Source organism: Papio anubis, chromosome 4, assembly GCF_008728515.1.
Source record: "Papio anubis isolate 15944 chromosome 4, Panubis1.0, whole genome shotgun sequence".
NCBI lineage: Eukaryota > Metazoa > Chordata > Mammalia > Primates > Cercopithecidae > Papio > Papio anubis.
In genome coordinates, this window is record NC_044979.1 from 134,627,212 (window position 1) to 134,699,300 (window position 72,089).

Genomic DNA, 72,089 nt, shown 5'->3' on the forward strand with positions numbered 1-72,089 from the left:
TCTCACTCAGTTGTCCAGGTCGGAGTGCAGTGGCTCACTACAAACTCTGCCTCCTGGGTTGAAGTGATTCTCATGCCTCAGCCTCCTGAGTAGTGGAGATCACAGGTGCATGCCGCTACACCTGGCTAATTTTTGTATTTTTAGTAAAGATGGGGTTTCACCATGTTGTCCAGGCTGGTCTTGAACTCTTGACTTCAAGTGATTCACCCACCTTGGCCTCCCAAAGTGCTGGGATTAGAGGCGTGAGCCACCGTGCCCGGTCCATGTATACTTTATAATAAGCGTGTCTTTATCTGTAAGAAACCCTGCTGGGTCTTGATAAGAATTGCATTAAATGTCTAAATAAATTTGGGGAGGACTAATATCTTTACTGTGTTGAGTCTTCCAATCCATAAACACATCTTTCCATTTATTTATATTTTCTTTTGTTTCTTTCATGAACATTTTGCAGTTTTTTGCATACAAGTTCTGTACATCTTTCAGATTTATATTTAAGTATATCACTTTTAGGAGCAAATTGTAAATGGTATTGTATGCTTAATTTCAGTTTCCATGTGTTCATGGTTAGTATACAGAAATATAACTCATGTCGGTATGTTGATTATATATTCTGTGTTCTTGCTGAAGTCACTTATTAGTTCTGGATAGTGGGTTTATTTTTTTTTAATTTTGATATATTCCTTAGGATTTTCTTCACAGATAGTTTTCTGCAAACAAGGACAGTTTTGTTTCTTTCTTTTTGATTTGTATGCCTTTTCTTTCTCTCTCTCTCTCTCTCTCTTCTTTGTAGTTGTTGAGATGGAGTCTTGCTCTGTAGCCCAGGCTGGAGTGCAGTGGCATGATCTCGGCTCACTGCAACCTCTGCCTCCTGGGTTCAAGCAATTCTCCTGTCTCAGCCTCCCGATTACCTGGGATTACAGGCATGTGCCACCATGCCCAGCTAATTTTTTTGGTATTTTTAGTAGAGACGGGATTTCATCATATTGGCCAGGCTGATCTTGAACCCCTGACCTCGTGATCCAACCGCCTCAGCCTCCCAAAGTGCTGGGATTACAGGCATGAGTCACTGCGCCTGGCCTTATTTTCCTTTTTTATTGTGATGGCTAGGACTTCTAGCACAAAGGAGAGTGGTTAGAACAATCATTCTTAACTTTGTTTTCAATTTTAGAGAAACAGCATTCCTTTGGTAAAATACATGGTATTTTACCATTAAGTGTGATACTCACTGTAGGTTTTTTGCAGACGTTCTTTATCAAGTCAAGGAAATTCCTCTCCATTTCTAGTTTGCTGAGAGTCTTTATTATAAATGGGTGTTGGATTTTGCCAAATGGTTTTTCTGCATCTATTGATATCGTCCTATGATTTTATTTCTTTAGCCTGTTAATATGGTAGGTTACATTGATTGATTTGTAAAGAACCAGCTTTGTATCCCTACTTGAGTTGGTTATGGGGTGTGTGTGTGTGTGTGTGTGTGTGTGTGTGTGTATATATATATATATTTTTTTTTTTTTTGAGACAGAGTTTTGCTCCATTACCCAAGCTGGAGTGCAGTGGTGTGATCTTGGCTCACTGCAACCTTTGTCTCCCGGGTTCAAGTGATTCTCCTGCCTTAGCTTCCTGAGTAGCTGGGATTACAGGCACCTGCCACCATGCCCGGCTAATTTTTGTATTTTTAATAGAGATGGAGTTTTCCCATGTTGGCCAGGCTGGTCTTGAACTCTTGACCTCAGGTGATCCACTCACCTTGGCCTCCCAAAGTGCTGGGATTGCAGGTGTGAGTCACTACACCTGGCTGGTTATGGTATATAATTCTTTTTATATATTGCTGACCTCTATTTGCTAATATTTTGTTAAGGATTTTTGCCTCCATAATCTTGAGAAATATGGGTCTGTAGTTTTCTTTCTTTGTACTACAAAGTACAAAGCTATGTTTAATCAGAGGAATAGATAGAAGTGTGTCTACTCCATCTTATCCAGAACCAGAAGTACTTAGGGAGATTTTAAAGGATTCTGATATCCAGGCCATTTGCCAGAGTGACTAAATCAGAATCTTTGGAGGTGAGACCCTAGATGCTAGTATTGTTTTTTTTTTTAAAATGAAGTCTCAGTCTGTTGCCCAGGCTGGAGTGCAGTGGTGTGATCTCAGCTCACTGCAACCTCCACCTCCCAGGTTCAAGCAATTCTCCAGCCTCAGCCTCCCAAGTAGCTAGGATGATCTCGGGGTCACTGCAACCTCTACACCCAGCTAATTTTTTGTTTTTGTTTTTGTTTTTGTTTTAAGTGAAGACGAAGTTTCACCTTGTTGGCTAGGCTGGTCTCGTACTCCTGACCTTGTAATCTGCCTGCCTCAGCCTCCCAAAGTGCTGGGATTACAGATGTGAGCCGCTGAGCCCAGCCCCAGCAGTATTTATTTTTTTGGTGTTGTAGGACAATCATATCTTCCTTTCACACCTCCCTTAACCAATCTGGCTAAGATAACTGCCTCCAGTCTCAAAATGCTTCCTGCCATATTTGCTAATGTGCAAACTTCTAGGCCAGAGGTTCCCAAACTCAAGGCCACTTCAACAACACCTGGTGTGGGTTGAGGAGAGCTTGTTAAAACACAGATCAGGTGTCATGATAACTCACACCTGTAATCCCAGTGCTTTGAGAGGCTGAGGTGGGAGGATCCCTTGAAGCCAGGAGTTGAAGACCAGCCTGAGCAACATAGCAAGATGCCATCACTACAAAATAATTTTAGCTAAAAAATTAATTAGCTGGGCATGGGGAGGCACACCTATAGTCCCAGTTCCTAGGGAGGCTGAGGTGTGGGGATTGCTTAAGGCCAGGAGTGTGAGGCTGCAGTGAGCTATGATCACACCACTGCACTCCAGCCTGGGCAACAGAGTGAAACTCTGTCTCTAAAACAACAACAAAATGTAGATCACTGGGTCCCCCTCCTGGTCTGATGCACCAGAATTTACATTTCTAACAAGTGCCCAGAGGGTGCCTTGCTGCTGGTCTAGAGACCACATTGCCCCACTTTGATGATGGCGGGACACCACGCTTCATGTTAGTTGAGCCCTGGTCAGAATGCCACTCTGCCAGAGTATCCTCCCTCGTGCCCATCTCCATGGCCTCTATTTCTCCCATTCAAAATCTGTTTGGGTTGAAATTCAGATATTGAGGAAGGGCACATTGCCCCCCAGATCCACTTTTTGCTCTTCTCTGTCTGACTCCTCTTCTTGGGGGTGCTTTCAACCTGGATAATATCTCTCAGACTTCTATGTCATCCAGTTTGGGGCAAATAGGAGGCAGGGGTGGGGAATCAGATGACAGGAACAGGGAAAGGCTACAGTGTGTCTCTTCTCCTCCTTCCCTGCGTCATAGCCATGTTCTGGCATCTCAATAACAGCTCTCACCAGACTCCAGGAACCCCATTCCATCCTGCCCCTTTAGACCTAGGGGTGGTAAGAACGTCCAGATATTGCTAGTCCCTGAGTGTCTTCCCAGCCTTGGTGGGTTCCCTTGACTCTGCTCACTGCTCTGGAAGTGGTCCCTTCATTGAGTATCTTGTTGTAAACTATCAGCTGAGATACTAACGGATACAAATGGACTATCTGTCAGTCATTCAAATGGATGTGACTGATTGGCTGATGTCAATTCCATGTGAATTCACATCATAGGAAATTTATTTTTTTATTTTTATTTTAAGTTCCAGGGTATATGTGCAGGATGTGCAGGTTTGTTACATAGGTAAACGTGTGCCATGGTGGTTTGCTGCATCTATCAACCCATCACCTAGGTATTAAGCCCAGTAGGCATTAGCTAATGCTCTCCCTGCCCCGACCCCAACACCCGACAGGCCTCAGTGGAAATTTGTTGATTCTCAAAAAGCCTCTTGATTTTCAAGAATTAAAGCCTTCTTGATTCTCAAAATGATTCTCAAAAATGGCTGCATATTAGAAATACTACGTAGTCGAGACAGGTGGATCACCTGAGGTCGGGAGTTCGAGACTAGCCTGGCCAACATGGTGAACTCTCACCTCTACTAAAAATACAAAAAAAAAAAAAATTAGTCGGATGCAGTGCTGGGTGCCTGTAATCCCAGGTAATTGGGAGGCTGAGGCAGGAGAATTGCTTGAACCCAGGAGGCGGAGGTTGCAGTGAGCTGAGATCATGCCACTGAACTCCAGCTGGGGCTACAGAGCGAGGCTCTATCTCAAATAAAAATAAATAAATAAATAAATAAATAAATAAATGCTGCTGATCTTTGAGCAACACAGGTTTGAAGTGTGAGGATCCACCTACATGTGGATTTCCTTCTGCCTCTGTCACCCCTGAGGCAGCAAGATCAACCCCTCCTCTTCCTCCTCTTCCTCAGCCTGGTCAACGTGATGATGATGAGGATGACAACATTTATGATGATCCACTCCCATTGAATGAACAGTAAATATATTTTTTCTTCCTTATGATTTTCTTTTCCTTTTTTTTTTTTCTTTTTTTGAGATAGTCTCACTCTGTGGCCCAGACTGGAGTGCAGTGGCATCATCTCGGCTCACTGCAACCGCTGCCTCCTGGGTCCAAGTGATTCTCATGCCTCAGCCTCCCGAGTAGCTGGGATTACAGGCACGCACCACCACAGCCGGCTGGCTAGTTTTTGTATTTTCAGTAGAGATGGGGTTTTGCCATGTTGCCCAGGCTGGTCTCAAACTCCTGGCGTCAAGTGATCTGCCCACCTTGGCCTTCCAAAGTGCTGGGATTACAGGCATGAGCCACCGTGCCCCGCCTTCCTTATGATTTTCTTAATAATATTTCCTTTTCTCTACCTTACTTTATTGCAAGAATACAGCCTATAATACATATACCATGCGAAATGTGTGTTAATCGCCTGTTCATGTTTATCAGTAAGTCTTCCTGTAAACAGTAGGCTGTTGGTAGTTAAGTTTTGGAGGAGACAAACATTATACTCAGATTTTCAACTGCATGGGGGGTTGGCGCCCCAACCCTACATTGTTCAAGGGTGAACTATAACAATATGGAGAGAATTCCTTTCCTGCTTGCAGCCCTTTGCCCCCAGCTCACATGTCTAGTCATTTTTCGGCAGTGTCCTGATGCTGTGGGCCAGCTCATTAGCTGGCTTAGTGCTTTCCTGCAAAGCCCTTTAGAAATACAGATTCCTTACTACACAGCCATAAAAAAGAATGAGTTCATGTCCTTTGCAGGGACATGGATGAAGCTGGAAACCATCATTCTCAGCAAACTAACACAGGAACAGTAAACCATTAAGTTCTCTCTCACAAGTGGGAGGTGAACAACGAGAACATATGGACACAAGGGGGGAATATCACACGCCAGGGCCTGTCAGGGGGTGGGGGGCAAGGGGAGGGAGAGCATTAGGACCGATACCTAGTGCATGGCAGAGCTTAAAACCTAGATGACGGGTTGATAGGCAGAGCAAACCACGATGGCACATGTATACCTATGTAACAAACCTGCACGTTCTGCACATGTATCCCATAACTTTAAAAAAAAAATAAAGAAATACAGATTCATGGGTCCCTTCTCAGAATATGTGAGCCTGGGACTTGGCCAGGCATCTACATTTTCGGAGTATTTCCTGGTGTTTCTGATGTGGGGCTTGGTTGGAATAGCAGCTAGTTAGATGCAATATGGGGATCAACACGTGTGGTTGGTTATCTCCTCTGGGCCAGGAATCTCCACATGCATCTTTTTTTTTTTCTTTTTTCTTTTTCTTTCTTTCTTTTCTTTTTTTTTTTTTTTTTGAGATGGGTCTCGCTCTGTCACTGAGGCTGGAGTGCAGTGTTGCAGTCTTGTCTCACTGCAACCTCCACCTCCAGGTGATCCTCCCACCTTGGCCTCCCAAGTAGCTGGGACTGCAGGTGCCCACCACCACACCCGGCTGATTTTTGTACTTTTTGTAGAGACGAGATTTCACTATGTTGCCTAGGCTGATCTTGGGCTCCTGAGCTCAGGTAACCCACCTACCTCGGCCTCCCAAAGTGCTGGGATTATAGGTGTGAGCCACCGCGCCCAGCCACAATATGCATCCTTTTATTTTATCTTCAGACAACCCAGGAGTGGATGCTGCTGCTCCCGACTGGAAACAGAGGAGGCCAAGGAAGAGGGAAGGGCTGACTTGCTTACAGTCATGTAACTGGCAGAGAATGGATTGAGGTTTTCAATCCAGGCCTCCCAGATCCACTTTGCATTGCATTGTTTTAGCTATTGACTCCTCCGCCCCCACCCCTTTTCCCTGCTGCCTGCCTGGCTGAAAGATGTTTGTCCTGTTCTGTCAAACTCAAGCCCTCTGCTCTCTTGAAACAAGCAATTGATAGGAAGACAGTCTTCCTCGGAGGGTCATAACTACACAGCAAGAAGCAAAGTAGCCCCTCAGGAATATGCTCTGTTCACGGGAAACTTTTCTTCTTATGAATTCTGCTATTAGCACTTTAAGGGAGTTTTACTCTTGGGGGAGATTTGTCATGAAGCAGATCTTCCCTGGAATAGATCTTCTTCCCCTGCGCTGTTGCGTTGCTGGGAGGGTACACGCCACTCCTCGGCTATTTGTCTTCCCTGGCTCGGCTTTCCTACTTTGTCTGGGGCCCCACATGCTCTTTCCATGGAGTCACCAGTCTGCAGATTGAACAAAGAACTGCTGCAGGCAGAGCAGAAACATGAGGCAGGGTGCCAGCGGGACGTGTCTTCAACTTGGGATGGGCAAAAGGGTCCTGAGGTTCTCCCTCTCTAATCAACCCTGGCCATGACCCCATCTCCTCCTCACATCCCTCTTTCTGTTTCCTAGGACTTAGTGAAGGTGCAGGGGAGGCTGGGAGGAAAAGCAGGGGGAGAGAAGGAGGATATATTAAACAGCTTGGGCTAGGAGCTGTCTCTCCTCCATTCCCACCTGGACCTGCCAGTCCCTCCTCTTTCCACCCCCACAAGCTCTCTTTTTGCTCCCTGTCCATGTCACCAGACTTAGACACACACTCTCAGATACCAGTAGTGTGATCTACAATTCAGTTCAACCCTGACACTCACTACCTGGAGTCAGCACAGAACCCCCAAATAAAGGGCTCACCTCACGTGACTGCCCCCATGTCAGACATCAGCTGCAAGTCTTGGGCATCCCGAAGCAACTCCTATTTCTGCCTGGCCAGATACAAATTTAAGGGTTCCCACAACTCCTTCTTAGGGTTGATAATTTGCTAAAATGACTGTGGAACTCAGGAATGCACTATGTTTATGATTACAGTTTTATAATGAAAGATACAGTTCAGGAACAGCCAAGTGGAAGAGATGCAGGGGCAAGGGAGGGGGCCTAGAACTTCTGTGCCTTCTCCTGCAGTGCCATCTTCCTAGCACATGGGATGTTCACCAAGCTGGAAGCTCCCTGAGCCTCGTAGTTCCTGAGTTTTTATTTGGGGCTCCATTCTGTAGGCATGTGATATGGTTTGGCTCTGTCCCCACCCAAATCTCATCTTGTAGTTTCTATAATTCCCTCGTGTTGTGGGAGGGACCCAGTGGGAGATGATTGAATTACGGGGGCAGTTTCCCCCATACTGTTGTCATGGTAGCAAATAAGTCTTGCAAGATCTGATTTTTTTTTTTTTTTTTTTTTGAGACAGAGTTTCACTTTTGGTCCCCAGGCTGGAGTGCAATGGTGCGATCTCAGCTTGCTGCAAACTCTGCCTTCCAGGTTCAAGTGATTCTCCTGCCTCAGCCTCCTGAGTAGCTGGGATTATAGGTGCCTGCCACTACACCCAGCTAATTTTTGTAATTTTAGTAGAGATGGGGTTTCACTATGTTGGCCAGGCTGGTCTCAAAGTCCTGTCCTCTGGCAATCCACCTGCCTCAGTCTCCCAAACTGCTGGGATTACAGGCATGAGCCACCATGCCTGGCCCGATCTGATGGTTTTATAAGGGGAAACCCTTTTCACTTGGCTCTTACTCTTCTCTTGTCTGTTGCCATGTGAGACGTGCCTTTCACCTTCTGCCATGATAGTGAGGCCTCTCCAGCCATGTGGAACTGTGAGTCCATTAAACTTCTTTCTTTTGTAAACTGCCCAGTCTTGGGTATGTCTTTATCAGCAACATGAAAACAAACTTATACAGCATGATTGATGAAATAATAGGCCACATTACTGAACTCAATTCCCAGTTCCTCTCCTCTCCCCAGAGGTCAGGAGTGAGGCTGAAAATTCCAACTCTTTAATTGAGTTCTTTTTTCTGGAGACCAGTCCCTATCCTGAAGCTGTCTAGGGGTCCTTCCACTATGGGTTGAGAGGGACTTTTTATGAGTAATGAAAGGCACTTTTATCTTCCAGGAAATTCTGAGGGTTTTTTTTTTTTTTTTTAAGACAGAGTCTTGCTCTGTTGCTCAGGCTGGAGTGCAGTGGCATGATCTCAGCTGACTGCAACCTTCGCCTCCCAGGTTCAAGTGATTCTCCTGCCTCAGCCTCCGAGTAGCTGGAACTCCAGGTGCGTGCCATCATGCCCAGCTAATTTTTGTGTTTTTAGTAGAGACGAGGTTTCACCATGTTGGCCGGAATGGTCTTGATCTCTTGACCTCATGTTCCACCTGCTTCGGCCTCCCAAAGGGCTGGGATTTATAGGCATGAGCCACTGCACCTGGCCAATTCTGAGGGTTTTTGAAGCCTTGTGCCAGGAACTAGGAAAAAAGCCAAATACGTATTTGATTATGTCATAGTCAGATATCACATTCTTTCTTGTATCATGGTGATTTGGTTCAGGCATGATTGTCCCCACTAGAACATTCATCTTCATTATCACTGTCTTCATATCATCACCACTGTCACTGCAGCCATCATTTGTGAAGGCCAGCTATGTGCAGGTGCTTCTGTGTGGGGCTTTGCAGACAATGCCATTTAAGCCCTGACGTGGCCTTGTGAGGTAGGAATTAAACTCATTTGATGCTTAGGGAAATTGAGGAACAATTAGTTATTTCACCAAGGTCATACAGCCACTGAGAGATGGAGCTAGGTAAGGTCGTTTTGAGTCCAGAGCTTAAATTCTTTATCTCTATAGAATCTGTTTCCCACTTTCTCTTTCAAGAGTGATTGGAGTTCATTTGTTTATTTATTATTTAGAGACAGGGTCTGGCTCTGTCACCCAGGCTAGAATGCAGTGATGTAATCATAGCTCAATGCAACCTCCACCTTCTGGGCTCAATAATTCCTCCCACTTAATAGTTGGGACTACAGGCCTGTGCCACACCTGGCTAATTTTTTTGATTTTTTAATAGAGATGGGGTTTCGCTATGTTTTCCAGGCTGGTCTTGAACTCCTGAGCTCAAGCGTTCCTCCCACCTCAGCCTTCCAAGTGCTGGGATTACAGGTGTGAGCTGCTGTGCCAGCCTGGAGTTCTTGAAAGGGATACTTTACATGGTTTTTTTTTTTTTTTTTTTTTTTTTCTGGGTTCACATCTTTAATCCTACAGAGATGGCTGAGCTATGCATGAAGCAGGACTGGAGAAGTGAGTAAGAATGTCTCCTCAGTCTGAGGATAGAGTGTTTTTGGCTCTTCAAGTCGTTTGGGTGGATGAGGGAGTCCTAGACTGGGGCTAACCTGGGTTCTGAATGAGTAATGGCTTTGAGGCTCCTGCTTCTGGGGACTCAGGCCTTTTTCTCTGAGAATCCGGGTGGCAACCACAAGGTCCCTGATGGAGTTAACAGCTGCTCAGGACACAGGCAGCATCAGACTCAGGGCTCATGTCATTCTCAAGGACAACATGGATCTCATAATGGGATTTAGGAGTTTGGGTCCTGTCTCCTATTCTATCCCCAAAGTGCAAACAGCTCACACGCCAGTTCCTTGAAGACTCAAACACCTTTTATCTGGATCTGAAATGCTTTATTCTCTAGGAGGTCAGACTGAAAGAGGGCAAAAAGCCCATTGATAATCAAAGACAAATGTCTGAAAGCAGACATTTCATTTATTCCTCATTTATTTATTCACTTGCCTATTAACTCTTCCATACATCCACCCAACCATTTTCCCATCTATCTATGCATCCATTTATCCATCCATCCATCCATCCATCCATCCATCCATCCATCCATCCATCCATTTATCCATCCATCCATTCTTCCATCCATCCATGTATCATCCTTCCACCCAAGTATTCATCCACTTATCCATCCATCCATCCATCCATCCATCCATCCATCCATCCTCCCATTCATTTATCCATCCATCCAGTATTTATTGAGCTCCTTGTGTACAGCAGTCTCCATGTTTACTGTGACATGAAGGAGGAGCAGAAAGTACCCTACCCTCTCACAGATCAAAGCCCAGGAGGAGAGGTAAGACCCTTTCAGCTTTAGAGCAGATGTCTGCTGCACAATTTTGCCCTCAGAACATTTGGGTCCTGCTATGAGAGGTCACTTCTCCATGTCTCCCTGGGTGATTGCTCATATCCATCATGCCCTGGGTTACAAGGAGCAGCTATGGGAGAGGCTTTTTCTGGCCCCACTAATTCCAAGCATTGGGGTCCAGGTAAGGAGCAGTGGAAAGTGCCCCGTCCCCCACCAAGGTCGGTGCTGAAAGCTACAGGCAGGAGATCTCCAGTGGTGTTGGCTCAGGGACCTCAGTTGGTATATGAAATCCTGGCAAAGGCACTCTACCACACATCGGGGAGGATTTTATTAGCTGTCTGCGCTGGCAGCCTGGTTCCAAGATGACACTTTGAGCAGTGAAGAAAATGTAGCCTCACAGATGAGAATAGCAGCTGGGGCCCGAGGTGGGTGGGAATGGAGAGAGGAGGTTCAGGCCTCTTGTCTTCCTTGTAGCTGAGGTCCAGAGTGGACTTTGATGAGTCTGTGGAGCTCAGTTAACCCTGCGTTCATCACTGTTATAAATGGCTGGACATTAAACAGGTTAGGATGTACGCAGAATCCCAGGATTTAGGGGCTGGAAGACGTCTATCATTGGTGAGATGGCTCAATACAATGACCGCTGGGATCTAATCACCTGTGGAGTTCTTGCTGTTCTCTGTGCTTCCTATGTATAGACTCACTGAATTCTCACAACTATGCTATCAGGTTGCGAGTACTATTGTTCCTGTTTTAAAGAAGGGGATAGTGAGGCACAAAGAGTGTAAGTGATTTGCCCAAGGTTTTGTAACTAATAAGTAGTGAAGCTGGGATTCGAATCCAGACAGTCTGGCATTAGTGTCTGGTGTCTGGGGTTGTAGCCACTTCCTTATGCAGTCTTGAGACTGTATGCTCAAGGTCATGAGTAATTTCCTGAGTTTTCATTCCCACCAAATGGGATTACTAATATCTACCTCACAGTCTCTTCGAGAGGATCAAGCACTTTGGGAGGCTAAGGCAGGAGGATCTCTTGAATCCAGGAGTTTAAGACCAGCCTGGGCAACATAGTGAGACCTCATCTCTACAAAAATTAAAAAAATCAGCTGGGCATGGTGGCATGCATCTGCAGTCTCAGCTACTTGGGAGGCTGAGACAGGAGGATGGCTTGAGCGCAGGAGTTTGAGGCTGGCTGTGAGCTATGATTGTACCACTGCACTCCAGCCTGGGTGATAGAGCAAGACCCTGTCTCTTAAAAAAAGGAAATATGGCCAGGCACAGTGGCTCATGCCTGTAATCCCAGCACTTTGGGAGGCCGAGGTAGGTGGATCATTTGAGGTCAGGAGCTTGAGACCAGCCTGGCCAACATGGTGAAACTCTGTCTCTACTAAAAATACAAAAATTAGCTGGGTGTGGTGGCAGGTGCCTGTAATCCCAACTACTCGGGAGGCTGAGGTGGGAGGATTGCTTGAGCCCAGCAGGTGGAGGTTGCAGTGAGCCTAGATCTTGCCACTGTACTCCAGCCTGGATGATAGAGCAAGACCCTGTCTCAATAAATCAGTACATAAATAAAATTAAAAAAATGTAGTGAGGCCCTGCTGGGGAGAACATTGGACCTTGTGGTATGAGTGACTCAAATTAGCGGCTCAGGAAAATTACACATTTTCTTGAGTCGTGGATCTTTGGGCGTGCTGCTGAATATCATTGCATTACACCTTCAGTGTATCCTTATGGGTGCTGTTACTCTGCCCATTTTACAGATGTGGAAGCAGAATCTCCAAAGTGACACAGTTAGGAGAGGGGATACAGCCAGTTTTCAAACCCAGATATCTGCAAAGCCAGTCTCTATGGTTTTCTTCCTGTTGCCAGGCAATGTGGACACACGAGGGTTTGCACATTTCCTTGTGGGGCTTACAGTCTGTTGTGGTCCTGGCAAAGCATGAACCTGGAAGTGTATGAAATAAGGCAGGAGAACATGTGCTCTCCAAACAGATGTATTGAGCTCTTGCTAGAGGGGGAGCCAGAAAGACTCACAGCACAGAGCTCCAGAGGTAGGGAGGTTGCAGTAGGAGACTGTATTATTTTCTTTTTGCTGCTGTAACAAATAACCACTTAGTTACAGTAGGAAGCTGTATTAGTTTCTTTTTGCTGCTGTAAGAAACAACCACTTAGTGGCTTAAAGCAACATACATTTGTTCTCTTCCAGTTTTAGAGGTCAGAAGTCTAAAATTAAGTTTTTGGCAGTTCATTCTGGAGGCTTAGGGGAAAATCATTTCCTGGCTTTTTCTAGTTTCTAGAGGCCACCTATATTCCTTGGCTTGTGGCCCCTTCCTCCATCTTCAAAACCAGCTGTGAAGCATTATCTGTCCTTTCTGATCTCTGCTTCTGCTCTTACATATTCTCTCTCTGTTTTTTTGCTCTTCCTCTTACAAGGACCCTGTGATTACACTGAACCCACCCAGATAATCCATGATAATCCCCCATCACATGATCCTTAGTTTATTCATATCCACAAAGTCCCTTCTCCCTTATAAGTCACAGGTTCTAGGGATAAGTTTGTGGGGCCATTATTCTGCTGACCACAAATGGGAATGGCTAGAGCTGAGGTTTTACATTTATTTATTTATTTATTTATTTTGAGAGAGTCTTGCTCTGTCTCCCAGGCTGGAGTGCAGTGGCAGGATCTCGGCTCACTGCAACCTCCACCTCCCGAGCTCAAAGGAGTCTCGTGCCTCAGCCTCCCTAGTAGCTGGAACTACAGGTATGTGCCACCATGCCTGGCTAATTTTTTTTTGCATTTTTAGTAGAGATGGGGTTTTGCCATGTTGCCCAGGCAGGTCTTCAATTCCTGGCCTCAAGTGATCTGCTGACCTCAGCCTCCCAAAGTGCTGAGATTACAGACGTGAGTTACCATGCCCAGCCTGAGTTGAGGTTTTAAAGAGGCTAGAAAAAGTTTCAAACACCTGCCATGGGGCACATAATTAGGATATTAATAGTGTAAGAGTTAAAGAAAGAGAAAAGAAACACAGTTAAAGACAGATGTATTTTAGAGAAAATAAACCTGAGAGGGGCTTCTGGCTGATTTTGGTCAGGAGCGCTGTTTCTTACAGAGTAAGAGTATATATTGGTTTTTGGGTGAAGAGCCTATCACAAGCTTGGAATGTTTCTGTGTGGGGGAGAAGTTTTCTGGCGGGGTTGGAGTGTCTCTGGGCAGAGGGGAGGCTATCTTGGGGCTGACATCTTTCCAGCCACAGAGGGGTTATCTTAGGGCTGGTCTGTCCCTGGTCAGGGAGGAGTTTGGAATGTTTCTGGTTGAAGATGTTATTTGTGGTATACGATCAGGGTTTATTTTTTCAGGGTCTAGCTCTTAGCCATTAGGCTGATGCCCTTTGGATTTAGGCAGTTTTTGATTAAGGTGAACTTAAGAATGAGGGGCTTGTCCAAGATGGCAATGCCCCTGCTCTGTCAAACAACATAAGGATGAAAAGTAAATTTTATCCTGTGTGCCTAATCCTGTTGTTTGGAGTGGACTCTTGGAACTCTGGGTTGGTAGATCTGAATTTAGTGGGAAGGAGAATCAGTATTGATTAGTGATGTCTGCCACTGACTCAGAAACAGAAAGAGGCAGCACGTTTGCCAGGTATTTTCTATCCTGGATGTAGTTTAAGCCCTTCAGTTTCCACATGAGGCTATACAGACCTAGAGAGGGAGAGTGCTTACCTGAGGTCACACAGCTGGAGGCGAAGCTGGGACTAGAAGTCAGGCCTCCCGATCCATGGTTCAAATATGACCAGTCTGAAGCTCTGGGTTATAACATAGACTTCAAGGCAGTGCAGTGAATTGGGTGGTACTGAGATCACTGGGAAGAAAGCAGTGGGGTGAGAAGCTGGGAATGAGCTTGGCTGGGAGTACAGGATGAGGACCGTCTCTAGGGCAGGGTGAGCCTGGACCAAGACTGGGATATAAACAATTGAAGATTGGGCATTTGTATGCTGTCTGCAGCTGTAGCACAAAGCACATGAAATGTCAGAGCCATCGGGTCAAAACCAGGAACAGAAGTCCCGTGGCTAACTCCTGTAATCCCAGCACTTTGGGAGACTCAAATAAAACAAAACAAAACAAAACAACAAAAACTAGCGCCAGAGTGCAAAATGCCATCTGAAAAGCTGGAAAAATGTAGGGCAACTGGTTCTACAATTGCAAGAAGGGCTCAATGTTCATTCTCTGATGGGGAGACATCCTCTTTCCTACAAAGTGATGAGCCCAGAGAGATCAACAATCACGTCATAAACACTTGTTGAATGAATGGATGAATGAATTGATTCCAGCTAAATTCAGGAATGTATCTCATGGGCACAAATACACGATTTTGAATCTGCATATCTGGAAGGGTGGAATAGTATATGACAGGTCAGCAGTCTTGCTAAGAACAATAACGATTAGAAAAAATACGAAACCTGTCCATTTCAAGGCAAGGCAACTGGGAAGCAACAGGGACCAGAGGGAATGAGGTTCTGGAGAGTAGAGACTGCAGAGGTGAGCTGATGATCTGAAGCTGCTTTTCTTAGGGTTTTTTTTTTCCTTAGGGTTTTTTTTTTTTTTTTTTTGAGTTGGGGTTTCACTCTGTCACCCAGGCTGGAGTGCAGCGGCGTGATCTTGGCTCGCTGCAACCTCTCCCTCCCAAGTTCAAGCGATTCTCATGCCTCAACCTCCTGAGTAGCTGGGATTACAGGCACGTGCCACCATGCCTGGCTAATTTTTTGTAACTTTAGTAGAGACGGGGTTTCACCATGTTGGCCAGGCTGGTCTCAAACTCCTGACCTCAGGTGATCTGCCTGCCTTGGCCTCCCCAAGTGCTGGGATTATAGGCATGAGCCACCTTGCCTGGCGTCTCAGGGTTTTTTTTTTTGTTGTTGTTGTTGCTTGTTTGTTTGTTTGTTTTGCCAATTCTGGGTTCATGCAAGAGGCTGATTAATTCAGGCTTTGCTGCTGGAGACAGAGAAACTGAAAGTCTGATTTCTCCACCTGTATTTACAAAGCCCGTTTCTTCTCCAGTCAAAGGGGAAGTGAGCAGGCTTGGGATATTGCCCAGTGACTAGCACACAGTGGACTGTGATCAGCAAATCCTGGAGTTAAAATCCACGCCAGCCACGGTCTGCATGCAAGAGCCCTCCATTTCTTTTTTCATTCCTTTTTTTTCGTTTTTGAGACAGAGTCTTGCTCTGTTGCCCAGGCTGGATAGCAGTGGCATGATCACAGCTCACTACAGCCTTGAAATCCTGGGCTTAAGTGATCCTCCAGCCTGAGCCTCCTGAGTAGCTGGGACTACAGGCAAGCGCCAGCATATCTAGCTAATTTTAATTATTATTATTTTTTTTGGTAGAGACAGGGTCTCCATGTGTTACCCAGGCTGGTCTCGAACTTGTAATCTCAAGCAGTACTCCCGCCTCAGCCTCCCAAATTGTAGGGGATTGCAGGCATGAGCCACTGCCCCAGCTGACCTTCCATTTCTGTTAGATTTCTCTTCACTCCAAACTTTGGAGCATTTTTTTTTTCTTTCTGGAAAAACTGCTGCCTGATCTGATTTTTTTTTTTAAAGTTAAAATGTACTAAAGATTCATGTTGTTTAGAGGAGTATTTTGAGAATTTCACAACATCCCCGGGAGATAATTGGTGTCTCTCCAGGGAATCGCGGGGCGAAGGCTGGGAATGATGGTATAAATCACTTGAACGCCAACAGCAGTTTTAATTAAGTTTTTCCAGAATCAGATGCTTGTTTCACTGAAAAATGCTGGGTGTTGTTGACAAGTGACACATAACATTTCATTCTCCAGAGATTTTTTTGTCACCAGAAAACCTCCTCATGGAGACCTGGTCTTCATATTAATTAATCAACTAATTAATCTGGGCCTGGTTCTTGGTCCATAGGGGATTCGGAGAGGGCAGGAGTTGGCCTCAACCTCCAGGAGAGGTAGGAAGTGGTAGGCTCACCATTCGCTTGGGGACTTTGGTGAGGCTGGTGCTGTGCTAGATTTTTATAGAAGTAATCTCTTTATTCCCTTCTCTCACTCCTCACCTCTTCCTGGGGAGGAGGTACTATTGCCTCCATTATCTGGATGAGGATGACTGAAGCTCCGGAATCCTCAGCAATTAGGGTTCTGGTTGGGTGTGGTGGCTCATACCTGTAATTCCAGTACTTTGGGAGGTCAAGGCGGGAAGATTGCTTGAGCCCAGGAATCTGAGAGCAGCCTGGGCAACACAGCAAGCCCTCATCTCTAAAAAAAAAAAAAAAAATAATAATAATAAAACAAATTAGCCATGCGTGGTGGTGCATTCCTGTAGTCCCAGCTACTCAGGAGGCTGAGGCGGGAGGATCACTTGAGCCCAGGAGGTGGAGGCTGCCGTGAGCTATGATCATACCACTGCACTCCAGTCCGGGTGACAGAATGAGATCCTGTCTCACACACACAAAAAATAAAATAAAATAAAAATAAAAATAAAAACGAAAAGAAAAGAAAATTAGAATGCTGTCATACAGCTTGTAAACAGCAAGGCTGGTACCAAACCCTCTTCTTCTTCCTTATTGGGAGCACACTTTCCCCATAATCCCACAGGCCCTCTGGGTCCCTTTTGGGGCTTCCAGTTCAATTGGCATGTAAGACCCCAACACGGCAGAAACAGTCATGGTCCTGGGTTATCATTGGTCCTGGTCTCTCCATTCAGGAAGCTGCCTCCAAGCTCCCTGGGCCCCAGAGTGGAGGGGAAGGAAAGCCCCAGGTTAAGTTGGGGACAGACGGCTTAGAGAGGGGAAGGAAATGAGGCGGGGGCAGCCACTGTTGCTGCCATCTCTCTTTTGTGGATGGGTTGCTGGAAACACACTGGAGAGGGAGTGTAGACGTGTGGGTTCTATTCCCACTTCAGCCACGACCTTGGCATGATCTTAGCTGGGCACCTCCTCATCTCAGGACCTCTAAACTGGGATCGGCCACCAAGTATCCTCTTCCTGGGAGAGGCTTCGAGTCTGTGATTCTAGGGGTTCGCCCATTAGTACCACCGATCTCACTGGAGACCTCACAACACAACCCGTCTCCGGACGTATCTGGGGCCACTTGCTTGTGTGGTGTGACCCTGACATCTTGCTCTGTTCCCTCCGTTTGCAATTTAAACAGGGCTGTTCTGGACACCATCTATGATTTTAAACAGCTCCGCAAGTGATCTCAATGCATACCCAGCATTGAAGGCTCTTGGTTACAGACCCACCTTCTGGACCAATCACTGTTGAGAGGGGATGGAGTATTGTGATTGGCTAGGTTTGGGTCACATGTTCACTCACCATCAAGCCTCACTCAAGGACCCTCTAGTTTGGATGGGCAGTGGTCTTGGTGGTAAGGATGGGCGTCCCACCAAAACCATGGAGGAAGAGAGCAGAACAGTTCTCCCAAAGGAAACAGGGTTACTGAGTCCTCTAGTGAGTGACTGATTCAAGGGATCCAAGAAAATCAATGATGAAGCCAGAACCAGGACCTCCATCCCCTCCTACTGGTCCTGGGCACTTTCTCTGGGCCGTGTGCCCAGTGAGTGACTCTAAGGTTTGGAGCAGAGCCTGATTGAAGAAAGAGGCCACCCCAGCCTGCTTGTCTCACAGGCATTTCGAGACAACGGTCCAGGTATTACTCTGGGCGCCGTGGGCCACGAAATACAGCCCTGTGCGTCTATGATTTTAAACAGCTCCCCAAGTGATCCCAATGCATCGCAACATAGCAAGACCTCATTTCCAGAAAAAATAAAATAAAACAAATTAGCTAGGTGCGGTGGTTCTGGCTTCATCATTGATTTTTTTGGGTCTCTTGAACCAGCCACTCACCAGAGGACCCAGTAACCCCGTTTCCTTTGGGAGAACTGTTCTCCCTTTCTTCACGGTTTTGGTGGGACCCCCATCCTTACCACCAATACCACTGCCCATCCAAACTGGAGAGTCCATGAGTGAGGCTTAATGGTGAACATGTGACCCAAACCTAGCCAATCACAATACTCCATCCCCTCTCAACAGCGATTAGTCTAGGAGGTGAGTGTGTAACTAACAAGAGCCAATCAGAGTGCCTCCCTCAGACTGAGCCAAGAAAACGGCTCTGTTTATTCTTTGTGTGTTTGTTTTGCTTTTTTTCTTTTGGATTGTTTGTCAGGAGTTGTTAATCTGGGTGGAAGTGAGTACAAGCTGTTGGCAGTCATCTTCTTGGATGAATGGAAAAAGTCAGTCTATATAGTGGGAGAGAAAGAAGCCAACACACAAAGGCATGCAGAGAGAGAGAGAGAGAGAGAGATAGAGATAGAGAGAGAGAGAGAGACCATTATTTGAGGGACTCTCCATCCTTGTAGCTAGTGGCAACCTTTCATGCACCTGCCCTGTGGAATGAAGTTGCCTCCAGCTTCTGTCACCTGATCCAGGAGAAGCCCTCCTCTTACCCTCACTCTCCTTGCCCTGATCCTTGGACCCTGCTCTATCTCCCCACTAAGGGGTTGCTAGACATTTTCTGTTGGCCCTTCCAGCAAAGATAGTCCGTGATTCTAAATAGCTTAGGCTGCCCTGACTCAAAGCTGAAAAACTGCAGCTCTAGCCCCCAACTGTGCATAGCAAAAGTGCTGATAACATAACAGCTTTGTAAGTAAATCCAGAGCTTCTGTTTCCAAGGGAGGGCTGAGGAGGACTATATGTGCCGTTGTTGAGGGGCGGGTGGGGGTAGGTGAGCGAAGCAAATTACTTTTGTTCTCTGCAGAGCCTGAGCTGGGCTTTGAAGAGATTTTTCTGCCTCCCTGGTGCTCTGCAGATTTGGGGAATCTTCCAGCAGGGTCGGCTTCCAGGCGGGCGACAGTTAGATTCAAATCACTTCTGCTCCCCAGCTCAGCACTTGGGCCCAGGTGCCTGCTGGATTCAGAGCACAGCCGCTCCCTTCTCCAGGAAATCTCTGCTTAGCACAGCCGGGGCCTGTACTGTTGTCATTAGGAGGCATAAAATCCTAATTTATATTGCTAGAAGGGTAATTTATACACTAATGTAAATTTCTTTTACTGCTGATTTTTGAGCAACTGATGTGCAATTATTTCCAGCTCTCTTTCCAGTGCAATTCTGAAACGACGGCTGCTAATACCTTAATATTCTTTATGATTGCCAGAGATGATATTTTTCCCGGATCAAATGTATCCAGTGGGGTTTGACATAATTGGGTTAAAGATTTCTCTTTCTGAGTCTGTAAGACTTGTTAGGCTTAGGTGGGCTGGTGGGGGATGATGGCTAAGGCCTTCTGTTTGTGTTTCGTTGTCCTCTCGGCCTGGCCCCTTCTCCTTTACTGAACCTTAGATCTCCCTTGGATGCCTACTGTGTGCTCAGCTGCAGAGGAAACTCATTACATGCAAATGTGTTCTAAGAAAGAGAAACATCATGTTAAGGGCTGATGGAACAATACCTCTTCGGGATAGAATGGTCTTAGGAACACAGTGGGGCATGAATGGCTGGTCTTGATGTCCTGAGCATGAATGGTGGAAAGTTGAGAGGCTGGTTTCACCTCTACAGCAAGAGACAACAGTGTCTCCAGCAGGTATCTCCCTCTCTGGCTCTACTGTGGGCAGCTGAGAGCGGGTCAGAAGCGGGCCTGCGACCGCAGAAGTCTGTCTCCAAGCTATGCTCTGGCCTCTAGCCCATGCTGCCTCCTTCCAAGTAATTAACAGTGATCCTAAGATCAGTGCGTTTAGGTCAGAATGTTTATGTCCTGCCCAAATTCCTACGTTGAAACCCTCACCTCTGTGTACCCCAAATATCTGAGACAGATCTTGGTTAATTTAGAAAATTTATTTTGCCAAGGTTGAGGACGTGCGCCCGTGACACAGCCTCAGCAGGTCCTGATGACATGCGCCCAAGGTGGTGGTCGGGGCACAGCTTGTTTTTATACATTTTAGGGAGACATGAGAGATGGATCAATATGTGTAAGATGTACATTGGTTCCCTCCAGAAAGGTGGGACAGTTTGAAGCAGGGAGGAGGCTTTCAGGTCACAGGTAGGTGAGAGACACATGGTTGCTTTCTTTTGAGTTTCTGATGAGCCTTTCCAAAGGAGGCAGTCAGCTATGGATTTATCTCGGTGAGGAGAGGGATGATTTTGAATAGAATGGGAGTTAGGTTTGTGCTAAGCAGGTCCCAGCTTGACTTTTTCCTTTAGCTTAGTGATTTGGCAGCCCCAGGAGTTATTTTCCTTTCACACCTCCAGGATGATGGTATTAGGAGGTGGTGGAGCTTTTGAGAGGTGATTAGGCCAAGGGGAGGTGAAACCTTCATGAATGGGGTTAAGCCTTTCTGCCACATGAGGTTAGAGTGAAAAGATGCTATCAGTGACAAAGTGTACCCTCACCAGATGCTGAATCTGTCAGCGACTTGCTCCTGAGACTTCCCAGCCTCCTGAACCGTGAGAAATACATTTCTGTTGTTTCTTTATTTTTTTCTTATTTATTATTATTTTAAAAAATTTCAGGCCGTCTGCGGTGGCTTATGTCTGCCATCCCAGCACTTTGAGAGGCCGAGGCAGGTGGATCACGAGGTCAGGAGTTCGAGACCAGCCTGGTCAAGATGGTGAAACTCCATCTCTACTAAAAATACAAAAATTAGCCGGGCACAGTGGTGGGCTAATGTCACCCAGGGTGGAGTACAGTGGCACGAACATGGCTCACTGCAGCCTCATCCTCCTGGGCTCAAGCGATCCTCCCACCTCAACTTCCTGAGTAGCTGGGACTATAGGTGTGCACCACCACACCTGGCTAATTTTTTAATTTTTATTTTTAGAGACAGGATCTTGCTAGGTTGCCCAGGCTGATCTCGAACTCTTGGCCTAAAGTGATCTTCCCACCTCAGCTTCCCAAGGAGCTGGGGTTACAGGTGTGAGCCACCAGACTCAGCTAAATTTCTGTTGTTTATAAGCTATCCTGTCTACAGTATTTTGTCATGACACCCCAAATGGAGTAAGACAGACCATAATTGCCACCAATCCTAATGATGGTCAAGCATCAACTTTCGATTTTGATTTTATCTAGATTATATTTACAAGTCTAGTTGAGACCTGACCCCAAAATCCTCTTGGCCTTTTTAAAAATTAAAAAATTTATTTTTTAAATTTTGTGTTTTTTAAAGATAAAGTCTTGCTCTGTCACCCAGGCTGGAGTGCAGTGGCGTGATCTCAGGTCACTGCAACCTCTGCCTCCTGGGTTCAAGAGATTATCATGCCTTAGCCTCCTGAGTAGCTGGGATTACAGATGTGCACCACCATGCCCAGCTGACTTTTGTATTTTTAGTAGAGATGGGGTTTTGCCATGTTGGCCAGGCTAGTCTTGAACTCCTCACCTCAAGTAATCTGCCCGCCTTGGCCTCCCAAAGTGCTGGGTGTGAGCCTCCATGCTTGGTCACTCTTGGCCTTTTAAAAACTGAGACCAATTTGAAACCACAGTATCTCCTGAGATCCAAGGTGATGAAGTTTGTAAAGCACTTGGCCTCTGCCTGATGCTTATTGAGAGCAATACTTGGTAGCAGTGTTATTGCTTTCATTTTCATTACTTTGTAAAATTTCAGCTTGGAAAAGGTGATTCCATAAAAGTAAAACCTAGACATGATGTAGTTGTAGCAATAATAATAGCTAACATTTATATAGTACTTCCTCTGTGCCAGAGGCTATTCTAAAGATTTTAATATTTAACTCGTTTACTCTTAAAACAGCCTCTCAAAGCAGTCACTATTATGAAGCCCATTTTATGCATGTGGAAATTAGGGCACAGGGTAGTTAAGTAAATTGCCATAGATAAAATAACTTGCCATAGCTGGTGCTTAAGCATTTGGGCCCCAGAGTCCGTCTTCTTAACCCCTGTTACAAGCTAAGTTATGTCCTGTCCCCCCAACACCCACCACGTTGAAATCTGCTATGATTTGAATGTTTGTCTCCTCCAAAACTTATGTTGAAACTTAATTCCTAATGTGGCAGTATGGAGAGTGGGACTTTTAAGAGGTGACCGAGCCATGAAGGCAGAGCTATTCCTCAATTAATGGATGAATCGCTTTTCACAGAACTGGGACTGGTGGCTTTATAAGAAGAGGAAGGAAGACCTGAGTAAGCATGTTACATGCTCACTCCCTCGCCATGTGATGCCCTGCACCACCTTGGGACCCTGTAGAGAATCCCCACTAGCAAGAAGGGCCTCACCAGACACAGTGCCTTGACCTTGGACTTCCCAGCCTCCATAACTATAAGAAATAAATTCCTGGCCATGGACTTCCCAGCCTCCATAACTGTAAGAAATAAATTCCTGGCCAGGCGCGGTGGCTCATGCCTATAATCCCGAGGCAGGCGGATCAGGAGGCCAGAAGATCAAGATCATCCTGCATAACACGGTGAAACCCTGTCTCTACTAAAAATACAAAAAAATTAGCTGGGCGTAGTGGCAGGTGCCCATAGTCCCAGCTACTCGGCAGACTGAGGTGGGAGAATGGCGTGAACCCCGGAGGTGGAGCTTGCAGTGAGCTGAGATCACACCACTGCACTCCAGGCTAGGCGACAGAGTGAAACTCCATCTCAAAGAAAAAAAAAAAAAAAAGAAATAAATTCCTTTTTTAGATTGGGAATGGTGACCTAAAAATGGAATTTATGGCCAACATGGTAAAACTCCATCTCTACTAAAAATATAAAAATTAGCTGGGCATGGTGGTGAGTGTCTGCAGTACCAGCTGTTCAGGAGGCTGATTCAGGAGAGTTGCTTGAACCTGGGAGGCAGAGGTTTGCAGTGAGCTGGGATCATGCCACTGCACTCCAGTGAGACTCTGTCTCAAAAAAAAAAAAAATTCTTCTTTTTTGGTAAATTACCCCGTTTTGGGTATTCTGTTATAAGCAACAGAAAATAAACTAAGAGACAAAGTCCGAATCCTTAGTATCTCAGAATGTGACTGTATTTGGCCATAAGTTCCTTAAATAGATAATTAAGTTAAAAGAAGGGCTTTAGGGCAAACCCTAATCTGATATGACTGTTGTCTTTATAGGAAGAGGAAATTTGACTGGGTGTAATGGCTCCTGCCTGTAATCCCAGCACTTTGAGAGGCTGAGGTGGGAAGGATTACTTGAGGCCAGGAGTTTGAAACCAGCCTGGCCAACACAGTGAGATCCTATCTCTAGAATTTTTTATTTTTTTTCTTTTGAGATGGAGTCTTGCTCTGTCACCAGGCTGGGGTGCAGTGGTGTGATCTTGGCTGACTGCAACCTCCACCTCCTGGGTTCAAGTGATTCTCTTGCCTCGGCCTTCTGAGTAACTGAGACTACAGGTGCACACCACCACGCCCAGCTAATTTTTGTACTTTTAGTGGAGACGAGATTTCACCATGTTGGCCAGGATGGTCTCAATCTCTTGACCTCTTGATCTGCCTGCCTCAGCCTCCTAAAGTGCTGGGAATTACAGGCATGAGCTGTCGCGCTCAGCCTATAAAAAGTATTTTTAAAAAAAGGAGAGGAAATTTGAACACAGGATAATGCTGCTATGAACATGCATATACAAAGATCTCTTTGATACCCTAATTTCAATTCTTTTGTGTATATACCCAGACATGGAAATTGCTGGATCTTATGGTAATTCTATTTTTAATTTTTGGAGGAAACTCGGGCCTGGTTAGATAACTGGTTTGCCCAAGGTCACACATCTGATAAGTTGGGGAGAACAGAGTTGTGTTTTTTTTTTTTTTGAAGAGACAAGGTCTTGCTCTGTTGCCCAGGCTGGAGTGCAGTAGTGCAATGTTATTTCACTGCAGCCTTGAACACCAGTGCTCAAGGAATCCTCTCTGCTCAGTCTCCCGAGTAGATGGGACTACAGGTGCAGGGGTTGGAGGAGGGAGGAATTGGGAGTTGTTGCTTAATGGATAAATATTAATAGTTTCAGTTTTGCAAGATGAAAAGAGTCCTGGAGATTTGTTGCACATTGTGAATATACTTAACATGACTGAACTATTTATTTAAAAATGATTAGATGATAAATATTATTTAAAAATAAAAGTAAAAGTAACAACAACAGAAGAAAACTAAAGCAACCAAACATGGTTCTGGGAGGGTGAGCTGGCTGGGAATTCTCTGCCAAGCTCTAGATCCTTTTTTTTTTTTCCATTTCTTTCTTTCTTCCTTTTTTTTTTCCAGACGGAATCTCACTCTGTAGCCCAAGCTGGAGTGCAGTGACACGATCTCGGCTCACTGCAACCTCTACCTCTGGGGACCAAGCGACTCTCGTGCCTCTGCCTCCTGAGTAGCTGGGATTACAGGCGCACCATCATGCCCAGCTAATTTTTTGTATTTTAGTAGAGATGGGGTTTCGCCATGTTGCCCAAGGTGGTCTCCAACTCCTGAGCTCAGGTGATGCACCTGCCTCGGACTCCCAAAGTGCTGGGATTACAGGCATGAGCCACTGCGCCTGGGCCAGGCTCTAGATCTTTAACCCTGGACAAGTACCATCTCAGCTCTGGCCTTCTCCTCTGAGAGGTGACTTCCAGTCTCTTGAGGATGGCTCTTCCAATCCCTTCAATGCCCAAGGATTTGTAACATTAGTTTTAGGCAGGAACACTCCATGCTAGAGCTTGGTCCACTCAACAGCCATTCATACTTCCTCCTTCTGTGCCAGCAGGTTCCAGTTTTATTCTATTTTCAGGCATCAGTGTGCTCAGTGAGGGTAAACCTGCCCTCGACCCAGAGAACGAACCTTGAGTTTCCCAGATCAGTCATGACAATCCACTTCCTCTTTGCCAGTGATTGCTCTAGGGGTGGCCATGAGACCTATTCCAGCCAATGAGACAGGATACAAGTTTTTGGGGGGCTCCTGGGAAAGACATCTTTCTCTAACAGAAGAGAATGCTACAGAAACAAAGCTCCTTTCCTGTACTTTCCCATCTTCCCATCTTGAATGTGGTTCTATGGTGCTTCAGCAGCCCTTTTGTGATCATGAGGTGACAAGTCTAAGGACAGAAAGCCACCACCCTGGGGATGGTACTGTAGGAAGACCGAAGGAGACTGTGTCTTTGGTGATATGGTTGAGCCACTGCATTCATCTTGGAACTGCCCACACCCAGGTTTCTTTAATTCATAAGAACTGATGTCTTTATTGCTGTTGGTCAGGTTTATTGCTACCCTTTGAGCCCAGTGGAGGAAAGCAGGACCCACTGGTGTGTTGTCTTGGCCCTCACTGCACCCTAGCTGGGAGGAAACTTCCTTAGCTTCTTCTGAGGATGCTTGGAAAAAAAAATCCCAGTTCTGTTACCCCTTTTATCTTTCTCCTTTCTTTCCAATTTTAGTTCTACTTTCACCAATATTCCTACTTACTCATTTTCTTTCCTGAGTTGGAATCATTCATTCCTTCATTTTATTAGGAGACACTATAGCACAAACTCCAGAACAGACTGAGTTCAAAACTCAGCTCCCAGGCCATGCCTGGTGGCTCATGCCTGGAATCCTAGCACTTCGGAAGGCTGAGGCAGGAGGATCACTTGAGGCCGGGAGTTTGAGGCCATCCTCGGCAACATAGTGAGATCCTGTCTCTACAGAAAAAAAATTTCTAAAAATTACCCAGGCATGGTGATGCACGGCTGTGGTCCCAGCTACTCAGGAGGCTGAGGCAGGAAGATCCCTTGAGCCCAGGAGTTTGAGGCTGCAAGCTTTCCCGCCTTTCCTTTCCCTTTTCTTTCTCCCTTATTGCTTGGTGACATAATCACAGGCCCATCCTCACTCCTGCTGACTCTCTGTGCACCAGCTCTTTTGAAACACCTGCCTGCTCCCAAAGCGTTCAATACTCTTTCGGTCATTCCAGCCAGAGATCAGGGGAGGCCCGATTGCTTTGTTAGCCCTAATTGGTGTCTTGATTCTTTTTCTAATGCAGCGAATCAAAGATTCTGAACTAAGGCTTAGACATGAGACCAAAGGGATTTTAAACAAAGGCCCTTTTATTTTTCTACTCAGGATAATATTATGAAATGAGATAATAGTCTCCATGGTCTATTGGTCCTTTGCTGGACGAATGTTTCCCCTAAATGAATAGGGGAGGGGGACAAAGAGAGCGAGAGAGTTTTGTTTCTGGGCAAACTCTGTGAGCAAGGCCTATCTTTCCCAGGGGAGGGCCCTGAGATCTGAGATGATGGCAGTGGCAACCTTCGATCACAGCTTCCCCTTGCTCATCTGGGACTCTAGAAGGAAGACCTCATCTATTCTCTGATAAGAATATAACAAAGTGGGGCCAGGTGCAGTGGCTCACACCTGTAATCCTAGTACTTTGGGAGGCTGAGGCGGGCAGATCACCTGAGGTCAGGAGTTTGAGACCAGGCTGATCAACACGGTAAAATCCCATCTCTACTAAATACAAGAAATTGATTGGGTGTGGTAGCGCATGCCTGTAATCCCAGCTACTGAGAGGCTGAGCCAGGAGAATTGCTTGAACCCAGGAGGCAGAGGTTGCAGTGAGCTGAAATTGTACCACTGCACTCCAGCCTGGGCAACAAGAGTGAAACTCTGTCTCAAAAAAAAAAAAAAAAAAAAAAAAAAAAGTCAAAGCAGCCCATTCTATGGGGAAGACCAAAGTGCTTTGCAAGGGAAGAATCCAGAAATATCCTGGGGTGCAGGGAAATGCAAAGATTGAGGAGAAGTACCTGTGCCTGTGTCGTGGCCTAGCTTTGTTGTATGACTTTGAGCAAATTTCTCGAGCCTCATTTGCTGGGTGAAAATATTTATTCTTACTACATAGAATTAACTAAGCAAATATTTACAATGGATCCAGCACAGCTACTGATCCATGGCATCTGCACCATGAGCTCTTTCATTTGCGTGGGGACTGATGTCATTTGGCTGTGTCCCCACCCAAATCTCATCTTGAATTGTAGCTCCCATAATCCCCAGGAATCATGGGAGGGGCCCGGTGGGAGGTAATTTAATTATGGGAGTGGGTTTTCCCGTGCCGTTCTTGTGATAGTGAATAAGTCTCATGAGATCGCATGGTTTTATAAAGGGGCAGTTCCCCTGAACTTCTCTTTGCTGCCGCCACGTGAAAAACGACATGTTTATTTCCCCTTCGCCATGATTGTAAGTTTCCTGAGGCCTCCTCAGGCCTGCAGAACTGCGAGTCAATTAAACCTCTTTCCTTTATATAAATTACCAGTCTCGGGTATGTCTTTATTAGCAGCGTGAGAATGGACTAATACAGGGACATTTTAATGATGAAGGCAGGACATGAGAGTAGGCATCTCCCAGCCTCCTTTGCAGGTAGGTGGGGCCATGGGACAGAGCTCCAGCCAACGAAAAGGGGTAGAATTAATGTATGCCTGTAGGATCCTCCCCACTAATCCTTTGCTTCTAACATTTTATTGGAGAGAATTTTGTCATATGATCATAACCAGGTGCAAGGGGGCTGACAAATGTAGCATCCCTTGAAGGGGACAACAGATTTTGATGCATAGTTAGCAGCTTCTACCACATAATCTTAAAAGAAATGGGAATGCACTTGCTTTAGACTTTCCTCCTCTGCACTGGCTCAGATGCAGACGTAATGGCAGGAGCGGAAGCAGCCACTTTGGATCCAGAGACAGAAGCAGCTGCATGTTGAGGACAACAGAACTGCTCTTCTAGCCCTGAGATGTATCAGGACTGTTAAATGACAGATAAACATGCTTTTAACTTGTTTAAGCCATTGTGTTTTTGGGTCTCTTTGTTACTGCCACTTAAACTGTGTTCTTTTAACAGATCTACACTTACTGGCAATGAACTAGTTTCTCAGTATAAGATGCAGGAGGCTTTTTTTTTTTTTTTTTGCCCTGGCTGGTGTACAGTGGTATGATCATAGCTCACTGCTCAACCTCCCAAGCAGCTGGGACTACAGGGGAGCACCACCAAAATGCCCAGCTAATTTTAAATTTTTTTGTAGAGATGGAAGCGCCCTATGTTGGCCATGCTGGTCTCGAACTCCTGAACTGCAAGAAATCTTCCCACCTCGGCCTCCCAAAGTGCTGGGATTACAGGCGTGAACCACCTCACCTGGTTAGACACAGGAGGCTTTAACTCTTTTATACATTGATCTCCATCTTTTTGTTAGAAGGATACTCTCCATCTTCAATACAAAGGGAGTCTCAAGCTTGTACTTACTTAGTCCTCATCCTGATTTCTCCAGGAGAGCCCAGGAGCTCCTCATCCAATAGCATTCCTGGTCACTTGCTTGATGTCATGGAGATAAAGCAGGAACTTAATACCCAACAAAGATCTCTATCTCTAATGAAAAGAACAAGAGCACTTGAGTTAGCAAAGCAACAGGCTGATGGAGATGACAACATAAATACAGTATGTTTAAAATGGCTAAAGAAATCAAAGAAAGCATAGAAATCATTAGGAATTAAAACATACCAGATTTTTTTTTCTAATTTTTTTTCTTGTTACATGACCCACACCTGGTATTGATCCAATAAAATCCAAACCCCAAACAATGCAGGCGAAAACCTCATCACGAGCCTCAGAAAAACGCCAGACATGTGTAGGTAGTTAAACTCTGTGATCCTCTGAAGAAAGAGAATGAACTTAAATATTTTAATTGGATTCACATGTCTCTTATGCCCTGACCATATGGTTTCAGGATGCTTCTTGATTTAATGCCCGTATCAGGGATGTAGTTCATTTTATTTTAGCCAAGAAATATATCCACTGGTTCTTATAGAGATTTTCCGCCCCCTCCCTGTGATTCCACTTAAGCAACAGTCCTTAAGAATCACAGATGGGTGCACAGAAACTTAGACCCATTGAGGAGCATGGAAAAATCATGTATCCTCTCCCTGTCACTTTGCAGATGAGTACATTGGCTGGTGGGAGCAGCTGGTGAGGGTAGGCATTGGGATTAGTACGTGAGCTTTGGCTTTCTCTGCCTGTTGGAGAAGAATCTGACTGCTTCATTTATGAACTTGTGTTTCTTTTTCCCACTCTGTCTTTGCCTTAAAGATCTCTGAGCCCATAGGCCGACCGTAGATAAACGGCATATTGAGAAGTGCATATTAATTCCATCTGGTGGGGGTGGGTCTTTCAAAGACGGATTTCAGATTTTATTGTTTGTTTTTATTTCCATAGTGATGAAAATCTGCCCCGCTTCCACCCCTGCAGAACCCTACCATGCTGTTGGCCCATCAGCGTCTGCTCTGGGTGGGGAGGTGGGAGATGAAGGGAATGACTGGACCGGGGCTCGGTTTCCTGCACGTTGGCTCAATGGGAGGAGTCAGTCATTTACTTTTGAGTTAGGACTTTGGTGCTCATGACTCATGCCTGGAGGATTTGCATTCTGAGCTGGGTTACCTCTGAGCTGGGTTACCCCTGAGTGGGGGTAAAGGGTTTGGTTCATGGTAGCAAGGTTCGGGGATGAGAAAGCCAATGGTGGGTGTGGGATCTGGGAGCAGTCCGCGGCTTCCCTGATCTTTTTGTGTTGATATGTCAATGCCAATATCTGAATAAGCCATGGACATGGTGTCTTAGTCCATTTTCTGTTGCTTATACTGGAATACCTGAAACTGGGTAATGTAGAAGGAATTTATTTCTTACAGTGATGGAGGCTGAGAAGTCCAAGGTCAAGGGACTGCATCTGGTGAGGATCTTCTTGCTGGTGGAGACTCTGCAGAGTTCCCAGGCAGCACAGGGCATCACATGGTGAGGGGGCTGAGCATGCTAGCTCAGTTCTCTCTTTCTTTTCTTGTAAAGCCACTAGTCCCACTCCCAACATAACCTTGTAATCCACTAACTCATAACTCCATTAACCCATGCATGAATTAATCTATTCATGAGGGCAGAGGCCTCATGATCCAATCACCTTTTTTTCTTGTGGGGGGCGGGGAATGGGGTCTTGCTCTGTTGCCCAGGCTGGAGTGCAGTGGTGTGATCTCAGCTCACTGCAGCCTGGACCTCCTGGGCTCAAGTGATCCTCCCACCTCAGCCTCCCAAGCAGCTGGGATTATAGGCCCGAGCCACTATGCCTGGCTATTTTTTGTAGGTTTTGTAGAGACCAGGTTTTGCCATGTTGCCCAGGCTGGTCTTGAACTCCTGGACTCAGGAGTTCAAGACCAGCCTGTCTCGGCCTCCCAAAGTGCTGGGATTACAGGCCTGAGCCACCGCACCCCAATCACCTCTTAATTCCCCACCTCTCAATACTGGTGCACTGGGGATTAAATTTCAGCATGAGTTTTGGAGGGGAAAAACATTCAAGCCACAGCAAAAACTTTCTTGAACAACTCTAGGAAGAGCAGGGGAGAAGGTGGCAGATAAACCAAGGGTCATGAGCTGCCCCCAAGCTGTCAATCCATCTGCTTTCCAGCATTTCGAGTTTGGGATAGAGCAGTTACCTCCTTTCTGTTACAGACCAGCAACTTCTGCCCAGTCGGGGCTGGACTCCTTGCAAATCTGTGCAATAAAAGCTGGAGTGAGGAACATGGATGGCTTGAGACACACCCACCCATTAGAAAACCTACTGGTCATGTGACCACAGTAAAAAGCAGCATGGCGCATCAATTTATGCCTTGGGATGTCTTTCCAATGAACATGCAGCTTTTTACAACGAAGATATAAATCTTCGTTGGACAAAATCTAACAAGGGCTGTGTCTCTTAGCGAACTTTGTGTGACTCCTGCATACCTGATTGAAAGAGAAATTTTTTAGAACAGTTATTAGTTCTCACATAGACAAAACAGAATCTTTTTTTTTTTTTTTTTTTTTTAGAGACAAGGTCTTGCTCCATCACCCAATTGGAGTGCAGGGTATGATTGTGGCTCACTGCAGCCTCAACCTCTTGGGCTCCGGTGACTCCTATATCAGCCTCTTGAGGTGCTGGGATTATAGGCATGCATCATCACACCTGGCTTATTTAAAAATGTTATTGTTTTTAGAGATGTGCTTCTCACCATGTTGTTCAGGCTGGTTTCGAACTTCTGGGCTCAAGCCATCCTTCCTACTTTGGCCTCCCAAAGTGCTGGGATTACAGGTGCCTGGCCCCTAGATCTTTTTTTTTTTGAGATGGAGTCTCACTCTGTTGCCCAGGCTGGAGTGCCGTGGCATGATTTCGGCTCACTGCAACCTTTGCCACCTGGGTTCAATCGATTCCCCTACCTCAGCCTCCCGAGTAGCTGAGATTACAGGCATGTGCCACCACACTCAGCTATTTTTTGTATTTTTAGTAAAGACAGGGTTTCTCCATGTTGGCCAGGCTGGTCTTGAACTTCTGACCTCAGGTGATCCGCCGCCTTGGCCTCCCAAAGTGCTGGGATTACAAACCAGATTCTTGATTTTTGGATTGAACTAGGCTTCCTTCCCCACATTGCATCCTACGAAACTTGTTGGGTTGGATGAGCTACCCTGAGCCTGCCTCTCTATCTCCCTGCCCTTACTCAGTTGATCCTGTATTTCTAGCGGCCAAACAGAGGAGACCAGTGGCCACAGGTTGCTCACCTGAGAGTTTTTCCAGAGTCTCCAGAGAGAGTCTGAGGCACCTTGAGGCTCAGCCGGAACAATCTGACTGCGCTGCTCTCTGCTTCATTTTTTCTTAATTAGCTCTAATTACTCTGTCATCATAAATGTACTGACATCGAAAGCCTTCAAGTTCCTTTAAGCAGCTGGCAGTAATCGGCCTCATTAATCTCGCCGATTCCCATCTTTTGAAGATTGCTGGTTTGCTTTAGAAACGATCCTCTGCTCAGTGCTATTTTTCATCTCTCCATTGTACTTCCCGGTTCTGCCGCAAAACTGTGGTCAAGAGCCTGAGGACTGGTCAATAGCCTGGTGCCCGTCAGCTTGTCTGAGGTCTGGTGTTGGGGAAGGTGCCTCTCTCTAGGGGAGGAGGCGGGGGCTTGCTTCTGGGCTGTGGCTGTGCTCTGAGTTTACAGAGCATGAAGTCAGGGGCACAGAGCTTCACGCATGTCTGCCTAGCTTACACCTCGGCCCCCCCCAGGAGCCAAGTATAAGTGTATTTAAGTGATAACAATCAGTTAAATATTTCATCTTGGGCCTCCTCTCGGCTCCAATGCTTTGCACCTGGAATTCTGAGCTGTCCAGGATCTCTTTCCAGCTGGGCCTCCAAGCAGTGGATCAAATGTGGTCCATCTTGGCCTCCTTTTAATTTGGGCTTTGCTAATGGGTACCAGAAATGGTACCCAGGGAGGCCAGGCCCTAAGGCAACACGTTCTGGATCCAGAATGACTTAGAGATAGTGTTTATTGAGGGTAGACTGAGGCAGCTTGGAGGAAAGACTGAGAAATCAGTGTATAAGTGAGGGGGGCGCTAAGGTCATGGCTGCAGAGGTGGTGGTCAGTGTGTGGCCCACACAAGTTGAGGCTGGAAATGGGGTGTGAGAGAGGACTCTGGGAGGAGGACAGTGTGTGTGTTTGCGTCTATGTATGTGTATGTATGTGTGATTCTGTGTATGTGGATAGGTCTGTGTGTGTATAGATCTGTGTGTGTGCATATATGTGTGCAGATACCTGTGAGTGTATATGAGTGCATATTTATATGCATGCATATATTGTGTATGTGCACGTATATATGTGTGCATATGTTTGCACGTGGGTGTATGTGTGCAAGTAAATGCATGTGTGTATCTGTATGTGAGAGTGCATATATGTATGTGTGCATTATGTGTGAATGTGTGTATATGCACGTGTGCATGTGTGAATATGTGAGCATGTATGTGCATATGTATACATGTATGCATATGTGTATATATGTGTGTATTATGTGTAAATGTGTGTATATGTATGTGTGCATATGTGAATATGTGAGCGTGTATGTGTGCATATGTATATATGTATGCATGTGTGTATATATGTGTGAATGTGTGTATATGCATGTGTGTATGTGAATACATGAGTATGTGTGTATGTATATGTGTGTGCATGTGTGTATTATATGTGAATGTGTATATATGCATGTGTGTGTATGTGAATTCATGAGTGTGTGTGTGTATGTATGTGAGTGCATGTTTGTATATGTGTGTATTGTATGTGAATGTGTATATAGGTATGTGTGTATATGTAAATTTGGGAGTGTGTGTGTACATATATGCGTGTGAATGTGTATGTGTGTATTGTGTGCTTGTGTATATGTATGTATGTGTGTATATGAGTGTGTACATGTATGTAGGTGTATGTGTGTATGTGAGAGTGTGTATATGTATGTGTGTATTGTGTGTGAATGTGTGTCTATGCATGTGTGAATATGTGGATGCGTATGTGTGTATATGTATGTGTGTATTGTGTGTTCGTGTATGTATGCGATTGTGTGCATGTGTGTGCGTGTGCGTGTTTGTGTGCGTGTGTGTTCATACAGAGCCAAAGCTGAGAGAGTGAGGAAACATTGGAATTCCTTTCCTATGGTGCTTGTGGGGATGCAAGCACAGAGACAGTTAAAAACATGGATGGTGTTGTGAGAGCTGGGACCTTTAGAATCAGTTCCCCAGGGGCTGGGCTGACATTTGACATTGGTCATTGTCATGCGCGTCCGTGTGAAGAGACCACCAAACAGGCTTTGTGTGAGCAACATGGCTGTTTATTTCACCTGGGTGCAGGCGGGCTGAGTCCGAAAAGAGAGTCAGCGAAGGGAGATAAGGGTGGGGCCGTTTTATAGGATTTGGGTAGGTAAAGGAAAATGACAAAGGGGGGTTGTTCTCTGGCGGGCAGGAGTGGGGGTCACAAGATGCTCAGTGGGGGAGCTTTTTGAGCCAGGATGAGCCAGGAAAAGGAATTTCACAAGATAATGTCACCGCTTAAGGCAAGGACCGGCCATTTTCACTTCTTTTGTGGTGGAATGTCATCAGTTAAGGCGGGGCAGGGCATTTGCACTTTTGTGATTCTTCAGTTACTTCAGGCCATCTGGGCATATACGTCCAAGTCACAGGGGATGCGATGGCTTGGCTTGGGCTCAGAGGCCTGACAGTCATCAGGCTCAGAGCCTTCTTTCTTGACCTCAACCCACTGCCCACCTAGGCAGAGCCATTTACTGCCCCTGACAGCAGGAATTGGGCCCACTTTCATTCACCTTCTGCCATTTGATGATTTTTTTTTTTTGAAGAGACAGCGTGGGGGGTCTTGCTATGTTGTCCAGGCTGGTCTGAAACTCCTGGCCTTAAGTGATCCTCCTACCTCAGCTTCCCAAAGGGCTGAGATTCCAGGAATGAGCCACTATGCCCAGCCTGGCTTGACTCTTAAGAGGGACAGTCCTTGGTGGCAGTAGAGAGAGAAGCTCTCCCATGTGGCCAGCCAGGAGCTTTCCAGGTATATGCTATAGATACCACTTTGCTTCTATCTAACGTCCTTGCACCACAAAAAGGTGCTCATATGCCAGAAGATCCAGGTTTTGCCTACTCTGAAAAAAGCTCTGGGTTGGGGATGGGATGAGGTCAGGAGCGCTCCTTTCAGAGGCCGCCTTCTGGACCTCCTTCCCTCCAACGCCTCCCACTCCTCTTCTGCCTCGAGAGGCTCAGCCCTGCAGCTGACAGACCTGATTACCTCCTGTGAGTGATAATATAATTCAGTTCCCCTCAAGGAGAGATGCTATCAGAGAGGCTTTTTTTAAGAGGAAAAAATATATAATATACTGGTTGAAAAGGGCTATCTTTCTTCCTGGAAGAACAGTTATTAATCTCTTCCTAGTACATTTTCATATCATTTTGGACATTTATTTCCAGGCTGTGATATTATAAAACCAGGCGTCTGTGTCAGTTTTGATGCGGTATAACACGCAGGAACATGAAAAGGCGTAATTACCGCTGCGGCCATTGGAATTGCTAACGAGATCCTGACATTTTCAAATCGGACCTGTTTCTCAGTGATCCAGAAGTGAGCCCTGCAGCTGCGCTGGCTGCATGTCAATGAGGTGGCTCCAGGCTCAGGGGAAAAAAGGAGGAAGGGGTTGGGGTGGGGACACTTACATTCTTTGAGCTGAACCCAGTGACCGCAGCTGAGGAATAAAAATAGGGTGGAGAGACTGGTCCTCTGCCTCCAAGTTGCCTTTACCATCCAAAGGAGGCGGGTGGGTCGTCTTGAGCTTTGTGGCCCGAATTTTCTTATTTAGAAATGTGTCAATTCAACAGATCTTTGTTGAAGACGTACTGTATTCCTGGCACTCGGGAGAGAGCAATAAACAAGACAAACATTCACATTTCCTGAAAGAAGCCTCGGAGAGAGAATTCCTCCAGGAACAGACACCACTCTTTTTTTTTTTTTTTTAAATTTTTGTTTTCTGTTTTGTTTTGAGACTAGGTCTTGCTCTGTTGCCCAGGCTGGAGTACACTGGTGCAACCACAGCTCATTGCAGCCTCAACCTCCTGGGCTCAAGCGACCCTCCTGCCTTAACCTCCTGAGTAGCTGAGATAACAGGCATGCACCACCACGCCCGGCTAATTTTTGTACTTTCTGAAGAGATGGGGTCTTGCTATGTTGCCCAGGCTAGTCTTGAACTTCTGGCCTCAAGTGATCCTTCCATCTTGGCCTCCCCAAAGTCCTGGGATTATAGGTATGAGCTGCTGCACCTGGCCAACAGCCTCTCTTTATAGTTCTCATTCCCTAAATGCAGAGCCAGCAGCTGCAGCGTCACCTGGAACTTGTTAGAATGCAGATTCTCAGGCTGCACCCCAGACCTACTGAATCAGAAACTCTCAGTGGAGGGGCAGTGATCTGGATTTAACAAGCCTTCCAGGGGATGCACTGTGCAGTTGGGGAACCACTGTCTTACTTCTTCTCTTGCCCTGTCCCAACGCCTCCCAGGGTAAAAGGCAGACCTTGAAATCCACCTCTGGCGTGGTGAGGGACAAGCGGAAGGATCTGGGGTGACTGCTGAAGCTAAGTTCCCGGGGCCAGATGCCTCTTCTCCTGGCGTCTTATTCCCTTCCCCTCCTTCCAGATGTCCTCACCCTTGAAGACTGGGGAGCTCCAAGCCTCAATGGCCTCCATGACACTTTGTAAATGGAGTAGGAGGCTGTGAAACCACTGCCAGCCAAGCCCTCAGAGGGTAACAGCTGTTAGCTAGGCTGTCCCTGGAGGGAGTTGCTGGAAGGTTGGGGTGGTTGGAATTGGGGTTTGGGGAAGCAAGGGGGCAGGCCCAAAGGAGGGGATGGAGAAAGGGTAGGTACCTTACAGCTTCTGTCCCACCATATTTCCCTGAGCCTTCTCTTGGAACCTCGGCATGCCTCATGTCTTCCTCCTTGCTCAATGTGTTAGCCCCTTCAGGCTCTAGGGTCCTCAGCCCAACCCTCCCTATATCATTGGCTGGAACTCCTTCTCTTCTCTTCGCTTCGCTTCTCTGGTCTGCTCTGCTCTTTTCTTCTTTTTTGGAGACAGAGTCTTGCTCTGTCACTCAGGCTGGAGTGCAGTGGCGTGATCTCGGCTCACTGCAACCTTTACCTCTTGGATTCAAGCGATTCTCCTGCCTCAGCCTCCTGAATAGCTGGGACTACAGGTGTGCACCACCGTGCCCGGCTAATTTTTGTATTTTTAGGAGAGATGAGGTTTCACCATGTTAGCCAGGCTGGTCTCGAACTCCTGACCTCATGATCTGCCCTCCTTGGCTCCCCAAAGTGCTGGGATGACAGGTATGAGCCACCGCACCCAGCACTGCAACTCTTCCTGAACCAGCACCCCCAGTTTCCCCAGGTTGAGGCTGCAATGGGCTGTGGTCGTGCCACTGTACTCCAGCCTGGGCAATAGAGCAAGACCTTATAAAAAAAAAAAATAGCTGTCTGAGGGGGATTTCCCTCTCCAAGACTTTCAGGAAATACAAATGTTTGTCTTGTTCATTGCTGTCTCCCCAGTGCAACACAAGACGACCCCCCTCTCCTTCGGATGGCGAAAGGACAGCTGGAAGGAGGGCTATTTTCGTTGTTATGTTCTCTGAATTTTCCAAATGTTCTATCATGGTGGTGTGTTAGATGTACAATCAGGAATGAAAACAAGGCCAGTCATGGTGTCTTACATCTATAACCCCAGCACTTTGGGAGGCTAAGGAGGGAGGATCCCTTGAGGCCACCAGTTTAATGCCAGCCTGGACAACATAGCAAGACCCCGTCTCACCACCACCAGCAACAACAAAAACGTTTTAATTAGCAAGGCATGGTGGCATGTTCTTGTAGTCCCAGTCACTCAGGAGGCTGAAGCAGGAGGATGACTGGAGCCCAGGAGGTGGAGGCTACCGTGGGCTATGATCACGCCGCTGCACTCCAGCTGCAGGGGCCGGGTGAGATCCAGCCTCTAAAACAAAGAGAAGCAGAATTTTAGATGAAGTATTGAGGGTGGGGCCAGAGGAATGAATGATGAGGCACAAAAGGCTTGTGAAGTGGTTTGGGCTGAACCTCCTGCGGCACTTACAAATCCTAAACATGTGATTGAGGTAGTCAACGTGCTTTTGTCATGTCTCTCCTGCCTGTCCCTGCAGCCCAGGAGTGTGCAGAGAACGAACAATTGTGTTAGAGTCTCTGTTAGGGAACAGCAGGTAGACCCAGAAAGCCCTTCTTCCAACCTTTGGCACAGCAGTTCTCAGAATGCAGTTCCTGGACAATTGCAGCAGCATCTCCTGGGAACTTGTCAGAAATGCAAATTCTTCGATCCCAACTTTTCCCTCCTACCTCTGAGACTCTAGGGTGCTACTTAGCCTTCCAGATAATACTATGGTCCACACAAGTTTGACAACCACTGCGTAAGGTATTTCCTGTCTTTTTCCTATGCTTAAAAAAAAAATCACGCTTATTCTATGAATACGACTGTACATTTTGATTATTTTACCGCAACATTATATCAAAGAATTCTCCCAGATCATTAAAAAGCATTCAAATACTTTTTAATGAGCAGCCTTCCTAATGTCTGCATAAAACATGTCCTGTGGTTCTACCATCATTGACTTAATGAGAATTACTTTCTAAACACCTTCTGGGGAGTTAGTCCAACCTATCTAAGGGGATCCTACCATGTCAGGGCAGTAGGGAACAGAAGGAGAAAACCACAGCTGCCAACTCTGCCAAGATATCGCTGGATTTACTATATGCCCTGGTGAAACTGCCTTTGCAAAAATGATAACTGAGGAAATTACGACAGTGAAAGAAATCAGACCTAACCGACACCATCTTGCTTCTAATCTCTAAGCTGTCCTTGTTCATCCCTGGACATAGGCTGAACTAGCTTTGGGAAGGAATTCGGTTCATGGTTTGACTCTGAAACAAAATTGGTAACAGGCCCCTTCCCCAAAAGACCCCCTTCTTGCCTGGGGACCCGTCTAGCTTTGCAAGACTAACAAATCAGCTACAAGATTAGAAATTACAATTTAGGGGTCATGCAGCCTCTGGCTCCAACAGTCTGAGCCTCCCCTAACTGCTTCTGGGAATAATATCAGTATTGTAAAACCTAATATCAGTACTTGAAATATTTTGCAGACCCTGCACTGGATGGATCAGCTAACAGCACGCAGACCAAAAATCTGGCTCAGCCAGTTCTGCCATCCCACCTAAGAACAGAAGACAGCAAGGAAACATCACTTTGGGCTGGGTATGGTGGCTCATGCCTGTAATCCCAGCACTTTGGGAGGCAGAGGTAGGCAGATCACTTGAGGTCAGGATTTCGAGACCAGCCTGGCCAACATGGTAAAACCTCATCTCTAATAAAAATACACAAAAAACTTAGTCAGGCGTGGTGGTGGACACCTGTAATCCTAGCTATTTGGGAGGCTGAGGCATGAGATTGCCTGAACCTGGGAGGCGGAGGTAGCAGTGAGCCAAGATCACGCCACTGCTCTCCAGCCTGGGTGACAGAGCGAGGCTCCATCTCGAAAAAAATAAATAAATAAAAGAAAGAAAGAAAACCTCACTTTGACCCCCTGTGATTCCATCTCCAACCTGACCAGTCAGTTTTCCCCACTTTCCAAGCTCCTACCCTCCAAATGTCTTTAAAAACTCTGATCTCTCAATGCTCAGGGAGACTGATTTGAGTAATAGTAAAACTCTGGTCTCCTGCACAGTCGGCTCTGTGTGAATTACTCTTTCTCTATTGCAATTCCCCTGTCTTGATAAATCGGCTCTTTCAAGGCAGCGGACAAGGTGAACCCACTGGGCAGTTACCCTGGAGCCCCATGAAAGCTGTATCCCCATTTATGACCAGGCCTTGGAAGTCCCATAGGGTCAGTTCTGCTGCATTTTCTTAGTTGGGGAAGTTTTGTGGGGCCACCTAGGTTCAAGGGGTGGGGAGGATGTAGACTCTACCTCTTGACGGGGCAACTGATGAGGGTCTCAAGGAGCATGTGGGAGCAGAAACATGGTTGTGGCTATTTTTGGAAAATAAATCTGGCATAAGAGTTCTTGCCCAGGTGGGAGAGCTACCAGTGAAATGGGAAAAGTTCCCTTATCTCCCCTGTGGGGCCTGTGATGGGAGTGTGGCTCATCCTGCTGCTCAATCAGGTGTCCTGCTGCTCAATCCTCTAGGGCAGCCTGCAGACGGGCAGGTTGTGGGGCTCCAGCTCCACTGCAGTGTCTATGGGTGAATACTTACAGCTCCTGAAGCCCCAGTGGGCGTGTATTACAGTGCATTCTTTTAGTTTAGCCGTCCATAGGCAGCTTGTGTTAATCAGCTCAGTTAGACCCTCTGCCTTATTGCAAGGACAGAGGGCTTTCCGTATCCCAGGTTCTTGCCCTAGTGTACCAGAAAAATCGGATCATATGTGGGCTTGGAGAATGAGCGCAAGGTTTTATTGAGTGGTGGAAGTAGCTCTTAGAAGGGGGATGGAGTGGGAAGGTGGTCTTCCCCTGGAGTTGGGCAGCTCAGCAGCCGGACTCTCCTCTGACTGTCCTTGGCTGAGCTCCACGTCTTTCCACCTTAGATGACCAGCTGGTGTCAGCTGGTATCTGTCAGTTTGTTCTTCTGCCATTGTGTTCCTCTCGATGTCCAGCTGCTTGTGTCTATGCACACTAGGGTCTTGAGTTTTTTATAGGCACAAGATGGGGGTGTGGTGGACCAGGGTAGTCTTGGAAAATGCAATGCTCTCTACCCAGCACTTCCCTGCCCCCCTCCTGTATCACCAGCTTGCTGGTAGAAACAAACAGGAGGCTGCAAATGCTGGCAATACAATTCCAGTCCCTCTTCAGGAGGTAACACAAATACCCAAATTTCCCCCTTGTTCCCCCTCATCCTCCTGTCCAGCCCGTTCTCCACTTTTACCCATTCTACTCTTCTCTAGCTACTGCCACTCTCTGGCCTTTTTTTTTTTTTTTTTTTTTTTTGAGACAGGGTCTCACTCTGTCACCCAGGCTGGAGAGCAGTGGCGGGATCTCAGCTGACTGCAACCTCCACCTCCCGGGTTCAAGTGATTCTCCTGCCTCAGCCTCCTGAGTAGCTGGGACTACAGGTGCCCACCACCACACCTGGCTAATTTTTTTTGTATTTTTAGTAGAGATGGGGTTTCACCCTGTTGGTTACTAGAATTAAGTAGTTCACTTTTTGATTATTGTCTTTCTGCTCAACCCTAAAAGCCCTTTAGATTTTATTTTATTTATTTATTTATTTATTTTTATTTTTGGAAACACAGTCTCTCTCTGTCGCCCAGGCTGGAGTGCAGTGGCTTACTGTAACCTCTGCCTCCCGGGTTCAAGTGATTCTCCTGCCTCAGCCTCCTGAGTAGCTGGGACTACAGGTGCATGCCGCCACTCCTGGCTAATATTTTTTGTATTTTTAGTAGAGACAGGGTTTCACCATGTTTGCCAGGATGGTCTTGATCTCCTGACCTTGTGATCCACTCGCCTTGGTCTCCCAAAGTGCTGGGATGTGACTCCTCTTGGTAGTTACTGCTCCCTCCTTACCCCATCCCTTTCCATTCTGCTGTCCGGCCCCTCCTTCATGGCCCTTGCGGTGTTCTGAAATTGCATTTTTATTTATTTATGTGTTTATTTCCCCCTACTCAAATTAAATATTTTTGAGAACAGAGTCTGTCTTATTTGCTCCAGAATCCCCAGGGCCCTGATGCAGAAAAAGCACTCAATCTGTAGCTAACTGAATAAGCCAGTTTCCTGCCTCCTTCCGCCCCTAGTGCTCCTTGCATTTCACCTGCAAGGCTTGACCTGCCTGAAACTGACCAGTTGTGGCCTTAGGCAGGTAACATTTAAGGTGTTTTCGACCAGCAAACCAGGAAGGGATTGGAGATCATCACATGTCGGTGAGATGTTTGGGTCTAAGGTTCTACCCCTAGGGGAGGGTGGGCATTCAGATCTCACTAAAGAAGGTGAAAGGAAGAGAGAGAACTTTCACATCCCTCAGGGCAACAGTGGGGCTGGTAAGGGGTCAGAGAGGAACATTCTAAGATTCCTTGAGGATTAACCTGCTGAAGGTGTCAGAAGTGAAGAAATCAGAAAGCTGTGTAGCCAGGTGAGCTCAAGACTGATCACAAGGCTTGTGTAACCCGAGGGGGTCCGCAAGCATGTGTCATTTAGGGGTAAATTTCAAAAAGTCACCACCCTAAGCTCGATAGTGCCCCTTGTCTCTATAGAGGTTTGAGTGGTGACTTTCTGAAATTTACCCTGAAAGGCAGGAGGCCAAAGAAACACAGTGCAGTTTTTTCTGTTTTTTTTTTTGGACAGGGTCTTGCTCTGTTGCCCAGGTTGGAATGCAGTGCCACAGTCACAGCTCACTGCAGCCTCAACCTGCCGGCTTAAGTGATCCTCCGATCTCAGCTTCCCCAGTAGCTGGGACTACAGGCATATGCCACCATGCTCGGCTACTTTTTGTATATTTTGTAGAGATGAGGTTTTGGCATGTTTCCCAGGCTGGTCCTGAACTCCTGAGATCAAGCAATCCACACACCTCGGTCTCCCAAAGTGCTGGGATTACAGGTGTGAGCCACCACACTCCACAAGAGTGCAGCTTTGAGAGGTGGAATCTAAGAAGGCGTCCCAGGTTATGGGAACGCGGGGAAATGGAGCTTGATACAGAGAATACAGTGTCCCAAAGCCCAGCGCAATAGCAGTAAAGGAGAGCTGGGCTTTCCTGATGGGTAACAACTCCCTGTTCAGCAGTGTAATGTGCACAGATGTGAAAAGGCAGAGGCAGAAAGAGACGTGCTCCAGGAGGAGACAGCTGCAGCAGGTAATGAAAGGACACAAAGATAGATGTGTACCCGCCCCCCCCCCCCGCTACACCCTTTGTTCTGCTCTCTAATCTTTGCACATACCAGAGATTTCATAAGTTCTGTGAGTACCTGGTTTTCTGCACGTACCAGAGATTTTGTAAGTTCTGAGGCAAGGTCACAAGACGTGTTTAAGTAAGATAAACTCTTGCTGCCATAAACCTGCTCTCCCGCCTCAAAGGTTGAACCGAAATATCAGAAATGGCGGGAACCAATCATAGTTAGCCAAATCGCCTTGTTCAAATACTAGCCAATCATATATCTGATTTGTATAATAACTCTATGCCCACTTTTCTTAGACTATATAACACTGCTCGGAGCTCAGTGGGGGAGCTCTCCTGCCCGTCTCGTTTCACGAGCGAGGGAGAGTTCCAGGTTCGAACCTGTAATAAAGATCCTTGCTGCTTAGCTTTGACTCTGGACTCTGGTGGTCTTCTTCAGGGATAACAGTCTGGGCATAACAGTAACTCCAAGAAAATGAAGCAGTCTGGGGAGCCCACCTGGTTCCTTCCCTTCCTGCTTACTTTTCCTCCTTCCCTCCTTCCCTCCTTCCCTCCTTCCCTCCTTTCTCTCTTTCTCTCTTTCTCTCTTTTCTCTTTCTCTCTCTTTTCTTTCTTTTTCTTTCTTTCTTTCTTTCTTTTCTTTCTTTCTTTCTTTCTTTCTTTCTTTCTTTTCTTTCTTTCTTTCTTTCTTTCTTTCCTTCCTCCCTCCCTCCCTCCCTCCCTCCCTCCCTCCCTCCTCCCCTCCCTCCCTTCCTTCCTTCCTTCCTTCTTTCTTTCTTTCCAGATGGAGTCTAGCTCTGTCACCCAGGCTGGAGTGCAGTGGCATGATTGATCTCGGCTCACTACAAGCTCTGCCTCCCGGGTTCACACCATTCTCCTGTCTTAGCCTTCCAGTAGCTGGGACTACAGGTGCCCGCCACCACGCCCGGCTAACTTTTTGGTATTTTTTAATAGAGAGGGGGTTTCAATGTGTTAGCCAGGATGGTCTCGATCTCCTGACCTCGTGATCCACCCACCTCGGCCTCCCAAAGTGCTGGGATTACAGGCATGAGCTACTGTGCCCGGCTGGAGCCCGCCTGGTTTCTGGGTAACTAATTGCCTTAAGAAAGTAAGGGTCCTAGGCCGGGCACGGTGGCTCACGCCTGTAATCCCAGTACTTTGGGAGGCCAAGGCAGGCAGATCACTGGAGGTCAGGAGTTCGAGATCAGCCTTACAAGCACGATGAAACTCCGTCTCTACTAAAAATACAAAAATTAGCTGGGTGTGGTGGTACGCACCTGTAGTACCAGCTACTCAGGAGGCTGAGGCAAGAGAATCGCTTGAATCCTGGAGGCAGAGGTTGCAGTTAGCTGAGATTTCACCATTGCACTCCAGTCTGGGTGACCGTGAGACTCTGTCTCAGAAAAAAAAGAAAGAAAGAAAGATAGAAAGAAAAGGAAGAAAGAAAGAAAGAAAGAAAGAGAGAGAAAGAACCGGTCCTGGTGTGCCAGGAAGCCCACGGAAAAAATTCTGGGAAGAGGATGGACAGACACTTTGGCTGGAAGACTTGGCTGCTCTGTAGGGAGAAGTGCTTAATTGCACCTGCATGTTCTGTTGGTTACCTGGTGGTTTCATATGGGTGCAGGGGTCTTGTTTAGGAAACTGAATTCCAGGCTATGCTAAGTGCCCCTCCCTTTCTTTCCATAGCCTCCTTTCTCAAAACTGGCCAGAGAGGGAAATTATCTGTGTATGTTTCCATCATTATTCCATGAATGCCTTTAGGGTACCACAGAGCCCAGCACACAGTAGGTGCTCAATGCATGTTTATTGAAAGGGATCGCCTACCACTGACACTTGATGTTCTCTTGCTCCTCCCTCCTCCTTCTCTTTCCTCCTTCTCCTCTTCCTCCTCCTCCTCCTCTTCCTCCTCCTCCTTCTTCTTCTTCCTCCTCCTCCTCCTTCCTCTCCTTCCACTTACCCTTCTCCTTCCTCTTCCTCACCTTCCCCTTCTCCTTCCTCTTCCTTTCTTCCCTTCTCCTTCTTCTTTCTATTCCTCTTCCTCTCCTTCACCTTCTCCTTTCTCTTCCCCTTCCTCTCATTTGGCTTCCTCTTCATTTTCCCCTCCTTCCACTTCCTCTCCTTTCCCTTCTTCTTCCCCTTCCCCTCCTCTTTCATCTTCCTCTTTCTCCCCTTCTCATTCCCCTCCACCTTCTTCTTTCTCCCCTTTTTATTCCTCTTCCTCTCCTCCTTCCTCTCCTTTTTATCCTTCTTTCTCTCCTTTCCTTTCTCCTTCCTCTTCCTCTTTCTCCCTTTCTCATTCCTCTCCCTCTCTTTCTTCCTCTTCCTCTCCTTCCCCTTGTCCTTCTTCTTTCTCTCCTTCCCCTTCTCCTTCCTCTTCCTCTCCCTCTCTTCCCCTTCTCCTTCCTCTTCTGCCTCTTCCTCTTTCTCTTCTGCCTCTCCTCCTTCTCTTTCCTCTCCTCCTCCCCTCCCTCTCTTCTCCCCCTCCCCCTCTCTTCCCCATCCTCCCTTCTGCCTTCTCCTCCTCCTTCTTCTCCTCCTCCTCCTCCTTCTCCTCCTCCTCCTCCTCCTCCTCCTCCTCCTCCTCCTCCTCCTCCTTCTTCTTCTTCTTCTTCTTCTTCTTCTTCTTCTTCTTCTTCTTCTTCTTCTTCTTCTTCTTCTTCTTCTTCTTCCTCCTCTTCCTCTTCTTGACAGGGTCTCACTCTGTTGCCCAGGATGGAGTACAGTGGCAAGATCATAACTCCCTGCAGCCTCCAATTGCCAGGCTTCAGTGATCCTCCAACCTCAGCCTTCTGAGTAGCTGGAACTACAGGAATGCATCACTATGCCCAGCTAATTAAAAAAAATTGTAGAGATGGGGGTCTAACTATGTTGCTTAGACTGAGGATCATCTTAACTAAATCTTTTTTTTCTCCCTTTTTAAAACTCCATGTTGGGCTTTCTCCAGATGGGCTATCTGAATCTTGGTGGATGCAAACTGCTTCTCCCTACCCAGGTACAATTTTGATGCCTGGATATCTGGATTCCCCACCTCCCGTCCCTCAGATGCCATTGCACTGTGCACAGCCATTCACATCACAGGCACAGCTGCTCCTGCTGCATATTTCTGCTTTCAGAGTTGTGCTAAATATCACAAGAAGTGGTGTGTAGTTGAGTACATAATGATTTGAGGGATTTCAACATGAGGCCAAAACTGTGTTCTCTTGGAGAAAACTAAAGCCTGCAGACTTTGCAAAGTTGGTCATGTTGCTGCCCGCCTGCCAAAAAAAAAAAAAAAAAAAATCAAAGCCAGTTCTTCTCTTTCCCTAGATGGTGGATGCTGGAGAAAATAGTGACTCAGTCAACAACAAATCCATTGGAAAGGATTTTCTGTCTTAGACCCACACAAGAACCAGTGAGGCCGAGGAAGTTAAGATGTGACATTCTTTGGCAATACAACCCATAATACTCACAGCTTCCATGAATTTGCTCCACTAGGCTTTGTGCTGGGTGCTGTCATAAAAACACCTTCATTTGTTGAGCCATGTACCCAGCCTGTACTGAATGCTTTATATATTTAATCTCATTTTGTCCTTGCAACCACACTGGGTGTTATAGCCTTCATTTGAAAGTGAAAGACCCAACCCTAAGTCTACATGATAATGAGGTTCATGGATTTGTCTATGATGCCAGGATGCCAATCTGAGCTGTGCCAGGAGCAAGTGCCTTCTGCCGTGCTCTGGGTTGGTGACACTGAGGGAAGCTACTTTAGGGAAGGTAGGAGATGGAGAACTTCAGAGGGTCCCAGCCTCCACCAACATGGCCAAGTTGGTATCATCTGTCTACGGAATAGGCAGGGAAGAGTAGGTCTATTTGGAAAGTAAGCTCTGGCAAATTTCAAAGACTTGGTGAACTTGCAAGGAAAAACTCTTTTTTTTTTTTTTTTTGCATGGGCTGTAGGGAGGGGTCCTGGGCCCTGACACTGGTGGCTGAGGAATGTGGTCAAAGTGCGTAGGCAATTCAAGTTCCTGTAGCAACTTTGGCCTGGGTGACAAGGTGGAAAGAGCATCAGTACAGGTCACCAGGGAAACTCCAATACTCCCCATGGGCAAAAGGTAGAAAGGTAAATGTCCTGGTTTGTCTTTCTCTCCCTTCCTTCCTTCTTCAATCTCTCACTTCTTCCTTTTTTCTTTTATCTATCTCTGCCTGTCTTTCACTATCTCTCTCTTAATCTTTATTTTTTGTCCATCCATTTCCATCCGTCTGTCTGTCCATCCATCCATCCATTTCTCCATCCATCCATTCATCTATCCATCTATCATTCATCTATTCATCCATCATCCATCCATCCATCCATCTGTCCATCCATCCATCCATCCATCCATCCATCCATCCATCCATCCATCCTCCATCTATTTATCTACCCTATCCATTCATCCATCTGTCCCTGTATCCATCTATCCATCTATATACTCATCTCTGGCTTGTAATAGAAGGTCTTTAGGGGAGAGAAAAATCTCCTGAATGCTTAGTTTTTCCAAGACTGGCTTTAGTGACAGTCATTGCCAACTTCTCAGGGCTGATTTGCTGAGTCAGGACCTCAGCCTCCTCATCTGTAAAGTGGTGGGGTTAGACCCAATGACCCTGAGGGTCCATTTGAGCTCAAACGTCCTATGAGTCTATGATTTTTTTGACTTTAGAGTCCAGAAATCTCCAGATCATGGCCCCTAAGGAGATGCCAGTGTTCCTTTCCAGCTTGCAAACCTGTTTTGCAGCCACAGATGGGCCTCCAGGGCCGCAGGGAAGCCGGGAGCCAAGAGGCTGCCTTGTGCGAATGAGCGATCTGTGCAAGGATGATTTGTGAGGGCAGAGCGGAGGGCAGCAGGGCTGGGGTTTCCTGGGGCTGCTGGCGCACTCCGACATCTGCTATTTTTCACTCCAGTGAGACTGATTTGCTCCAGATGGGCCCCTGCAGACTGTTTCTGGCTGTGCTGGGAAGTGTGGCGGCTGGCTGTGTTTCATCTCTGAGCCCTCTAAGAGACAGCAGAGCATGTGTTAACTGCTTCAGCTAAAAGGCCAGCAGATTCTACAAGAGGGTCCCAATTCCAAATGATCCCTTCCAAGCAGATGGATTTTTATTTCCCTGAGGCATTACTCTCACTTCAAAGAAAGGTCTGCTCTGGATTGCATGGAGGAATACCTGGTTTGGTGGGCCTGAGTTAGGAAAAGTCTTTCAACTGGAGGGAAGATTGTTTTATTGGGTTAAGTCAGTTATTTGGGTCAGTGTCTGTGGCTCTTCTCCAGCTAACAGGAACTTTGACCTTACTGAAGGGGACCCTACTACCTTTCGTAGACTCAAACATTACTAGCAAGACCCTTTTAGGAAGCTTCCTCTATAAGCCTTAGCTGACTAAGCCCTTCCCTTGGGGGCCAAATCCAGTGACTGTCTGTGTCTTTATTTCACAAAGGAGCTTGACAGAGGATAAAGACTTCCTTGGCCAGGAGTCAGGAAACTTGATTTGGAAGCATGAACCTGTTGCTTCCTGGCTGAGTGATCTTGGACAGGTTGTTTGACTCTCCATCGCCTCCATTTCATTTGTAACTTATGATGCTAGTATCTTTTCAAAGTCTGATGCTCATTGGGTCTATCCTTTTCAGTTTTCTCAGAGATAAGCATTGCTGGGAGCAGTGGGGACCAGCTTTTCAGACATAAAGAATCCAGGGACAATGTCACAGTTTTTGCAAGACCCAAGGACAACTCTTATTTGTATGGGCCTTTGTCAGGGCAACCCATAGATACACTGAGGGTCCTGGGTTCTGACCTTGAGGGACTCAGCCAACAGAGGTGGGCCAATGCAGACCCCTGTAGCACCTTTGGCCTGGGTGATAGGTGAAGACTTGACTTCCACTGTGGGTTTTTCCTCCACTAACTTTACCAGATAGCTTTTTTTCCTTCTTTCTTTTTTTCCCTCTATTTCCTTCATCCGAGTCCATTTGTGCTGCTAATGGACAATAGAAAAATACCATAGATCAAGTGGCTTAAACAAAAAGCCATTCATTTCTTACAGCTCTGGAGACTGGAAGTTGCTGGCAGATTCAGTGTCTTGTGAATGCCTGGTTTCTGGTTCACAGATGGCTGTCTTCTGTCTGTGTCCTCCCATGACAGGGAGCAGAGAGCTCCCTGGGGTTTCATTTTTAAGGGCACTAATCCCATTCATGAGGGTTCAACAAAATTGAACACACATAGGCTCTTACTAAATATTTAGATTTACATAAGAGCAAGCCATCATGCCTGAAAATGCTTTCAGATACTTGCAGGGAAAAAGGAAAAGAGAAAGGAGAGGGAAAGTTGAAGAGAGAGAAGGAAAGAGGGGAGGTATGGTAGATTCATACCATGTCTATTTAGCTAAGCTGGATTTCTGTTTCCTGGAATCCCCTTCTGCTATGGTTTGAATGTGTCCCCCAAAAGTTCATGTATTGGAAAGGTGAGAGGTGAGACCTTTGGGAGGTCACTGGGTCATGAGGGCTCCGCCTTTATGAATAGATTAATACACTAATGGATTATCAAGGGAGTGGGTTAGTTATCATGAGGGTAGGTCTGCTGTAAAAAGCCATGTTGGCTGTCTCCTGTGAGCCCTTCTCACTCTGTGTTGCCTTCTGCCATGTTATGTTGCAGCACAAGTCCCTCATCAGAAGCTGGCCAGATGTATCTGCTGGATCTTGGACTTTCCGACCTCCAGAAGCCAAGCCAAAATAAACCTCTTTCCTTTTAAAATTATTCAGTCTTGGGAATTCTGTTATAGCAACAGAAAACAAACTCAGACAGCTTCCCTGCTTAGTTCTGGCTTAACCTGGGCCATAAGGGACATTGTACATAATATTTGGAAGGTGGATGTGAAACAGCAGCCATATTCTTGATTCACTTGGAAGGTGAGTGCAGGCATGGGACCCTGTTGTGGCTTACGTAGGCTGGCACTGATCTATGCTTCAACTAATTGGCTTCAGCTTCTCTGGTTCCTGGGCCAGGTGTGCATTTGGCTCCATAAGGAAGGACACCTGCTTCTTTCTCCTGTAGATCAGCCCCATCATTGAAGGTGGAGACTTACAGATGATGAGACACCAGTGCATGGTCCAGCCCATCCTTGTGGGTTGCAGATTGTTTTTGCTCTTTTCTACTTTATATTCATCTTCCCTTCCCAGACACCCACCCCATGGTCTTCTGCACTAGCCACAGCAGCAACAGCTGGAGCATGGCCCAGGCATTGATTTTTCAAAAAAGCTCCCCATGGGCTCCGGGGGAACATTACATTACCTATGTGCCATATCTGGAGGGCAAAGAGAAAGAGGAAAGGAGGCAGTAGTTAGAGATGGTGGCCGGGATTTCTAAGAGCTGGAGGATAAAACGTGAGAGTCAAGGAGAGGGATTCAGGATTGAGTGCAGGGATGGACAATATGTTGGGTCCACTCCTCTTTGGAGGACTTAAGGACCCCGTGGGTTGTGTAGCATACCCCTCTGCTACTCCTTAAGAGGAAAAAGGCAATTTCTGATACCAACCAGCAGAGCAGGGGAATTGACACATGCCACTTTGGACCATCATAAATGATATCTTTCTGTTTTCCTCCATGCCATGGCCAGGAAATCTGAGATGACTCTGTCAAAAGTTTTCAGCCTTTCTAGAGGGTAAAAATGGTGTTGCAGAATACTGGGAAGGAGACCCTATTCCCTGTTTGTTAAAGTGTATAGCATCCTGAGGATGGATACTTGGCTCAGCAGGATAAAGAATTACAGTCTCTAGTGTCTGCTGGTTGCTAACCGCTTTTGAAAACCCAGGCTGTTCCTGGCTTTTACTATCCCAAAGGGCAACAGTATGTCTACAAGTGAGGTCCTTTGGGTCAGAGCTGGGGAATATAAACAAGGCTGGAACTTTGGGGGAAAAAAACCAAACTGGATATTTCCACAAAAAGGGGAGCTTCAACACATTTTAAGAGCTTAAGGATAAGTGCAATGCCACTCAAACCTCACAGCGTCAATGTATTAGTGGATAGACTGGGACCCAGAAGCGCACAGTGAATAAGGATAAGCTAACACGAATTGTTGAGTTGCTTCCTTAGAAACCCCTGGAATTAGATCCATTTCATAGATGAGGAAACTGAGATATGGAGTGGTTAAGAAACTCATTTAACCGAGATTGTGCCACTGCACTCCAGCCTGGGTGACAGAGCGAGACTCCGTCTCAAAAAAAAAAAAAAAAGAAACTCACTTAATATCACACAGTTAGTAAGTGGCATGGCTGGGATCTAGACCAAATCATCTGCATCCAAGGTTCACATTTTCTAGCTCTCCCTCTTTCCTTTCCTTTCCTTTCCTTCTTTTCTCCCTCTTCCTCCCTTTCCCTTTCCTTTTCCTTCCCTTTTCCTTCCTTCTTTCCTCCTTCCCCCCTCCCCCTCCCCTCCTTTCTTCCTTTCTTCCTCTCTCCAGTATTTGCATATGTTTTAACATAATTAAGCATATTATAAATCCAGTATGAAGAGTTATGGAAAGAAAGAAAAGAAAAAATTTCACATTCACCATCCCAGACTCTAATACGCTCTTAAAATGTTTATATCTTTTTTTTCCTGTGCACACTTTTAGAATGGTGGCCATTTGAACTTAGATACTATATTGCAAGTATTTTGTTTTTTTCACTTAATCTTTGTATTGATAATAATCTTTTGCGTTTTCTTACACTCTTCTTGTCTTTAGGTCTATTAGACAGTGTGCTAAGAACTGGGAATCCCAAAGAGAGGAAGAGAGGAAAGCCCCAGTCCTCATGGAGCTGCCTACCTACTGGGGAATTGAACGAAGTTATAATATAGAGTCCCCATAAGAGTTTACATTTCCCAGGTTTTCTCTTTACCCTTGGTGCAAAGTCATGAAGCTGCATTCTACACCATTTATTGTTTTGGACCATATCCTACTCTTACTTGCTTTCTCTGATACTTGCCAGCCCTTGAGTTGTCTTTGTTGCTCTTGTCAGATTCTATAGAGTCAACACATCTCTTAAACTGAGGTCTCAGTCACTTTCCACTTGCCTGTTTTACCTTTGCATCATAACAGGCTTTAAAGAAGCTGCTTTACTTTGAAAGCTGTGTCTTTTTGCTTTCTTTGTTCACTAATCCATCTCTCTCTCCTTCTCTTTTCTTTCTTTTTTTTTTTTGAGACGCAGCTTCAGTCTGTCAGTCTGTTGTCCAGACTGCAACCTCCGCCCCGCCTCCCAGGTTCAAGTGATTCTAGGGCCTCAGCCTCCTGAGTAGCTGGGATTACAGGCGCCCGCCACCATGCCCAGCAAATTTTTGAATTTTTAGTAGAGATAGGGTTTCACCATGTTGGCCAGGAAGGTCTCAAATTCCTGGCCTCTGGTGATCTGCTCACCTCGGCCTCCCAAAGTGCTGGGATTACGGGAGTGAGCCCAGCCTGCATCTCTCTTTTAGAACTCTGCTATGTAATAACAATTGTTTTAAACATATTTTTATGTAATTCCGTGAAGAAAAATACTGCATGTAGTACATAAAATATTTAATCCCCTTTTGTTGGACACTTAGATCATGCCCCTTTTCCTCCATGATTTATGATGTGGTGAGGAATATCTTCCATGAATGCCATTGTCCATTCCATTCACTGCAGTCTCACCTTCCCTCCTTTAAACAGACGTCCTCAATCCCTGAGCCACGGGTTAGTACTGGTCCATGACCTATTAGGAACCCGGTTGCACAATAGGAGGTGAATGGCAGGCAAGTGAGCAAAGCTTCATCTGTATTCACAGCTGCTTCCCATCACTCTCATTACTGCTTGAGCTCCACCTCCTGTCAGATTAGTGGGAGCATCTGAGTCTCATCTGAGCATGAACCCTATTGTGAACTACACATGTGCAAGGGATCTGGGTTGCATGTTCCTTATGAAAATCTAATGCCTGATGATCTGTCTGTCTCCCATCACCCCCAGATGGGACTGTCTAGCTGCAGGAAAACAAGCTCAGGGCTCCCACTGATTCTACATGATGGTGAGTTGTAGAATTATTTCACTAAATATTACAATGTGATAATAATGTAAATAAAATGCACAATAAATGTAATGCACTTGAGTCATCCCCAAACCATCCACCCTGCCACCCCACTGCATTGGTCCTTGGGAAAATTGTCTTCCATAAAGCTGGTCCCTGGTGTCAAAAAGGTTGGGGACTGCTGCCTTCAAACATTCTGCCTTGTGACTTCTTTGTGGCCAAATCCAATAGGCCTTTGTCCATCTTCATCCCACTGGACCCGACTGCAGCGTTGAGCACTTTCTCCTTCTCAACACACTTTTGCTTCTTGGCTTCTGTGACATGTTCTTACCTGGTTCAACCTGAGCTGTTTTTTCTCCTCTTCCACCAATTCCTCTCTAGGAGCTCCTTAGCACGGGTGCCCCCTTTTGCCTCCCTGCTCTCCAATCTCCTAACTGTGCATGTGTGCTTTGGGCAATCAGGTCCACTTTGATGCTTTGAACTGACATCCACTTGTTGATTCTGACTCTATATTTCTGACCTTGACCTGCAAGCTTATATAATAGTGATATTGGTGTAAGTCATACTGTTTTTAGGACCTGATCTTCAATGAGCCTAATTCAGCCAGGTACTGTTCTAAGTACTTTGTATGTGTCACTCAACTTGATCCACGAAACCCCGTTGTAGCACTTGTTATTACTGTCCTTGTTATTTAAGGAAAATGGAGTCTCTTCGATGTCCTCACCTGAATGTTCCACAAATCAAGACCTATCAGTTCTACTTCTTTCATATCTCCTGAGTTCTCCTTCTTCCCATCTCCATCTGCCCCATCTGTGGTTTGGACTCCAGTACCTCTCTCCTTGACAACTGCAGCATCCCTCTCTCTCTTCCTTTCCTTCCTTCCTTCTCCCTTCCCTTTCCTTCCTTCCTTCCTTCCTTCCTTCCTTCCTTCCTTCTCCCTTCCCCTTCCTTCCTCCTTCCTTCCTTCCTTCCTTCCTTCCTTCCTTCCTTCCTCCTTCCTTCCCTTCCTTCCTTCCTTCCTTCCTTCCCTTCCTTCCTTCCTTCCTTCTCCTTCCCTTCCTTCCTTCCTTCCTTCCTTCCTTCCTTCCTTCCTTCCTTCCTTCCTTCCTTCCCTTCCTTCCTTCCTTCCTTCCTTCCTTCCATTCCCTTCCTTCCTTCCTTCCTTCCATTTCCATTCCTCTGTGGCTGAATTCCATCCACCTCTTCCTTCAGGTTCTCCTGCCCTCCAGCCCCCCTCCACCGTTTGGGTTCTGGGGCGTGCCACCACCACGCCATTGTTTGTGTTTAATTAGGGATGGGGTTTCACCCTAGGGCCAGGCCACAGTCTGGGGCTCCTGACCTCCCAAAGTGCTGGGAGTTTACAGGCGTGAGCCACCAGCCTGACCATAAGTCCCGGATTTTGAGGGAGGGACATCCTGTGTGTGTATTTTATTACCCAGGGAGGGAACTAGAGTGGGCTGATTTACACACGGCCAGCTGAAGCTCGTCCAGCCTTCGGACCCGCAGTTTATAATCTGGGCCAAGACATGGTGTTCACATTCCTTGAACGCTGGTCAGTTACCATGCCCCATGATCCTTGCTCAGGGTCGGGGAGGCAGCGGGGGACTCGCCTGGCCAGCCATTGCATTTCAGGAAAGACAGGCTCAGAGAAGAAGCTGGGCAGGCCCCAGGCTTGACAGGAAAGTTCTGGGGAGCAGAAGGACTTTGGGAAAGCATTCCTGGGTGTGATTAAAACAGCATGTTCCTTTGAAAACAGAAGAGAGCAGCCACTGTTCCCCGGTGTTTGTTCAGAGCCTGAGTGACCCAGGCGGTTTCTTTCCATTTGCTTGATGGGCTGTGATGACAGCACTTGCAGCCACTGAGCCGGCGCAGGCTGGTTGTAAGTCACAGGGGATGCCCATTCCAGGAGGAGAAAAGAGTTTCAAATTTCCACCAAGAAAGAGTCTGTCAATGTCTTTCAGAAACTCGAGGCTGTGAGAAGCGTGGCCTGTGCTTTCCCCTCCAGCCAACCAGAGAAAGGCCAAAAGCAAAAGGACCTGACAAAATCATCCCATTGTCTTTTAGGAAGAAGTTTGTTTTAAGTAGCACCCTTAAACTTGTTCAAATAAGACTTTTTTTTCTTTCTTTCTTTCTTTCTTTTTTTTTTTGAGATGGAGTGTCGCTCTGTCGCCCAGGCTGGAGTGCAGTGGCATGATCTTGGCTCACTGCAAGCTCCGCCTCCCGGGTTCACGCCATTCTCCTGCCTCAGCCTCCTGAGTAGCTGGGACTACAGGTGCCCACCACCATGCCCGGCTAAGTTTTTACATTTTTTAGTAGAGAGGGGCTTTCACCATGTTAGCCAGGATGGTCTCCATCTCCTGACCTTCTAGAAGATCCTCCCACTTCGGACTCCCAAAGTGCTGGGATTATAGGCGTGAGCCACTGTGCTTGGCCATTTTTTTTTTTGAATGTTGCTTTGTCGCCCAGGCTGGAGTGCAGTGGTGTAATCTTGGCGCACTGCAACCTCTGCCTCCCAGGTTCAAGTGATTATCCTGCCTCAGCCTCTTGAGTAGCTGGGATTACAGGTGCATGTCACCATGCTTGGCTCATATTTGTATTTTTAGTAGAGATGGGGTTTTGCTATGTTGGCCAGGCTTGTCTCGAACTCCTGACCTCAAGTGATCCACCTGCCTTGGCCTCCCAAAGTGCTGGAATTATAGGCATGAGCCACTGTGCCTGGCTTCAAATAAGTCTTTTAATCCTTGGACCATACCAGTAATCTGTCTTAAAGAAATAATTAGAGACTGGGGATGGTGGCTCACACCTGCAATCCCAGCACATTGGGAGGCCAGGGTGGGTGGATTGCTTGAGCCCAAGAGTTTGAGACCAGCCTGGGCAACACAGAGACAACTTGTCTCTGCAAAAAATAAAAACACTGGGCAGGTGTGGTGGCATGTACCTGCACCTAGGTACTTGGGTGGCTGAAGTAGGAGGATCACCTGAGCTAGTGAGGTTAAGGCTGCAGTGAGCTATGATCATGCCACTGTACTCCAGCCTGGTTGACAGAGCGAGACCCTGTCTCAAAAACAAAAATTAGAAAAGATTACCCAAGATTTATACAGAAACACTCGGCACAGGGTTTTATCATAGCAAAAACAACAAAACAGTATACACATGGACACATACGCACACAGAAACATATTAAATATACAATTATAGGGACAAACTTAATGTAAGTACACTCATGTCGAACTCTCTTTAGCCATTTTAAAAGCATATTTTCCAGGAAATATAAGAGACCTAGAAAAATGCTCATATTACAAAATTAAGCATATAAAACACAAATATATATGAATAGAAGAAAAACAGAAAAGAAATATTCTCAAATATTAATAATTTCTAAGAAACGGGATTATGAGTGGTTTTAAAAATATTATTCGTTATGCTTTTATGTACATTCAAACATTTTCAACACCATATGCTGAGGTTATAGTCTATTAAAAAATGGCATTAAAAATATATTTAGGCTGGGTGCCATGGCTCACGCCTGTAATCCCAGGACTTTGGGAGACCGCGGCGGGGGCATTGCTTGAGAATGAGCTCAGGAGTTCGAGACCAGCCTGGGCAACATGGCAAAACCCCATCACTACAAAAAATACAAAATTTAACTGGGCATGGTGGTGCATGCCTGTGTAACTAGCTACTTGGGAGGCTGAAATTGGAGGATTGCTTGAGCCTGCAAGGTTGAGGCTGCAGTGAGCTGTGATTGCACCATTGCACTCCAGCCTGGGTGACACAGAGTGAGAACTTGTCGCTAAAAAAAAAAAAACCAAAAACTTAAAACCTTAACAAGGTCAGTCGTTTCCTGGTGTGGGGTTCAGGAAATGAGAGTCACCCCATGGGTCACGTGTTCATGTTTGTTCTGTTAGGAATGAAGGAACAAGAGGACCAGGGTTACTGGGCACAAGTAAATAATCACACAAGAACCTTGAGACATTACGACTGTCTTTGGACATCTGAAATGGAATCAGGGTTTGGGATGTCCCAAGGGCTAGGTCAGAGCTGCCCCAAAGAGGTCAAAGGGGTCTTTTTTGGTTTCTTTTTTTGTTTGTTTGAGGTGGAGTCTCACTCTGTCACCCAGGCTGGAGTGCAATGGCACAATCTCGGCTCACTGCAACCTCTGCCTTCCAGGTTCAAGCGATTCTCCTGCCTCAGCCTCCCGAGTAGCTGGGATTACAGGCGTGCACCACCACATGCCTGGCTAATTTTTTGTAGTTTTAGTAGAGACAAGGTTTCACCTTGTTGGTCAGGCTGGTCTCGAACTCCTGATCTCAGGTGATCCGCCTGCCTTGGCCTCCCAAAGTGTTGTGATTACAGGCGTGAGCCACCGCGCCCCAGCCTGTTTCTATTTTTTAAGAGACATTGTCACCCAGGCTGGAGTATGGTGGCATGATCGTAGCTCACCGAAACCTCAAACTCCTGGGCATAAGCCATCCTCCTGCCTCAGCCTCCCACGTAGCTGTGACTAAAGGCACTCGCCACCATGCCTGGCTAATTTTAAATGTTTTGTGGAGATGAGGTTTTGCTGTGTTGCCCAGGCTGGTCGCAAACTCCTGGATTGGAGCAGGAACTTGCAAAAAGGGGTGTGTTGCATGCCATGCCCCCTCACCCCACCTCTGCCTACTATAATTGTTAGTTGTAGTTGGCTGAATGGCACCTCCCCAAGCCAGAAATCTGGGATCATCCTTGTTTGATTTCTCTACCACACCCAACCGATCTCCAACTGCATCTTTTAAATGTTCTTAAGAAATGTCTTCTACATCTCCATTGCTTTATTTCAGTACACCCTCATCCCCTGACCAGGCTATTGAAAAGATTTCTGTTTTTTTCTCTTTCAATTTGAGCCTATCACTGCAGCCAGACCATTCTTTCTGAAATCAAATCTGTCTGCTATACTGCTATACCCTTACTTAAAACCCCTTCATGGCTCTCCATTGCGTTCACGATGGAATCCAAACTCAACCTGGTTTACAAAGTCCTTCTCAATCTAACCCCAACTGAGTTTCTCAGCCTCATCTCTCCATCCTTTGCCTCATACCCTTTGCTCTCCTTGCCACTGAAGTCTCCTAACTGATCCCTGAAATTGGCAGGTCCTTTCAACCCCCACACACCTATCCCATTGCCTTTCTCTTCTCCATCTGGGAAATTCTTTTCATCCCTTTGGAGTCAGCTCACTGTTGCCCCCCAATCAAGCAAAACACATGTCTCCTTTCACTGAGTTTCCTTAGAACCACACAATGCTTCTGTTCACATTCATGATATAAGCTCATTTGGCAGCATGCTGTCTCCTCCTAGAACGTAAACTCCTTGAGTAAGTGGCTGGCTCATCTTTGTCTTCTGCATTCTCCAGCATAACATCTGGTGCATAGTGGATACTTATAAGCATTGAATGGACAAAGGATGTTAAGGAGAACAAGGCTGTGCCTCATCATAAAAGGCTTTTCTCACCAACACTAGGATTCTATTTAATTTCCAGTATAACTTCAGATCAGTTGTTGGTCGCTCTCCTAAATGCTTTGGTTCAAAGGAAACTAAGGGTGCTTCTCAGTTAAGGGAGAAGAGTCAGGATGTTTGTTATTATTGCAGTATAATAAACTTAGAAGCTTAAAATGGTAATAATGATTTATTTTGCTCATGAGTTTGAAGTTTGAGCAGGACTTAATGGAGACAGCTATATCTGCTTCATGTGGCATTAGCTGGGAAGATGGACTGAGTGGGTCAGCGGGCATATCCACTTCCAAGATGGTGCACTCACATGGCTGGCAAGCTGGTGCTGGCTGGCTGTTGGCTGGGAACTCTTGTCTGGGCTTCTCAGCTCCTCTCCACATGGGAGTCTCACAGGGCTTCTTGGGCTTTCTGGTAGGGTAGTGGCTGCGTTCCAAGAGTGTTTCAAGAATCCTTGGAGGAAGCCACTGTGCCACATTGAACTGATCAAGCAAGTTGCTAAGGCCAGCCCAGATCCAAGGGGAGGGGAAGTAGAATCCACCTTTCAATGGGAAGAGTAGCAAAAAAATTTCCCTGGACATAAAAGAGGATAGGGGGGTCACAAATAATGGCCTGTTTTCCAATTTTATTCTAACTAACAAAAGTAATCTCACAGTAGGATAGTATGAATATTCTTGAAATTGCTGAAACATTAAAGCCCTAGAGCCAGTGTGTTGGATCTTGCAGTTGGAATGAGTCTCCTGGGAAGGCAGTCAGCTGCCCACCGGGATAGGTGGACAAACATGGGCTGGCAACTGCCTTGTGGAGATGTTGTAGAGAGTAGTCAAGTTTCAGGTGAGGAATGGGATTGACTTGAGGAAAAGGAAATATATTTAGTTATATTTATTAGTTGGCTGTGAATAGTTATTGTCATATCATTAGCCTGGTGTTCCCAGCTCCAATTATTAGGCTCTGGCGTTGAGCAGAGATTGGATAATGATGGTGGTGGTGATGGTGGAGATGATAGTGACGATGATACTGATGGTGGTAATGATGGTGATGGTAATGATGGTCATGGCAGTGGTGACGATGATGTTGATGTTGATGATAATGGTAGTGATGATAATGGTGGTCATAATGATGATGATGGTAGTGATGATGGTGATGATGATAGTGATGATGGTGGTGGTAATGATGGTGACGATGGTGATGGTGATGGTAGTGATGATGATGATGGTGGTGATGATGATGATGATGGTGGTGATGATGGTGATGATGATGGTGATGGTGATGATGGTGATGATGATGGTGATGATGGTGATGATTATGGTGATGATGATGGTGATGGTGATGACGGTAGTGATGATGGTGATGGTGATGGTTATAGTGATGATGATAATGGTGAGGATGATGGTGATGGTGATGATGGAGGTGATGGTGGTGATGGTGATGGTGATGATGGTGATGGTGATGGTGATGGTGGTGATGGTGGTGATGATGATGGTGATGATGGTGATGGTGATGATGGTGATGATAATGGTGATGATGATGGTGACGGTGATGACGGTGGTGATGATGGTGATAATGATAGTGATGGTGATGATAGTGATGATGATGATGATGGTGAGGATGATGGTGATGGTGATGCCGATGGTGATGATGGTGATAATGATAGTGATGGTGATGATGGTGATGGTAATGATGGTGATAGTGATGATGCTGGTGATAATAGCTAACACATGTAAAATGTTTACTAATTGCAGGCATTGTCCTATGTACTTTCTTTATATTAACTCTTGTAATCCTCATAATGACCTTACAAACTAGGGCATATTATTATGCCCATTTTACAGCTAAAAAAACAGAGGCAGAGAAAGTTTACATAACTGGCCCAAAGTTGCTGAGCCAGCAGATGGTGGAACTGACTGGCCATCTGGTGGGTGTGCTAGGAAGACTTCCTGCCCAGTATGGAATGTTGGCCTAGTGGTCTCTGGTTTTCATTCTTTCCCTCATGATCCTACTCCTGCCACCTTCTATAAGGGCCCCTGCCCAGCATATGGCTGGTTTTCTGAATGCAGAAGCACTAGGAACTGTTCTGATCTGGAGAGGTTTGCAGGCATCCTTGTGGAACTTTCCATTAAGACAGCTGGTTCCATTTCTACATGTTTAGACTTTACCCTAAGCATCGACATGCTTAACTGCACAAAGATAAGGAATTTGGCACTGGAGGGAGTATTTGCTTTAAGATCTTGCCCCATGCACCAACCTGAAATCTTGAAGTTCTGATGTCAACTTAAAATAACACATTAAAAAACACTTTTAAAATCAACTTTGTGGAGGTTTCATTTGCATTAGTCACATGCAACAACCCTCAAAGGCAGACAGTTGGATGAGCGGTAACAAATGTATGAACCTGTGTCACCACAAGCACAGTCACGATCTAGAACATTCCCATCAAATTCCGCAAGCTTCTTGTATCCCGGGCCCCCAGCAACAGGCATTCTGGTGTCTTTTTGCCAGTCCTAGAGTTTCATGTCAATGGCGTTTATATTGGGTAGCGTGCAGTCCATTGTGTCTGGTCTCTCTGGTGCATCACAATGATTGAGATTCCTTTGCGCTGTGGAGTGGAGTGTATCAGCAGCTTATTCTTTCTCGTGTTCTGGTGTGGGATGCTCCAGCTCCTGTGCTCACTCACCTGTTCATGGACATTTGGGTGGGAAACAGCAGATTTCGAAGAGCCACACAGGAGGCGGTTCTAGGTTCAGGGGACTGAGATGATGGGGCGATCGAGTAAAACAGAAAATGATCTCCTTGAGACTGTTCTAAGACGGGATGTGCCGCCTTGGGAGGCAGTAAGCACCCCAGCCCTGAAGTGGAAAATGACTATAAGATATTATAAAAGAAGGCCGGGCGCGGTGGCTCATACCTGTAATCCCAGCACTTTGGGAGGCTGAGGCAGGTGGATCACCTGAGCTCAGGAGTTCGAGACCAGCCTGGCCAACATGGTGAAACACCGTCTCTACTAAAAATACAAAAATCAGCTGGGCGTTGTGGTGCATGCCTGTAATTCCAGCTACTGAGCAGGCTGAGGCAGGAGAATTGCTTGAACCCGGGAGGTGGAGGTTGCAGTGGTTGCAGTGAGCCGAGGTTGCGCCCTTACACTCCAGCCTAAACGACAAGAGTGAAACTTTGTCTCAAAAAAAAAAAAAAAAAAAAAAAAAGATATTATAAAAGAAAATTCCAGGCTGTGTCTTATACCTGTAATCCCAGCACTTTGGGATTCCAAGGTGGGAGGATCACTTGAGGCCAGGAGTTCAAGACCAGCCTGGGTAACATAGTGAGACCCCACCTCTACCAAAAAAGAAAGAAAAAAAAATTAGTGGGACACGGTGATGCGTGCCTGTAGCCCCAGCTACTTGGGAGGCTGGGGTGGAAGGATGGCTTGAGCCAAGGATTTTGAGGCCAAAATGAGCTGTGATTGAACCCTACCCTCCAGCCTGGGCAACAGAGCAAGACCCTATCTATCTATCTATCTATCTATCTATCTATCTATCTATCTATCTACCTATCTTCTATCTATCTTCTATCTATTATCTATCTATCTAACTATCTATCTTTCAGCATTTGATGAGGAGCTGACTTTTAAAAATCCTTCCAAGGTAGGGCGCAGGAGGGGTTACAGCCGGTCTGCGTACTGGTTTTGAACGTAACTGAACCACCTGGCATACATTTTCTGCACAAATTGGCATCTTTGCTGGCGCTGGAGAATGAAGCATGATCTTCAAGCGACCCAAACCTCCCACCTACGTATCCGAGCTCCCTGGGCACATCCAGGTCCCTTAATAATCTCACTCTTTGTTTTTTTTTTCACATGTAGCTCTCCTTGTCTAATGCGTAGTTCTCACTCCTTCCGACACACTCCCCCTGCTCTTTCAAGCCAAGTTTAAGGATTTTCTCCCCTGTGGATATCTCTTTTATTACCCCAGCCAGAGTGAGGGCTCTTTTTGTGTTCATCCCACCCTTGGCCCATGTATTTGAGTTAACACCTATGAGTTATAATTATCCTTAGGATTTTCCACCTCTCTCTCTCTCACAAAACTGTAGGCAGTGACTATCTCTTATTCTGCTCCAAGTCTTTGCTTCCTCGTACAGTGTAGGAACTTCATCAGTGTTTTTATTTTATTTTTTTAGAGACAGGAGTCTCGCTCTGTTTTTATTTTATTATTTATTTATTTATTTGAGACAGGGTCTCACTCTGTAGTCCAGGCTGCAGTGCAGTGGTGTGAAATTGGCTCACTGTAACCTCCTCCTCCCAGGTTCAAGCAATTCTCCTGCCTTAGCCTCCCGAGTAGTTGGGATTACAGATATATGCCACCATGCGCTGGCTAATTTTTGTACTTTTAGTAGAGATGGTATTTCACCATGTTGTCCAGGCTGATCTCGAACTCCTGACCTCAAATGTTCCACCCTCCTCGGCCTCCCAAAGTGCTGGGATTATAGGTATGAGCCACTGTGCCTGGCCTCAACGATGTTTTTATTTATTTATTTCTTTTTTCTTTTTTTTACTATTATTATACCTTAAGTTCTAGGGTACATATGCATAACATGCAGGTTTGTTACATATGTATACTTGTGCCATGTTGCAAAAAGTGGGCAAAGGATATGAACAGACATTTCTCAAAAGAAGACATTCATACAGCCAACAGACACGTGAAAAAATGCTCATCATCACTGGCCATCAGCAGAGAAATGCAAATCAAAACCACAATGAGATGCACCATCTCTCCGCACCAGTTAGAATGGTGATCATTAAAAAGTCAGGGAAACAACAGATTGCTGGAGAGGGATGTGGAGAAATGGGAACACTTTTACACTGTTGTGGGATTGTAAACTAGTTCAACCATTATGGAAACAGTGTGGCGATTCCTCAAGGATGGGGCTAGGTAACTGCCATATGACCCAACCATCCATTACTGGTGGTATATACCCAAAAGGATTATAAATCATGCTGCTATAAAGGCATGCACACGTCGTTTATTGGCACTATTTACAACAACAAAAGGCGGATATTTAAATGTCCATCAGTGACAGACGGATTAAAGAAAATGTAGCTTTATATACCATGGAATACTATAAAATATAAAAGGATGAGTTTGTGTCCCTTTGTGGGACTATGGATGCAACTGGAAACCATGGTATCAGCAAGCCTATGCTTAAGAACAGAAAACCAGAGCACTGCATGTTCTCACTCATGGGTGGGAACTGTGAACAATGAATCCTTGAGACAAGAGGGAATGTATCATACACTAAGTTTCTCATGGGGAGGGAGGAAGGGATTGCATTTGGGTGCAGAGTGTAAAAGCACTGCTTGATGTTTTTAAATGAATGAATCCCATCAAACCCTAACCCTGGCAGGAGTATCCCTGATGCTTGGTGAAGTTCTAAGCCTATTGTTAGGGTTTTGCAAAACAGTGGGAGTGAGGAGACTGGTTGTTTATCGGGTACTGCTGCTTGGGAACATCTGCCTCTCTCTCTCTTGTCCTGTTTGATTGTCTTCTTGAATAATAACTCATTACCACTTTTGAAATAACTTAAGTTCAGGGAATTTTAAGTGCAGGTTTATTACACAGGTAAACTTGTGTCATGAGGGTTTATTCATAGCAGATCATTTTAAATTTGTTTGAGTTCTTTGTGGGTTCTGGATATTAGCCCTTTGAGATGAGTAGATTGCAAAAATTTTCTCCCATTCTGTGGGTTGCCTGTTCACTCCGATGGTACTTTCTTTTGAGGCGGTCACCGGCTCCCAGGCACTGGAGTGCAGTGGCGTGATCTCGGCTCACTGCAAGCTCCAGCCTCCCGGGTTCACGCCATTCTCCTGCCTCAGCGCCAAGTAGCTGGACTACAGGCGCCGCCACCACGCCCGGCTAGTTTTTGTGTTTTAGTAGAGGCGGGGTTTCACCACATGTTAGCCAGGATAGTCTCGATCTCTGACCTCATTGATCCACCCACCTCGGCCTCCCAAAGTGCTGGGATTACAGGCTTGAGCCACAGCCCGGCCAGTACTTTCTTTTATGTTCTCACTCCTTAGGTGGGGTGAGCAATGAGAACACTTGGACACAGGAAGGGAACATCACACACCCGGGGCCTGCTGTGGGGTGAGGGGAGAGGGGGGAGGGATAGCATTGGGAGATATACCTAATGTAAATGACAGGTTAATGGGTGTAGCTTACCTGTAGCACATGTAACTTATACATATGTAACAAACCTGCACGTTGTGCACATGTACCCTGGAACTTAAAGTGTAATAAAAGAAAAACAAAACAAAACAAAACAAAAAAAAAAAGAAAAAGAAAAGATCATTTTATCACCCAGGTACTAAGCCTAGTTAGTACCCATTAGTCATTTTTTTTTGATCCTCTCCCTCCTCCCACCTGCCACCCTTCACCCTGCAATAGGCCTCAGTGTCTGTTGTTTTCCTCTATGTGTCCAAGTGTTTTCATCCTTTAGCTCCCACTTATTTTTTTCTTTGCCTTTTTTTTTTTTTTTTTGGAGCTTGGGTCTCACTCTGTTGCCCAGGCTGGAGTGCGGTGGTGTGATCTTGGCTCACTGCAACCTCCACCTCCCGAGTTCAAGTGCTTCTCCTGCCTCAGCCTCCCAAGTAGCTGGGATTGCAGGCACCCGCCACCATGCCCAACCAATTTTTGTATTTTTAGTAAAGACGGGGTTTCACCATGTTGACCAGGCTGGTCTTGAACTCCTGGCCTCAAGTGATCCACCTGCTTCAGCCTCCCAAAGTGCTGGAATTACAGGTGTGAGTTATCACGCCTGGTCCTTTAGCTCCCACCTATAAGTGAGGACATGAGGTATTTGGTTTTCTCTTCCTGCGTTAGTTTGCTAAGGATAATGATGTCCTTTTCACGAGCTCCAATAACCACAACTCTTTAGTTCTCAAACTTGATCTTTATCGGAATTACCTTAGAAGGCTTGTTAAAGCCCTAGTTTAAAGCCCCAGAATCCAGCCAGGAATGGTGGCTCACGCCTGTAATTCCAGCACTTTGGGAGGCTGGGGGGGCAGATCACCTGAGGTCGGGAGTTCGAGACCAGCCTGGCCAACATGGTAAAACCCCGTCTGTACTACAAATCCAAAAATTTGCCGGGTATGGGGGTGCATGCCTGTAATCTCAGCTACTGGGGAGGCTGAGGCAGGAGAATCGCTTGAACCCAGGAGGCAGAGGTTGCAGTGAGCAGAGATTGTGCCAATTGCACTCCAGCCTGGGCGACAGAGCAAGACTCCATCTAAAAAAAAGGCCCAGAACCCAGCGTGCCTAGTCAGTAGGTGTGGGGTGAGGCTCACAAATGTTCACTTCCCACAAATTCCCAGGAGTTGTTGCTGTGGCTGGGCTGGGGCCTGCTCTGAGAACCGCTGTTTGAGACCTCATGCACCAGAATGCCAGGCAACACTCAGGCTGCCCTTCAGCCTTTCCATCATTTTTTTTTGTTTGTTTTGGTTGTTTGTTTTTAGAATCCACAAAATGTATGCACTGTAGTTTGAGTCCATCAATATATGGCTCAATTTCTGTTTTTAATGACAACTCGAGGAAACAGAAATGTATCTTGTTGTGAAAAATGTTACCGCCATCAAACAAATGCCTAACACCACAGCATTAGAATTGCACTCTGATCTTTCCATGTATTCAAAACAGCATCAAGTGATTTGATTTATTAGTGGCAGCCTGGGGTGGGGGGAGGAGACTCTGATAGTCACAAAACCAATGCATATGCAAAGAGTGGGCTTTGCAATGTGCTTAGAATAAGTGGAGGAATTTCTTTTGAGGAATGTACTTTGTCTGACATAGGAAGGTGCATGAAATATGAATGAATATAAGGCTTGCTGTTAAAAATTTCTTTTCATGAGCTACAACATAGATAAATTAGAGATTTAAGTGCAGGGGACCTCAGACTCCAGACAGCTGGAGAGGGAAGAAGATGGGAAGAGGAAAATAAGTTTCTCTTCTTTCTTTTTTAAAGACAGGGTCTTACTCTGTTGCCCAGGCTGGAGTGCAGTGATGCAATCTCAGCTCACTTCAACCTCCGCTTCCTGCTTCCCGCTTCCCGGGCTGAATGACAAATTCCCACTTCAGCCTCCCGAGTAGCTGGGACCACAGGTGTGTGCCACCATGCCCAGTTAATTTTTTGTATTTTTTGGTAGAGACAGGGTTTTGCCATGTTGCCCAGGCTGGTCTTGAACTCCTGAGCTGAAGCTATCTGCCCGCCTTGGCCTCCCAAAGTGCTGAGATTACAGGTGTGAGCCAGGGTGCCTGGCCAGGAAAATGATTTTCAAACATTCTCGATCACCTGTCTCCCTCTGCTTAGGTGTCTATAGGCTTTCTTGTGTATTATGTGCTTTTCTTCCAGGCAAAGATGGCGGGGACCAGAGGAGAGGCGATATGCATATAGCTGAATTTGCTTAAGAGGGATGAGAATTTTATGCAGGTATTAGGCAATCTCGGATATGGGATCCGCCAGCCACTCAGCACTGAATCAAAACTTTCTAACCTGGGTAAAACTCAGGTCTTTACCAAACTAGTTTCCCAGTGTTTCTGGCCACGATCTCTCTTAGACTTATCTTTATAGGTCTATGTGCCAAGACACTGCAAACATACCAAAGAGACCGTGATCACAAATTCCATTAAAGAAGAAGATGGCCAGTTCTCCCAGCAGTTGCAGATTATGTGTACTTGCTTTTTAGGTCCTCAAACAGTTAGGTCCAGTGTCGCTGGGTGAATGACACTTCCTGGAAATCTAAAACACAGAGATACTGATGATCTTAGATCCAGTCGACCAAGGGATTAGGAATCCAGCATAATGGTCTTTGCCTACTGAGCCTGTGCTTGGTCAAAACTCTTTTGCTGGAAAGAAACAGAAACCCATCATGCTAGCTCATGGAAAAGGATTACTATGAAGATACAATAGGCAATGTCATGATCACAGGAATAAAATATAGCTAGAGACAGAACTGCCATGTTCAGTTGCACAGGCTGTGCACTGCACAATTCCAAATGTATTGTTTGCATGGACCATGAGGTACATAGTGATCTCTGGAGTTGTGCAACATGGTAGTATTGAATATAGAGGTTGGGAGAGCCAAGGACTGAGGCCTCTTTCTCCATCTATCAGGTGTGAGGTGAGCACTCTCATTTCTTCTCATCTTTGTGTCTGTCCCATTCCTCTTTCTCATTCATATTCCTCTGTGTACTCTCTCTTGTGTGTGTCCCCCCAGGCTGCTCATCGCATTCTCTCTCTACTTGATAACGTTTCCATTCTGGTGCCTGCCATTGACCATCAAATGTCTTTGTCTCTTATTTCAGAATTTCAGGAGGGAATTTGATGGGTCTTTGACATACCAAGGATTTGCAGACCTTGTGTCAGTATCCACCACACTTCTGATTCCATTGGCTGTGTCCACTGGGAGGTAGATGGAACGAAGGTGGGTAGACATTAGGCCTCCTGGAATAAAACACATTTGGAGTGTCAGGGACTTTGGGTGAGGAAAGACTCATTGAGAAGGAGGCCTGGCTGGGGCAAGCATTCCAAAATATGCATCATACAAGCCCCATCCAATGTGCTCCTCAAACCTACTCTTCTTTGCCTTTGGGTCCTGGGTGGCTTTTTTCCTCTCTAGGGGACCATGGGATGTTTCTGAAGCTGCCCCTAGTCTTGGCTTCCTGGCCTTTTCTCCTGCTATGTCTGAACTTGCCGACATGACACAACCTTCTCCCCATCAGAGCTTCAACTCTTGGCTAGCCTTTGCAAGGTGGCCTGTTTTCTTATCCCATACAGCCTCCTTTCTTCCCCTCCCTCCCTCCTCTCTCTTTTCTTCTTTTCTTTCTTTCTTTCTTTCTTTCTTTCTTTCTTTCTTTCTTTCTTTCTTTCTTTCTTTCTTTCTTTTCTTTCTTTCTTTCCTTCCTTCCTTCTTTCTCTCTCTCTTTCTTTCTTTTCTTTCCTTCTTTCTTTCTTTCTTTCTTTCTTTCTTTCTTTCTTTCTTTCTTTCTTTCTTTCTTTCTTTCTTTCCTCTCTTTCTCTCTTTCTTTCCTCTCTTTCTCTCTTTCTTTCTTTCTTTCTCTCTTTCTTTCTTTCTTCTTTCTTTCTCTCTTTTTTTTTTCTGATAGGGTCTTGCTCTGTCTCCCAGGCTGGAGCACAGTGGTGTGATCATGGCTCATTGCAGCCTCGAGCCTCCAGGCCCAAGCGATCCTCCCACCTCAGCCTCCAAGTAGCTGGGACCACAAGCATGCACCACGACACCTGGCTAATTTTTAAATTTTTGTAGAGAGAGGGTCTCTCTATGTTGCCCGGGCTGGTCTCGAACTCCTGAGCTCGAAAGATGCTTCCGCCTTGGCCTCCCAAAGTACTGGGATTACAGCCGTAAGCCACTACACCCCAGCCTAACTTTTTGAAACCAGTTAGCACCGTATCTTCTGGGCCAGTGTTTATGTAGTGCCTGAATGGGGGAAGACACTCCAATCGAGTGGTTCTGCATAATGACATTGGTATCTGCTGGAGATGCTAATGCTTCAGTGTTGGACTTTTTATCTTTCTCCCAAACCTACTCCTCCTGCAGCCATCCTCATTTCACTTAATGGCAATGGAGGCCTTGCAGCTGCTCAGTCTAAAAACTTTGGAGTCCTCCTTGGCTACCTTCTTTCTGTTTGCAGCACATCTGACCTTACAGCATTATCCATACTTGGTTCCACCATCACAGTATGTGGTATTTCCTGCTTATCCATGGGGGATAACTTCCAAGACCCCCAGCAGATGCTTGAAACTGTGGGTAGTGCTGAATCCTATCGATACCATGCTTGTTCCTAGATGCGTATGATAGAGTTTAATTTATAAATTAGGCACAGTAAGAGATTAGCAACAATAATGAGGAAACAGAACAATTATAATAATATCCTTTTCTTTGGAGACGGTGTCTCACTCTGTCACCAAGGCTGGAGTGCAGTGGTGCTATGACTGCTCACTGTAACCTCCACCTCCTGGGCTCAAGTGATCCTCCCACCTCAGCCTCCTAAATAGCTGGGAACTTCAGGCACATGCTATCATACTTGGCTATTTTTAAATTTTTCGTAGAGATGAGGGTCTCACTATGTTGCCCAGGCTGGTCTCTAACTCCTGGGCTGAAGCGATCCACCCTCATTGGCCTCCTAAAGTGTTGGGATTACAGGTGTGAGCCACTGCCCCCAACTTATAATAATACACTTTAGTAAAAGTAACGTGAATGTGATCTCTCTCGCTCATGAAATCTCTTATTGTACTCTTTCTTTCTTTTTCTTTTTTTTTTTTTTTGAGACAGAGTCTTGTTCTGTCACCCAGGCTGGAGTGCAGTGGCACGATCTCAGCTCACTGCAAGCTCCGCCTCCCGAGTTCACGCCATTCTTCTGCCTCAGCCTCCCGAGTAGCTGGGACTACAGGCACCCGCCACCATGCCCAGCTAATTTTTTGTATTTTTAGTAGAGATGGGATTTCACCGTGTTAGCCAGGATGGTCTCGATCTCCTGACCTCTTGATCCACCCGCCTTGGCCTCCCAAAGTGCTGGGATTACAGGCGTGAGCCACGGCGCCCGGCCACCTTTCCTTCTTGTGGTGATACCAGATGATAAAATGCCTATATCTTGAGAGGAAGTGAGGTGGATGATTCAGGCATCATGACATAACATTAGGTTGCTATTGACCTTGAACACCCGCGCTGTGGTAACTTGACAGTCCATCTGATAACTGAGACAGCTACTAAGTAACTATTGGGTGGGTAGTGTAGACAGCGTAGATCCACTGGACAAAAGGTTGATTCACATCTTGGGTAGGGCAGAGCAGAATAGTGAGGGAGTTCATCACACCACTTGGAGCAGCATGTAATTTGAAACTTATGAATTGTTGACTTCTGGAATTTTCCATTTACTATTTTCGGATAACAGTTGACTACAGGTAATTGAAATCAGGGACTACTGTGTCCTGAATCCAGCTGTTTCTTACCACGCACACTGCACCCTGGTCCAATCCACACTCTTCTTTTTGCTTGGATTACTGCAACACCCTCCCAACTGTTCTACCATTTCTGCCACTGTGCCCTTCCTTTCATCCTCAATGTGCTGCAGAATGTGTGCAGAGGTTAACATAGAAGTCAGACCAGGTCCTCAAAACCCTGCAAGGGTCCCCTTTCATCAGAGGAAAAGTCAACATCTGTAATAGCCTGCAAGTTCCTATAGAATCTGGACCCAGCGATCTCTCTGCGTCTTCTTCATCTAGTCTTCTCACTTGCTCTCTTGCCGCCATATTGGCCCCTTGATGGTTTCTCAAGCATGGCGAGCACCCTCCCATCTCAGGGACTTAGTGCTGGCTGTTGCCTCTGCCTGGAGCTCCCTCTCTCCTCTGGAAACCAAAGGTTATTCCTCACCATCTCCAGGTCTTCCCCCATCACCACCCCTATCACTCCTTGTTGCTTTTTGTGGCTGTAGCTGTGGCTGTTTTACTTAGCACCTTCTTAATATCCTATGTAGTTTACTTACATATTTTATTTATTTTGTGTCTCCTTTTCCTCCATAAATGCAGGAGCTTTTGTGTATTTAGTATTCTTAGCACTGAGGTTAGTGCCAGGCACCAAAAACTATTGTTGAAGGAACAAATGAATCTAGACAAATGAATAGGTGAATCTAAATTTACTTATGGAGAAAATACTAGATACAAACAAGTATGACCTACATGTAAACATCTGTTGTTGTTGTTTTTTTAACTCAAGATGGGGTCTTGCTATGTTGCCCAGGTTGGTCTTGAACTCCTGGCCTCAAGTTATCCTCCCTTCCTGGCCTTTGGGAGGCCTAAGGTTTCTTAATTCCTTTTTTTTCTTGGGCAGAAAGCTCCAATGCAGACTGAGTTCCAATCCGGGTACCGGCCTCACTGCCTTTTTGTCTCTCCAAGCATCATTCCCCTGCCAATGAACCCATGTCTGGGGAGAGAGTCCTCTAACTCACCCCGCTCTTATTTTGCAGAATAAATTCACCTGCTGGCCAGGCGCAGTGGCTCACATCTGTAAACCCAGCACTTTGGGAGGCCAAGGCGGGCGGATTGCCTGAGCTCAGGAGTCCGAGACTAGCCTGGGCAACGTGGTGAAACCCCATCTCTACTAAAATTACAAAAGTTAGGCACGCTGGCGCATGCCTGTAATCTCAGCTACTCAGGAGGCTGAGGCAGGCAGGAGAATTACTTGAACCCGGGAGGTGGAGGTTGCAGTGAGGGGTGATTGCGCCACTGCACTCCAGCCTGGGTGACAGAGTGAGGCTCTGTCTAAACAAACAAACAAACAAACAAACAATCTATCTCTCATCTGCTGACCCAAATAGAGGATGCAGAGTTTCATTCTCACATCCTGGGGCTGGAACATCCCTTGGTCCTTTTTTCCTTGAGGCGACTTGCTCTCAGTTCCTAGAATTTCCACATGGGAAGCGGAAACAACCTCCAGACTCCCGCCGCAGGAGACAGCGAGGTCACAGGCGGAGCGGGGGAGTTCTTTGCAAGTGTCTCCAAGGAGACATATAAAGGCCATCTCCTAACTGCAGCGTGAAGGTTGCAGCCGGTGGAATTCCCGTCTTTCGCCAGAGGATGGCACTGTGGGTGTTTCCAAGAAGGAGCTGAACTTTTTTTTTTTTTTTTTGGAAAAAGCCATTTCCAAATGGCAGTAACAGCTGTACTTCAAACCCTGCAGGGAACATTAGAAAATGTTAACCCCGATTGGGTGGGGAAGCAGGGACTGGAGGCGGACCCGGGGATCGTGACCGCGGAGGCCAGCCCTGCAGGAAGGGCAGGAGCCAGAGAAGTGCCAAAAAGGAGCAGGAAAAGGAAACTGCAGGGCAACCGAGCTGTGGCTGGGGACTAGCGTCCTTCTCTGGTGGAGGTTGAGCAAGGACAAGAGCCCTAGTTGGTGGGCGTTCGTTTTCCACAGTCGAATTCAACCTGGGAAAAATAGCAGGGTGCAGTGGGGTGCAGCGTATACGTGTGTCATTTGCCAACTTTCTCCGTCCGTACCCACATTGGAC